Below are 72089 nucleotides of genomic sequence, written 5' to 3' on the forward strand. Positions count from 1 at the left end.
CAATGTTTATAAAGCAGCGCTTATGTGACAGGCTATGTCAAACTGCTGGGGACCCAACAAAAAAAGGCAACAGTCACTGCCCCCAAGGAGCTTTCATTATAACTGTGGTGATAACTTGGATGTATGTAAGCATTTACAGAATATATCAAAATAAGTGAAAATTGGATTGAGGAAGGAAAGAGACAATGAACTGGACTGACTATTTAATATATCAAGAGAGGTTTCACATAAAAAGTTGTCAGACTGAATTTGAAAAGAAACTGGGAATTTCAATAGGTAGAGGTGAGAAAACAGAACATTCAAGGCATGGGGCAAAGGAAGTGAAAAGGCACAGTAGTGGGACATGGAGATTCAGGTATGTCAGAAAGAACAGATAGGCTAAGAAATATGTCAATGGAATGGGTTTTACTCTCACAATTAACTCTCTATAAGAAGTTATTTTCTTAAATGCAAAATTCAACCTATACATCTCTCAATCCACAAGAGAGGAAAGAAGAAGATCACAAAAGGAAAGAGAGAATGCTGTTTCATCAGGAATATGAACATCTGTCTAGGAATCTAGTTATATAGATTCCAGACCTTGTATGATTGCCCACAACTAAGAACCCACTGCTTGAACTAGTTACCTATTTGAAATTTATCTGAACTTAGGGCCCCATGGAAAGCAATTGCTTGGTCCTTCAGTAACAGAAGAAAAGATCCAGGTCAAACACCCAAGTACTTAAATAGGCAGAGAGCACTTTCTGTCCATTTGAAGGTCAGTTTCACACAAAGTAACGTGAATGTGCCTCACAGAACTTTAGAAATTTATTACTAAAAGGGATTTGAGAGTGCAGAATGTCAGAACTGGGTAGGCTGTTGACACATAGAACAAGGGACTTCAAAGAGTGAAAGGGTTTAAAAATGAATAGGGTTAGAGAAGACATTAGAATATATAATGTTCAGGCTCAAAAGAAACTTAGAACATTGAATGTCAGAGATACAGGGGATTAAAAAATAGCCTGCTATGTTATGTCCAACAGCACGGACAAGAATATGGAACTTAACCTGTTGCTTTAACTTATTTCTATTATTTAAAAATGAGTCAGTGAGTTCTAAGATTAGATTATTTCAAAGATCAGGGGATTCAGAAGTGAGAGAGCCCTGAAAACAAACACAAAAAAAATGTCAGAGATAGAAGGTCCTTCACAATATAGAACGTAAGAGCCAGAAAAGGTTTCTAACAGAGATGTCCAATCTTCAAAGCAGGAGGCATGACTCCCCATGACTCTCTAAATTACTGTCAAAGCCAGATTAAAATGGAATTGGGAAGTATTTAACAAAATAAATAAAAACATAATAAAGCATGACTAACATTACATTTGTAAATTATGTCATTATGTAGACTACAGGAATTTTTATGTATTAATTAGTAGACCCATTTCATTTTGAGTTTGACATCAACACTTCAGAATACAGGTAATTGGTGCTGAAAGAGTCCTTAGATCATAGAAAAACTAAATGCTAGAGCTGAAAAGGACTTGAGACCAGAAAATATAGAATGTTAGAGCAGAAACATCAGAGATGGATGGGACCTGATACAATAGACTATCAGGCATGGAAAGAGAAACTTGCGAAAACTCTGCTACCAGGAGCAAAATTTCATCCAAGTCACAAAAACTATTAGTGGAAGATGAGGCTAGAACCTGAGCCTCTTGAGTTCCATTCCAATACTTTTTCTCCTATACAATAATGACTTTGTTTCTCAAATCTTGAAATTTAGAAAGGAGTCTAATTACCATAAAGGGATTCAGAATCTGTCACTTTCAGAATCTCCCATATTACCACACTCCTGCAAACGTGATTTAGCAACACAATTAATTTCCATGTGCCCATAAGCCTAAGGGAACAAGGAATGATTTCCTCCCCACAAATGAAAGCAACAGATTACAGTTGGAATGGTCTAATAAACAGTCCAGGGCTTGGAACTGGAAAGGCTTCAGGTGAATTCCTATGAAAAACAACAGACTTCGTTCATCTATATTTTAGGCAAGCATTTGCAAAGTCTGATACAATTTTGGTGGACAGCAAGGAGAGAAGTGGGCTAGATATTAGTACAATTGAATAGTCCTCTTTTAGATGTGGTGGGTTCCTTGTCTCTGAAGGTTTTTAAGTGGAGGTGACATGAGCATTTATGAGAAAATTAAAGAAGAGATTGCTATTCAAGTGTGCATGAACTGCATGGTTAAGCCTATGATATTATTTTTTTAAAATTAATTTATTTGTTTTTAGTTTTCAACATTTATTTCTACAAGATTTTGAGTTCCAAATTTTATCCCTATTTCTCCCCTCTCTCACCTTAAGACACTAAGCATTAGAATTCCCCTCCCCTGAATCTGCCCTCTCTTCTATCACACCCCTCCTTTCCATTTTCCCCATCTTCTCTCTTTTCTTGTAGGGCAAGATAGATTTCTATACCTCATTATCTTGTACTTCTTATTTCCCAGCTGCATGCAAAAACAATACTCAACATTTGTTCCTAAAACTTTGAGTTAAAACTTCTCTCCCTTCCTCCCTCTCCTCCATCCATTCCTACTGAGAAGGCAAGCAATTCAATATAGGCTATACATATATAGTTATGCAAAAGACTTCCATAATGACCATGTTGTGAAAGAATAACTATATTTCCCTCCATCATGTTCTGCCCCCCATTTATTCTATTCTCACTTTTGACCTTGTCCCTCCCCAAAAGTGTTTACTTCTAATTACTCCCTCCTCCAATTTGCCCTTCCTTCTATCATCCCCCACACACCTCACTTATCCCCTTCTCCCCTACTTTCCTGTAACGTAACATAGATTTTGATATCAAATTGAGTGTGCATGTTATTACCTCCTTAAGCCTAATGTGATGAGAGTAAGCTTCCCTTTTCCCCTCTCACTTCCCCATCTTTTCCCCTCCATTGAAAAAACTTCTTCTTGCCTCTTTTATTAAGAGATAATTTGCCCCAATCCATTTCTTTCTCCTTCCACTATATTCCTCTCTCACTCCTTAATTTTATTTATTTAGATATCATCCCTTCCTGTTCAACTCACCCTGTGCCCTCTGTCTATATGTATATAATCCCTCTAACTACTCAAATACTGAGAAAAGTCTCAAGAGTTACAAATACTATCTTTTCATGTAGGAATGGAAGCTGTTCAACTTTAGTAAGTCCCTTATGATTTCCCTTTCCTGTTTACCTTTTCATGCTTCTCTTGATTCTTGCATTTGAAAGTCAAATTATCTATTCAGCTCTGGTCTTTTTATTAAAAATACTTGAAAGTTCTCTATTTCACTGAATGACCATTTTTTCCCCTAAAGTGTTATACTCAGTTTTGCTGGGTAGGTCATTCTTGGTTTTAATCCTAGTTCATTTGACTTCTTAAATATCATATTCCATGTCCTTTAATTCCTTAATGTAGAAGCTAGTAGATCTTGTGCTATCCTGATTGTATTTCCATAATTCTTGAATTATTGCTTGCTGGTTGCTTTCAATATTTTCTCCTAGACCTAGGAGCTCTGCAATTTGACTACAAATTTCTTGGATTTTTTCTTTTCAGATCTCTTTCAATATAAATATTTTACCCTTTGGTTCTAGGATATCTGGATAGTTTTCCTTGATAATTTCATGAAAGATGATGTCTAGGCTCTTTTTTTTTATCATAGCTTTCAGATAGACCCATAATGTTTAAATTGTCTCTCCTGGATCTGTTTTCCAGGTCTCTTGATTTTGCAATGAGATATTTCACATTGTCTTTATTTTTTCATTCTTTTTTCTTTTCTTTTGTAATTACTTGGTTTCTCATAAAGTCATTAGCTTCCATGTGATCCATTCTAATTTTTAAAGAACTATTTTCTTCAGTGAACTTTTGAACCTCCTTTTCCATTTGGCTAATTCTGCTTTCTATAGCATTCTTCTTTTGCCATTTAGGTCAATCTATTTTTCAAGGTGCCATTTTCTCCAGCATTTTTTGGCAAGTCTCTTTTAGCAAGTTGTTGACTTGCTTTTCATGATTTTCTTGCATCGCTCTCATTTCTCTTCCCAACTTTTTCTCCACCTCTCTTACTTGATTTTCAAAATTATTTTTGAGCTCTTCCATGGCCTGAGACCATTGCATATTTATTTTTGAGGTTTTGGATGCAGAAGTCTTGGCTTTTTTGTCTTCCTCTGATGGTATGCATTGTTCTTCTTCATCTGAAAGGATGGTATGCATTGTTCTTCTTCATCTGAAAGGATGGAATAAAAAACCTGTTCACCAAGAAAGTCACCTTCTATAGTCTCATTTCATCCCTTTTTTGAGCATTTTCCAAGACTGTTACTTGACTTTTGAGTCCTTCATCAAGTTAAGGGTATACTCTAGGGAACCACAAATGCTCACTTCCTCCAAGGTGGCACAACCAAGGGAGAGGACTTTACTCCTCCCCTGGCCTGCAATTTGGTCTGGAAGCAACCACAAGTTTTTCTGACCAGGATCTGTGGGTAGGGTTCCCTCTCTACAACCGCCTCCAACTCCACCATCCAGTGCTCCTCCTTAACGCAGGACCATTGTTCAGAGCTGAGATCCAGATCAGCCTCTTCATTTCCTCAGGATCTTTAGGCTGAGAGCTCCTAAAATGGACACTGCTGCCTCAGGCACTACTGCCTCCCTGGTAACAGGGTCAGACCACATTCCCTTCTCACCCAAGTGAAAGAGCTTTCTCACTGACCTTTGAAGCAATCTTTGACATTTGGATTGAGGAATCTGGGGACCCATGATTCTGAGGCCTGAAACCTACTCTGGTCCTGTCAGTTTCACACCACACAGTAAAGGCTGGGTTGTAGTCTGCTCTGTGCATGGTGTGATAGAACTTTACCATCAGCCTTCCAGGCTGTCTGGGGCTGAAAATTTATTTCACTCTGTCATGTTATGGCTTCTTGTTGTTCTAGAATTTGTTTAGAGTAATTTTTGACAGGTTTTTTATGGGCTTTGAGGTGAGAGCTACAAAAGATCTGTCTTTCTACTGGGCCATCTTGGTTCTGCCCATGTTTATGATGTTGTTTTAACCAAGACTTGATGGAATTCAGCAAAACTAGAAGTGGAGATGGGGAGGTAGAGAAAGGTATGTGGGACAACCAGTGAAAGTGACCAGAATTAGAGGATGAAGGACCTTCTGTAAGGAAGAGCAAGAAAGCCAAAGTCATTAGATCACACAAGGGAGAGTATAGGGAAGTAAGGTGCAAGAAGACTGGAAAATTAGGAGGTGATCAGGTTATGAAGAGCTTTGAAAATCACATTGAGGATTTAATATTTGATTCTAGAAACAAAATAAAATCATTGGATTTTTTAAATACATAGATGCCATGGTCATTCTGGAACTTTAGGAAGATTAATTTGATGGCTGAGTGAAGAATGAAATGGAATGAGAAGATACTTGTGGCTTAAAGACCACTCAGCAACCCAGTGCAACAACTCAGATGTGAAGTGAGGAGTGGAGGGCTTGAACCAGCATGAGGGCAGCATCATAGGGAAGAAGGAGACATATAAGAGAGACATCATAAAGTGAAAATAGATAGGACCTGGCATGAAGATTTATTTGAACTGGGGTGGGGTGAGAGAGAGTGAGGAATTGTAACTGGGAGGATAGCGGTACCTGCAACAGTAATGAATAAGTTTAAAAGAAAAGGGCCTTTAGGCAGAGGGAAGAAGACAATGAGTTCAGTACTGGACATGTTAAGTTTAAGACATCTGGTCTCTGACACTTAATATCTGTGTGAGTCCCTTAATCCTGTTTGCCAAAGTGTCTTCATTGATAAAGTAGAGAAAGAAGCTGCAAATCACACCAGTATCTCTTCCAAGAAAATCACGAATAGGATCAAGAAGAGTCAGACACAACTGAAACAACTAAACAAAAAAGTGGACATCCAGTGTAAGATGTCAAGTTGCCGGTTGTAGATGGTACATTAGAGATGAAGAGAAAAGGTAGGGTTGATAAGAGGACTGAAGAATCATCCACATAGAAATAATGATTGCATCCACCTGTTCCTCACCTCTGTTCCCTAGAACTTTTAATTCTATCATCATTGATTTTAATGGGAAAAACATCTCAAAAAAACTTTGAAGTGGCTGTTTTACATTTTTATTTCATTGTGTCTACATGTTTTTCCCAACAGACCAATGGAAGGGGAGAATCATTCAAGAGTCTCTGAATTTATCCTCCTGGGCCTTTCATGCCAGCCAGAGCAAGAGAGGTTCATATTCCTTGTATTCCTGCTTATGTATGTGATTACAGGGCTGGGGAATTTGCTCATCATTCTGGCCATTAGAACAGACTCACGCCTCCATACCCCCATGTACTTCTTCCTTACCAATTTGTCCCTAGTTGATATCTGCTTCACCTCCACAACCATCCCCAAAATGTTGGTTAATTATATATCTGGGAACAAAGCAATTCTTTACATTAGCTGCTTGGCACAAGGATTCTTCTACATTTGGTTTGGGGGGCTAGACAGTGTCCTTTTAACTGTCATGGCCTATGATCGCTACATGGCTGTCTGTGCCCCACTACATTATTCCATGATATTGACCCCAAAAGTCTGTGTCCTTCTAGTAGGTGTGTCCTGGTTTTGGACTTGTGCTAATGCCCTGACACATACTGTTCTGCTGACCCAACTCTCATTCTGTGGCCACACTGAAATTCCTCATTTCTTCTGTGACATCAATGTATTGATAAGATTGGCCTGCTCAGATACCTCCATCAATGACTTGCTGATCTACACAATGGGAGGACTGACAGCTATAATTCCATTCATTGGCATTCTAATCTCCTACATTCAAATTTTTATGGCTGTGTGGAGGATACCATCAGCCCACAGGAAATGGAAAGTTTTCTCCACCTGTGGTTCTCACCTCACTGTTGTCTCTCTCTTCTATGGGACAGTAATTGCAGTATACTTTAACGCAAAAACTACTCACACAACCCAACAGGACACAGCATCAGCTGTGATGTACACTGTGGTCACCCCCATGCTGAACCCTTTCATCTATAGCCTAAGGAACAATGACATGAAAAGAGCTCTGAGGATGCTCTTCTCTAGGAAGTCAGGCCTCTCTTTGTCACTATAAGACATTCTCCTGCGCTTTCTCACACTGTAATTTCATTGTTGTGACAAAAAAGTTCTCGATTAATCTTCTGCTCTGTGAGATTTAAACTATTCACCCCTATCCTGCCAAAGAAATAGGGCAATCATGGATAAAGCATGGAATTGTTAGAATTTGTTAGAATTTCTCTACCATTTCCTGGCTGTGTAACCCTGAATTAACCTGATCTTGAGATTCCTTGATACTTTACGTTGTTATTCAGTTGTTTCAGTCATGTCTGACTATGAGCACATTTGGGCTTTTCCTGGCAAAGCAAAAACCACTGGAGTGGTTTGCCATTTTCTTCTCCAACAGATTAAGGCCAACAAAAGTTAAGTAATTTGCACTGGTGTAGAGGGCCGAGCTCTGGACCGTGGCCCCCTGGTGAGCCCGGAGACGCCAGGGGGTGAGAACCTGCCTTCAGGTGCTGGGAACGACCCTTGCAGAGCTGGCTCTGCCTCCAGGGCGGAACATGAGAGGAGCCCCAGCAGGGTATATAGGGGGGAACAAGGGAAGGTCGGGAGGATTGATGTAAGCAATAAAGTGAAGTCAAGCTTCCTCCTCGGGTGCACTGTTTGGTCATTCCCCTCCCCAACAGGAGGGGCTGGAGACGTCCGAAGACCAGGAAATCAGTTAGCTTACAGGAACAGTAAGCTTCCAGGCTACGGCTTTGGGACAGCCCCGAGCACACTGGATCACACAATTAGTGTGATCAAATTTGAACTCAGATCTTTCTGACTCCAGGCCTGTGATTCTAACCACTGTAAAACTCAACTGCTAGAGCTGGAAAAAAACAATAACAAAGGTAATTTAAAGGTACACAAGGTCCAAAATCTCCAAGCAAGTAATTTTTTAAAATTTTAAAAATAACTGTCAAAATAAAGAACACTCATAGCTTAATAGTAAAAATTATGAATTAGCTAAAGCATTCTAAAAAGCAGTTTCAAATCATGCAAATAGAGAATTCATAGTATCTTCGACCCATTGTTTCCAAAACTGGGCAAATATCTTGAGGTGGTCATTGTATTTGAAGAAAAGCTTCATATACAACAAAATATCAGTAACTGCCCTTTGGCAGGAGCAAAGACTGAAAAGGAAGTGGGTTCCCATCAATAAGGGAATCTCTAAACAAACATTTCTTTAATTAAACTAAAAAGACTGCAAGTTATAATCAACCATATAAAAGACTGCTTTTTGTCTCAAACAGGAAACGAAAATCAGTACAAATCTGAAGCTTCATCTCACACCCAGCAAACTGAAAATGATATAAGATACATGAATAGTCAGTGTTGGAGGAGCTATGAAAAGAAAGGTACACAGCCCATTGGTGAGCTATGAACTGACTCCACCATTCTAGAGAGTCCTTTGGTGAATCCCAAGCATCAGGGATAATCTGTGTGAAGAGACAGAGATAGGAGGCAGAGAGTGATATGTGAGGAACAATAAAAAGATCAGTTTGAGTGTATTGAAGAGTGACTAAAAGGAAATCATGTACAATAAGGTTAGAAAGGGAGATTGGAATCATCTGTGAAGGGCTTTAAAAGTCAAATGTACTCATTCCTATTGGGAATAGGAAGCCACTAGAGATTCTTGAACAAAAAAGCCACATGGTAAGATCTGGATTTTTGGGATGATCACATGTGGACAATAGATTGGAGATGGAGGAAATCAGTCAGAAGACCAAAATGATGGTGGTTATCATAATAGTCCAACATATTGTTACGACTGGCCTGCATTATGGTGGTAGTTACCTCTAGTAGCATTCAACAGCACATGAGTAGTAGAGGAAGAAGCAAATGGCGAGCTCAGTTGAGGATTGGGCAAGAGACTTTCCCCAGTCCACAATTTCCTACTCGATATGTAACAGGAATGACCCCATTGGCAATGTATGCTTTGTTGGATTAGGTACCCCTCACTATGAAAGTGGATATACACTATGTCTCCTTCCTGAACAACAAGTACTTCACTAGGATGACACAGGCAGCTCCTCATTGGTACCAAGTGGTTGGGTTGTCTCAAACGTGATTGATGATTGTGAGATAGGGGAACACAGAATCTAGACAAGGAACTTCTCTGTAGTTTATAGGAAGATTTGGGGAAACAGCTCTATTCCTTCTTTTTTGCCCTTTTACCAAAGTTTTCTCTGCTTGAACTTCTGATAAGGCATGGCAGGAATTTCTCACTTTCCCCCTTGCTCAGTGGCAATGATGACAAATAAAAGTCTGAAAAGAGCCCCCGCTTTGGTCAGTCACTCCCCTTCTGGAGCGTGATCAATATGCCACCTAGTAAAGTTCACAAAAGTTTCAGATGTGTCTGTGACAGGGCCATGTGATAGAACGTCCTCTCACACACATGCAAACACACACACACACACACACACACATACATACACTTCCAAGAAAGAGTACCTTCTGAATGCTTCCTTCTGTGCTTGATGACTCAAGGCTTTATATTTTATAATGAACAATCTTTTTATGGACTTCTAAGCTGGAACTCAATGGCAATGATAAAAGGGTGATTCTTGCCACTCAGATTTGTTCTTCCTGTCAGATATGATGCACAAGAATATTTCTGTGACCTCTCAGGAGGATTGGGCAGCAGATACACATTACTCTTGCAGACATAATCTGAGAGTTCATATGGACCCAAATAATCTTATGTTCATAAAGGAACTATATCCTCTGGTAGAGAACTGGTGAATTATAGAAAAGCAGGTGGCATTGTGGCCCTCCTAGGCAATTAAGTAGTAGTGAAGCTGCTGACAGTGTGGTTGCAGAGTCACCAGCAGCAGAAGCAGACAAGTTGAAAGAGAAGAGTCACTAGGTAGACATAGGAGACAGACAGAAAAACATACAGACAGAGAAACAGAGAAAGACAGAGACAGAGAGTGACAGAGAAAGAAAAGGTAAGGAGGAGAGAGGGGGCAACAGAGAGAGGAGAGGTAAGGGGAAGACAAAATGAGAGTTAGCTAATATTTCTAAGTGCTTTAAAACTTTCCAAGTCTTTTACCTATGCTATTTCACTTGTCCCCCATAATAGCCCTAAGAGATAGATGCCTTCTTTATCCTAATTTTATAGATAAGAAAACTGAAGCAGAGAAAAGCAAAGTAACTTATCTAGGGTCACACAGTTAGAAAGGGTCTGAAGTGAAATTCAGATCTTCTTGATTTCATATCCAACATGATGTTCTCTGATCTATCTGACTGGCTTTTTGAATTATAGAGTTTCTGAGTCAAGTATCTGCTACCTAGAGGAAGAACACTTCTTAAACAGTACACTTCTCAGAGGACAAGATTGCCAGCAGCAGGATCATCCTATAACTGAAGGAAATAAAAATAGTCATTCCGAATTGGTCATGAGATGTGGACCTTCTGAGTTACTTAGACAGTGCAGATCTGAGGTGATTGCAAAATAAGCATTCAGAAGTACCAGAGAGTCAACATTACTATTGCTGAGGAGTATAGTGAAAGAAAAGAGCCATTTGAAATGTTTTATGTTTTCCCATGTGTTCATACAATGACCTCATACTGAAGTCATTAGGTCTTTCAGAGATTTGAAGTGGTGGGGGTGGAGGTGGGGACAGCACTATCCTGAAATAAACAGCTTTTTTTTTAAAATAGTTTTTCAAAAGGTGCTTTTTGTTCACTTGTGGCAAAACACCAGACAGGAGTCTTTGCTGAGCCTGTTTTTGAGATTTTCCAGGAATTTCTCTGGGAGAAAGAGCACAGAACCAGAGAGAAAGAATTCTGACCCCCTTTTTGGCTTGAGGTAACCTAGGATTGAACATGGCTCATTGTGCAGCAGGAGCCTCTTGTAAGCAGAAGCTGCCTATACTGCAGGGAGCATGGAACCTAGGAGTATAATTCAAGTAATCTCTGGGGTTTTCTTCTGACATTTTATTATATATGTTCTAACTTCATGCATTCTTTGTTCTAAAAACTCCTTTCAAGTTAGAAATTTTAGATTCTCTTCCATTGGAATAGCTAGGTGGCCCAGTGGATAAAGCATTGGGCATGGAATGTGGAAGATTCATCTTTTTGTGTTCAAATGTTACCTCAGACACTTACCAGCTGTGTGACCCTGGGCAAGTCACTTCACCCTGGTTGCCTTAGTTCCTCATCTGTAAAATGAATAAAAGAAGGAAATGGTAATCACTCCAGTATCTTTTCCAAGAAACCTCAAATGAGGTCATGACAAATTGGACAAGACTAAACATAAACAAAAATTATCTTTCAACCCTGAAATTACATATGTAAGGCTCTCTTCATAGTCTAGTATTATAAGGACTACAATCCCTTCCAGCTCCAAAAAGCTATGCTCTTGGTAATCAACTCTCCTCTAGCAATCAAATGCTATGCGTTGCAGGAAGTACAAATCTCTCACTTACCTTTTAGGAGTAATGCATGTGGTAAGGGGAGTGTTGACAGTCTTTCCCCTTATTTTCCCAGAACTTTTGCAAAGCAGCACTTGTTACCCAATTCTCACACTGAAAATTGAGATATCTGGAGAAACTGTGAGAGAGAGATGATAGAGCTCTTCTGCTATAGACAGATAAGTAGCTCAGTGGGAAGAACTCTGAGTCTGAACTCAGAAAAATGAGTTAATATTGATCTTCAGACACTGACACCTATGTCCCTTGGCAAGTCATTTAAATCTCCATTTACCTCAGTTTCCCCAGCTGCAAAAAGAGGATAATCATAGCACCTACTTCCTAGGGTTATTGTGAGAATCAAATATGACATTTTACAGAGTATATTGTACATAGTAGTCACTATATAAATGTTTATTGTTGTTATTTTTTGTCATGGTACCCATGTGAGGTGCTACATACAAGTGTAGGAGGGACAAGAATTAGATTTTGGAAAAAAGGTACTTGACACTTTTAAGTCACCATAAAGCAAAATGAAATTGGAGTGAGACTTCCTCGTAAAATGTAAGAGAATATTGTTTGTCTATGATTTGGAAGAAGACCGATGACATCAGGGGTGAAGTCTTGACTCCTTCATGAACTGGATTTAAGTGAAGAAATTTGCATACTGATCATCAGCCTCACTCTCTCCTCCAGAGTCGCTGAAGTCCAGTAACAAGATAAAAATCAAGATGACTGCTGATGGCACAAGAGTCAGTGAATGACTTTGATGTCTTCAATATCTAAGCACTCCTCAGAGCCTGCTTTAGCTGCCTTCATTGTGACTGAAACAAATTGTTTTTCTTACATTTCACTGAAGGTAGTCTTCACATGCTTCTAGACATGCCTCTAATTCAACAACAGGCTTGAGGTTTGTTGGTTTCCCCCAAATTAGTTTAGCCCATCTGCCAAGATGCTTTGCCAGAGTGTGACTGCTGTGCATGCTACAGCTTCTTGGAACCACAACTGATTGATAGTAGTGGACACCAAAAGTGGATGAGTAGCCCTGAAAACAACTGGGGGAACATTCACATGAGAGGTAATAATCCTCCTACATACTCCACACACCTCTCTAAGGGAATTATTGTTCTACTAGAACCCTGAGAGAAATCTTCTGTATGATACCAGGGACCAGAGGAACTCCAGAACAAGAAAAGAAGCATTCAATGGCAAGAGATTCATATCAAGCTGTGATATAGGCTACCTGGAATTCTAGTAATAAAGGGATTCTAATCCTCTGGAATAGGTAAATACTACCAATTTCCTGGAGATTAGGGCATGAGAATCATGGACCACAGGATTATCAGTGCAGGACAATTGAAAAGATCCATAGCAGAGAGCACAAATTCAGAGGGAGGCAAAGATCATGAAAGGATCCCATGAGGGAGCAGCAATATGGGGGAGTAAACCCCATACATCCATGTGACTGAAGTTGTATAGTACTATGGGGGAAGGACATTCACTGGCGGTATCATCATTCTCTTTGGACTCTAATAGGAATTCTAAGAGCCCTGGATTTGGGGTCAAAGGACTTGAGTTACAACATTAGCTCTATTATGTCCTAATGCTATTCTGTTGGGCAAGTCTCTTAACATATCTGTTCATGTTTCCTCATATATAAAATGAAAGCTTGGGACCAAATGACTAATAAAGCTCCTTCTGGCTCCAAAACTGCAAAACTATGATAATGGGTTATATGAGAGCATTGGACACCAGGAAAATATATATTCTATATCTCAAGGTCCTTCTCATTGCTAATATCTTCTATGTTCTAAGACCACTTTCAATTCTGGTGTTCTATGCTTCAAAATCTAAGGTATGTTCCTTGGAGGACAATCAGAAACACACATTGCTCTCCCCATTCCTAAAAGCACTGTTCTAAGAAAAATAAATTGAAAAATTTAGGCCAAGGACTGTCCAAAAGTGTGTTTGGTCCAAAGGTATAAGAGTGAAGAATGGACAAATATTTGATGTTTCCTTCTAATAACTGGCTCAAAGAATTATGACTCAAAGTACAGAGTCCTTGTAAAAGCTCTGACAATCACCCCCTACAATCATCCAAGGGGATAGAGCAGATGCCTGCTCTCACACACACTATACCCACTAAAGTCTCAAGCCCTCTTTCTCCTGGATGGACACATGGCTAGGACAAGTCTCCTATGAAAAAAAGAATAGGAAGGTAACAGGGTTCAATTCCTCAGGAACTAAACAGAAAAACTGAACCAACACACAAGTAAGTGCATCTGCAGACAGTACTTTCTTTTATTATCTCATACAAAGTAATGTGAAGGGGAATCTCAGAAACTTGTGTTAGTCCACTCCATCTTTCATTCAAATCAATTTTTTATTAACTTGATCTTGCTAAAGCAAAGATCTGACTATCACATGTTTCCCCACCATTCCATCACTCAATTAACTCCAATTGATCCTATCATCTCCAGGAACAAATATGATATTCCCTGCTTGGCATTCAGCCTTCCTAACCTTCCTACCTTTCTAGCTTTCTTCCATCTTATTCTCCTCTCATCCCTTCCACCAACACACATGCTTTTTATGTCCTAATAACATAGCCCTCCTTGGTATTCCTCTCACAACACACACCATTTCCAGATGTCAAGGCTCTTCAGTGGCTACCTTCCATGCCTCAATTTCTCTGTCTCCTCATCTCTCCTTCCCGACTTCTGTCAAGTCCTGGCTAAAATCAGATTTCCTGCAAGAAGCCTTTGCAGATTCCCATCAATATTACAACCTTCCCTCCATTGATTATCTCCAATTCATCCTACATACAACTTGTTTGTGATTAGTTGTTTCCAGATTGTCTCCTCCACTAGACTGTGAATTCCTTGAGGGTAGGAATATTTTTCCCTTTCTTTGTTACTCCAGCGCTTAGCACAGTGCTTGGGATATAGTCAGTGCTTAATAAATATGTGTTGTTTTTTTTGACTGACTTCATATATGGTCAAGAGCCATTTGTATATAAAGATATGTGTGTGTGCACATATATGCACATATATGTTTATATTATAAATGTGTGAATATAATAGCCTTGGTGTTGAAATTCAAATTTCATTTAAGGAAACTCTCCTCTTAACCCACTGTCACAGCCTAATGCCTCCTTCTCCTCTACTGATTCACTTTAAATAGAGAGACAAAGAAATAGGGACATGAACTATTATTTGAAGAACATAAAAAAACTCCGGGAAGGCTGCTAGGTGACAGTAATGCATGGAGAGAGTGCCAGGCCTTCAGTCAGGATAATGCCTCTTCCTGAGCTTGAATTTAGACTCAGATACTTAATATCTGTGTGGACAAGTCACTTAACCCTATTTTTCTCAGTTTCCTTATCTATAAAATAAATTGAATAAGAAAATAGCAAACTACTCTGATATCTTGGCCAAGAAAATCCTAAAAAGGGACATGAAGAGTCAGACACACACAAAAAAAATGATGAAACAAAAAAAGCTCCTAGTTGAGAGAGGTTCCTCTACCAAAGTAGGTGAGCATGTTCCTTGAAACTGTTAGAAATTTTGAAATTTGTAACATTTACAAATTTTAGAGAATTTCCTAAAAGGCTGAAAGATTGAATGTTCTTCCTAGCATTACATAGCCAATAGATATCAAGAAAAGGGTTGGTGTACTGGTATTACTGGCTTCTAAGTCAGCTTTTTATTTCCTATTTCTTTCAAAAGAGAACACGAAGGAAGGGGAGGAGGAGGACAACGATGAAGATGAGGATGAGGGGGAAGAGAAGGAGGAGAAAAAGTAGGGGACTAGAAGGAAAAACAACATTTATATAGCATTGTAAAATTTAGGAAGGGTCTTATATGTGTTAATTAATTTGATCCTCACAACAACCCTGTGAGGCTAGTGCTATTATTATCCCCATGTTACACATAAGGAAACTGAAGACCAGAAGAAAAGGAGTGACTTGCCCTGGGTCATACATCTAGAGTGTCTGAGGCAGTATTCAAATTCAGTTCTTTCTTATTCCAAGTCCTGGGATCTCATCACCTCACTTACCATGTAATCAAGAAATGATAAAACAAAACCAAAGGAATGAAAAAATAGAAAACAATGCAAAATATCTCACTGGAAAAATAACTGACCTAGAAAAGAGATCCAAGAGAGACAATTTAGAAATTATTGGACCACCTGAAAGCCATGATAAAGAAAACAGCACAGGCATCATCATCCCAGAAATTATCAAGACAAATAGCCCGAATATTCTAAAAGCAGAAGGTAAAATAGATATCAGAAGAATTTGATCACCTCCTAAAAGAAATCGCAAAAGAAAAACTCCCAGGAATATTGCAGTCAACTTCCAGAGCTCCCAGGTCAAGGAGAAAATATTGTAAGTGGCCAGAAAGAAACAATTCAAGTACTGTGGAATTACAATCAGGATAACATAGAATCCAGCAACTTCTACATTAAGGGATCAGAGGGACTGGAATATGATATTTCAGAGGTCAAAGGAGCTAGGATTAAAACTAACAATCACCTACACAACAAAACTGAGTATAATACTTCTGGGGGAAAATGGTCATTCAATGAAATAGAGGACTTTAAAGTATTCTTGTTGAAACAATCAGAGCTGAATAGAAAATTTGACTGTCAAACACAAGAAAAAAAGAGAAGCATACAAATGTAAGCAGGAGAGAAATCATAAAGGAGTTAATATCTTGAACTGTTTACATTCCTACATGGAAAAATCTTATTTGTAACTGTTGAGACTTTTGTCAGAATTAGGGTAGTTGGAGGGAATATATACATATAGATAGAGGGCAGTGGGTGAGTTGAATAGGAAGGGATGATATCTAAAAAAATAAAATTAAGGTGTGAGATTGGAATGTGTTGGGAGGAGAAAGGAAGAAACAGAATGGGGTAAATTATCTCATACAAAAGAGGAAAGAAAACGCTTTTTCAATGGAGGGAAAGAGGAGGGAGGTGAGAGGGAAAGAGTGAACCTTACTCTCATTGCATTTGGCTTAAGGAGGGAATAACACACACATTCAATTTGGTATGAAAATCCGTCTTACACTAGAGAAAAGCAGGGGGAAGGGGAAAATCTGGGGCTGGGGGGATTATAAAGGGGAGGGAAAATGGGAGAGGGGATTAATTAGAAGGAAACCCTTGTGAGAAGAAAGAAAAAGAAAGAAAGAAAGAAAGAAAGAAAGAAAGAAAGAAAGAAAGAAGAAGAAAGAAGAAAGAAGAGAAAGAGAAAGGAAGAAAGAAAGAAGGAAAGAAAGAAAGAAAGAGAAAGGAAGAAAGAAAGAAAGAAGGAAAGAAAGAAAGAGAAAGGAAGAAAGAAAGAAGGAAAGAAAGAAAGAAAGAAAGAAAGAAAGGAAAGAAAGAAAGAAAGAAAGAAAGAAAGAAAGGAAGGAAGGAAGGAAGGAAGGAAGGAAGGAAGGAGGAAGGAAGGAAGGAAGGAAGGAAGGAAGGAAGGAAGGAAGGAAGGAAGGAAGGAAGGAAGAAAGAAAGAAGGAAAGAAAGAAAGAAAGAAGGAAAGAAAGAAAGAGAAAGGAAGAAAGAAAGAAGGAAAGAAAGAAAGGAAGGAAGGAAGGAAGGAAGGAAGGAAGGAAGGAAGGAAGGAAGGAAGGAAGGAAGGAAGGAAGGAAGGAAGGAAGAAATGGAAGGAAAAGAAAGAAAGGAAGGAAAGAAAGAAAGAAAGAAAGAAAGAAAGAAAGAAAGAAAGAAAGAAGAAAGAAAGAGAAAGGAAGGAAGAAAGAAAGAAAGAAGGAAAGAAAGAAAGAGAAAGGAAGAAAGAAAGAAGGAAAGAAAGAAAGAAAGAAAGAAAGAAAGAAAGAAAGAAAGAAAGAAAGAAAGAAAGAAAGAAAGAAAGAAAGAAAGAAAGAAAGGAAGGAAGGAAGGGAAGGAAGGAAGGAAGGAAGGAAGGAAGGAAGAAGAAGAAAGAAAGAAAGAAGAAAGAAAAAAGAAAGAAAGAAAGAAAGAAAGAAAGAAAGAAAGAAGAAAGAAAGAAAGAGAGAAAGAAAGAAAGAAAGAAAGAAAGAAAGAAAGAAAGAAAGAAGAGAGAAAGAGGAGAAAGAAGAGAGAAAGAAAGAGAGAAAGAAAGAGGAGAAAGAAAGAGAGAAAGAAAGAAAGAAAGAAAGAAAGAAAGAGATAGAAAGAAGAAGAAAGAAAGAAAGAAAGAAAGAAAGAAAGAAAGAAAGAAAGAAGAAAGAAAGAAAGAAAGAAAGAAAGCAAAGCTACATTTTCAGTTTTCAGTTGAGGTCATTGTGGATACAAACAGTCTACTGAGAAAGGGAACTCTGGCCACCTTCTGGGAAATTAGGAGTACTGCAATAATCATAATAGAAATAGTAGAAATCGATGCTGTGTAGAGAGAAAGAAACCATGAAAGACAGTACCAGTGTGGACAAGTAACCTATAAGTAAATGAGATTGGGAAAACTTCTGACAGAAATTTATCAGTTACTGATAATTTTATATTTTACAAACTCTGATATGAGTTCTAAATACTCAAGACTCAGAGGATCAGGGTTTTGAAACCTAACTCTTATACTTGTGAGTTATGTGACCTTAGGCAACTCCTTTAATTTCTCTAGGGCTCAGTTTCCTCAATTGTAAGATGATCAATCTACCATTCCTTTCAACACTAAATCTATGATCATAACAGCCTACATTTTCAGCTCTGTGAATCTGCACCCTGAGAAGGGAAGCTAGTCACTACCTCTGAGTTGGAGTGTTGCCAAACAGTGAAATTCCCAATTTAATCTTTGTGAGAGGAATGAACTGAAAAAGGAAAAAGATAGAAGTGCAATCATGCCCTTAGTGGTCCCTGCATAAGACTTGGGGAGACAGTGAGATATAGGGCAGAGTTCACAGATCCTGAAATTAGGTAGCTTGAATTATAAGACTCTTTCTGGAGTATACCTGTTTGGTCTTGGGCATATCAACCTAAAATTCAGTTTCTTCACTTGTGAAATGAATAATGTAGAATAAAATGATGATCTCTGATGTCACTGCCAGAGCTAGATCTGTGATCACATGATGTTGTACCCCAAATTAGAATTTGACATGGAAGTTACATATATTCTGTGTCTTAAGACCTTTCACAGCACTGATGACTTACAGTCTTCTTGCTAAGACCTGGATCAGTTCAAACTTTCTATGCTCCAAGATCTAAACTCCCTTTCCTGGAAGAGAACAAGAAACACAAGGAGCTCTCTGTTGCTCAGAGAGCAGTGTGGTGAAAATAAATTTTAAAATTTATTTATTTATTTAAAATTTATTTATTTATTTTTTGCCCCAAAGAAAGCAGAGCCCAGAGTGGCAAGGACAATTACCTAGGATTGTCTCTAACAAGGGGCTCAGGGATTTGGAACCCTGGGTCCAGGGACCACCTGTAAAATATTTACAAGAATTCCCATGAATCATTCCTAGGAAATAGAATAGACTCTCATACACATCATCCCTTAGTCAAAGATGCAAGTTCTCTTGCTTCTAGGAGAACCCACAGCTTGGGCTAGTTATCTATTTGAAATTTCTCTGCCAGTAGTGGCCCAGGGAATGCAATAGCTTGGTCCCTCAAGAACAGAAGAGAAGATCCAGGCCAAATACCCAAGTAGGTAAATAGGAAGAGGGCACTTTCTATTCATTTGAAGGTCAGTCTCATACAAAGTAATGTTGGGAATATGGATCAAAGAATCTCAGAAACGTATTGCTAAAAGGAATTTGAGAAGGTAGAATGTCAGAACTGAATGGGCTGTTAGAACATTGGATTTCAAAGACAGAAGAGATCTAAATTATGAATAGGGCTAGAGGAGATTTTAAAATATAAAATATTCAAGCTCAAAAGGAACTTAAGATGTAGAATTTCAGAGTTCGAAAGGAGAGAAAGTAGACTGCTGGTTAGTCTCCCTGTCTAAACTCTCTCCTCCCGCCAGTTCATCCTGCACTCAGCTGTCAAACAGGTAGATCTTAATTGGCTTTCTGCTCAGCTATTAAAATGATTCATAATTTGAATCTTTTCTACCTTTTCCAGATTCTGACATCTTACACCTTTGCAGGTTCTCTGACATCTGGTGACGCTGGTCTCCTTGTTTTTCCTCTCATAAAATGTACTCTGAGTATAAGCATTTTCACTGGCTTGTCCCCGTATGTAGAACTCTCTCAAATCTCATCTCAACCCCTAAAAATTCTATGGGTACCTTCAAGACTCAGCTCAAGTCCTTTCTTCTAGAAGTACTTATTTCCAGTCCTCCTTAATCTTAGTTCCTTTCCACTGAGATTTCCACCAAAGTGATCCTGTATATACCCAGATTGCACATTGTTGTCTGCATGTTGTTTGCCCCATGAGAGTGGAAGTTCCCTGAGAGCAGAGACTGTTCTTTGCTTTTGTATCTCCAGTGCTTAGCACAGAGTCTGTCACATAGTAATAAATGCTGACTAACTGACTGAAGAGTTTCTTTGAGCATAAAATGTTGAAACTGAGAGAGACTTTAGAATGTAGGACATATAATAACAGAGTTCAAGATGACTCTCACACATAGTTCATAGAATATTAATGTTAAAAGGAAGCTCTAAACTTAGAAAAGAAATCGTTAGAGTGAGTAGGAAAGGAAAGCTTTGCTCAGAAACCCATTTAGAAATGGAAGGGAACTCAGAGTCAATCTCTTAGTCAAGGTTTATTAAGTGACAGGTGATGTGCAAACTGCAGGGGACCCAATACAAAAGAGTAATATTCCCTGCCCTCAAGGGAAGTTCATTATAACTGTAGAGATGACACTGACATATGTAATCATTTACAGAATAAATCAAAATAAGTGAAAAGTGGTTTGGGGATGGAAAGAGAGCTGGCTGCTCAATAAACCAAGAGAGGTTTCACATAAAAAGCTTTCAGGCTATATTTGAAAAGAAAATGGGAATTCCAACAGGCAGAGGTGAGAAAGCAGAACATTCAGGTATGGGACACAGGCAGTGCAAAGGCACAGCGGTAAGACATGGAGATTCATGTATGTCAGGAAGAACAGACAGGCTACGAAATATGTCAGTGGAATGGATTTTACTCTCACAATTACCTTTCCACAAGAAGACGGCATTTTCCAAAATACAAAATTCAATCTTCTTCTCTCTCTATCCACAAAAGAGGAAAGAAGAATATCACAAAGGGAAAGAGAGAATGCTGGGTTGTCATGAATATGAACATCTGTCTGGGAATCTAGTCATATGGATTCTAGACCTGATTTGTTTGCCCACAGCTAAGAACCCACCACGTGAACCTGTTTGAAACTTATCTGTCAAAAAAGATCCATGGAAGGCAAAAGCTTGGTCCTTCAAGACCAGAAGATCCAGGCCAAAAAACCAAGTAAGTGCATAGGCAAAGGGCAATCTCCATTCGTTTGAAGGTCAGTCTCATGCAAAATAATGCTCTGAATGTGCCTCAAAGAATCACAGAAGCTATTCATTTGAGAATGCAGAATGTCAGAACTAAATGGGCTGTTGGCACAAAGGACATTAGATTTCAAAGACAGAAAGTATTTAAAATATGAATAGGGCTAGAGAAGACCTTAGAATACAAAAGATTCAGGCTCAAAAGAAACTTAGAACATAGAATGTCTGAGATACATAGAGCTAAAATTAGCCTGCTAGTTGTTCTCTCACTAGCACGGACATAGACATGGAACTTAACCTGTTGCTTTAACTTAGTTTTATCATTTATAAAATGTGTTAGTGTGTTCTGAGACTAGATTATTTCAAAGATCAGGGGATTTACAACTGGGAGGGCATTTCAAGCAAAAAAAAAATGTGAGAGACAGGTCCCTGACAGTATTGAATGTAACAGCCAGAAGATATTTAACAGAGATATTTGTCCCATAAAGCAGGAGGCATATGGTCCTTGACTCTCACAAGTATTACCAGAACCAGATTAAAGTGTAATTGGGAAATATTGAACAAAATAAATAAAAACAGAAATAACATTACATTTTGATAGTGAAGTCATTATGTAGCCCATAGGAATCTTTATGTATGAATTAGTGGACCCATTTCATTTTGAGTTGGACATCACTACTTTAGAAGAGAGGTAATTGCTGCTGAAAGAACCCTTAGAGCATAGAAAAACTGAATACTAAAGCTGAAAAGAGTTTGAGGCAGAAAACAGAGAATGTTAGAGCAGGAACATCAGAGCTGAATGGGACCTTATACAATAGACTATCAGGTATGAGTTGGAGGAGAAATGAGGCAGGTGATCTTGCACAGCCCTCCCTCACTCAAAAACAAAGTCACGTCAAAGTCATGTCATCATTTCTCTGATGTCACGGTCTTCTTCAGCAATGAAGGACAAACACAATCAGGCATGAAGAGGACCTAAAGACCAACTTGCAAAAACTAAGCTGCCAAGAACAAAATCTGATCCAAGTCACAGAATCTATTAGTGGAACATCTGCAGCTAGAACCTAGGTCTCTTGAGTCCCATTCCAATATTCTTTCTCCCACACAATGATGACTGTGTTTCTCAAATCTTAAAATTTAGAGAGGAATCCAATTTCCAAACAGGAATCATGAAATTGTCACTTTCAGAATCTCCTATCTTATCCGCATTCTCCAAAATATCCTTAGTCAGCAATATAATTCACTTCCTTATCTCTATTAGCTTACAGGAACAATGAAGGACTGTCTTTCCCAATTCAAAATGACAGGTTACCGTTGGCATAGTATAATGAACAGAGTTCTGGACTTGGAAGTGGAAGGACTTGAAATCAATTCCTGTGAAAAGGCACAGGCTTGGTTCACCTGTATTTTAGGAGAGCATTTGCCAAGTCTTTCATGGAATTAGTGCAGACAGCAAGGAGAGATGTGAGTTAGATATTAGAACAATGAAATAGAACTCCTTCAGATGTGGTGGATTACCTATCTCTGAAACTTTGTAAGTAGAGGTGATATGACAATTTATGAGAATATTACAGCGGGGATTTCTTTCTATTCAAGTCTGGGCAAACTGAATGGTTGAGCCTATGATAATATTTTAACCAAGACTGGAAGGAATTCAGGAAAACTAGGAGGCAGAGAAGAGGAAGTAGAGAATGGCATGTGGAACAACCAGTGAAAATGCCCAGAATCAGAGGGTGAAGTAACTTCTGTAGGGAACAACAAAGAGGTCAAAGTCATTGGATCACAAAATGGAGAGTATGGGGAAGTAAAGTATAAGAAGACTTGAAAGGAAAGAGGGGACCAGATTATGAAAAACTTTGAAAATCAAATAGATAATTTTATGTTTGATTCTGAAAATAACAGGAAGTCATTAGAGTACTTGAATAGAGAGGTGTCCTGGTCAGTTTGACTCTTTAGAAAGAGCAGTTCTATAGCTGAGAGGAGAATGAACTGGAATGAGGAGAGATTTGTGGCAGGAAGACCAACTAGAATTCAGTTAGGTGAGGAGGGCATGAACCAGCATGAGGGGAGCATCACAGGGAAGAAGGAGGTTTATAAGAGAGACATCACAGAGTTAAAATTGATAGGACTTGGCATGAAGATTTATATGGGCTGGAGTGGGTTGAGAGAGTGAGAAATCTTCACTGAGAGTATGATGGTGCCTTCAACAGTAATAAAGAAGTTTAGGAGAAAAGTGGGTTTAGGCAGAAGGAAGGAGATAATGAGTTCAGTATTGGATATGTTGAATTTAAGATGTCTGGTCTCAGACACTTACTAGCTGTGTGACTGGGCAAGTCCTTTAATTGTGTCTGCCTCAGTTTCTTCCTCTGTATAATGAACTGAAGAAGGAAATGGCAAACCACAGCTGTATCTCTGCCAAGAAAGCCTCAAATGGGATCAGGAAGAGTCAGACACAATTGGAACAGCTAAACAAAAAAGGGAACATCCAGTTCAAGATGTCCAGGTGGCAGTTGAGGATAGGACACTGGAGATCATGAGAAAGGTTAGGGCTGGATAAGAAGACTTGATCATTCTCATAGCAATAATCATCTGTATATCAATAATATGAATTCACTTTGTTCCTCCCATCCATTTCCTGGATTTCCTCCCATATGTATATTGTCTAAATATATAGTAATACTTGACCATTCATCTCTTTATGTTTTTGTCCTTTTGTAGGAGATACACTTTAACAAAGTCATGGCATTGGAGTGCATACCAATGTATCTCTCATTAATCAGATGTTGGTACACTATTTGGTATTTCTGTCATTTAGCAGCTCCGGTCATTTCCAAGTCAAAATTTCTGCTTTCAAAGGAAAGAAGCACGAGTGACATTTGCTATTACAGTCTTATAAATTCAAATTAAATGGGTCTTTGAATATATAAACAGTTGAGTACACATGAACTTGCTGTCTGACATGCTTATCAATTTTATAAATCTGTTTAAAATAGTATCATGTTATCAGGTGTTGCACAAAGGACATGGAGAAACCTTTCTGTGCTTCATAACAATAGTTATTGTCTCCAGATTCAAATCTTCTCATCCAATACAAAGATGTGTAACATGGCTCTATGCAAAAATTACTATCAAGAAACCAAGAAAATGAACTGACCCTCATGAAATAAAATGTTGAGATCAAAATAATAGAGATGACTGAATGAACCTCATACTCCTCTGAATACTATAATACCTTAAGGATCTACCATCTCATGTGCATAACACTCCCTCCAATAATGTAGGTTTTAATCCCTTGATAGCTTTATTGGAATGGTTCTGTGATTAAAAACCAACATCCTGTACACAATCAGGTGAGGAAATTCTTGACTCAATTTGACTGATCCTTAAATATTAGACATACATTCCATGACCATTACAGTCATATTCCAGACTGAACTTCCGGACTTTTCCAGACTGAATCCTGAATTTTTACAAGTAAAAATGAGCAAACTCAATGAATTACAAATCTAGGCTGATGGCTCATACATTATTCTCATGATTCTTATCTGTCATCTAAAAGGTTTTCTTTTGTGAGATGTAGGTGGAATTATGACATGTATGTGGTCAATGAGTTCCATTTGCTCCCTATTTTTTCCAGTGTCTTTTCTCTAGTATGAAATTCATTTATTTCACTTGTTGGCCTACACACAAAGCATTCTGATGGGGTAGAGCATAGAACAAGTTGTCAGCTTGCCTGGCTCTAATTGTTCTTCTACTACTTCGTAGCTGTATGATTCCTGGTCCTTAATTTTCATATCTATAAACTTAAGTGAAAATTATTAAGGAGGTACTTCATGGAGAAAGACAAAATAATAGCAGACTTCCAGAATCAATAATCATTTATCTTCTTTGTTTTCAGGTATTTTCCACCGCAAAGACAGTTGCTACAAATTTTTTGATATTTCCTAGACTTTGATTGTTGCCTTTGCTTTCCTTAGGATAGATGCCCAGTACTGGCATCTCTGAGATAAAGGGCATGAACAGTTTAGTCAAATATCTTGAATAATTCTGAACTGAAAATGAATACATTTGAGTCACTTCACAGCTCTGCCAAATGGGCATAACCATGCCTATCTCCCCACAGAACTGCTAGCACTGAGCATTCTTATCTTTTCTCATCTTTGCCAGTTTTCAGAGTGTGAAGTGAAAACTAAGAATTCTTTTCACATTTCTATTATTATCAATGAAGTGGAGCATGATTTCATTTGACTATTTATATTTTTCCCATTCCTCCAAAAAATGTTAGTTTATTCTTTTACTACTTATCAGTTGTTATTGTGGTCCACCATTTCTTGATTCCTAGGATATTTTTCATTCTAGTCTATTAGCTTTGATACTTTCTTCAGTGCAAATATTGTCCACTATCCTATAGGTCTTTTAACTCTATCTTCACTGATTTTAATGGAGAAAATTCTTAAATCAATCACCTTTGAAAGAGCTGTTTTAAATTGTTATTTCATTCTGTCTACATGTTTTTCCCAACAGACCCATGGCAGGGGAAAATCATTCAAGAGTCTCTGAATTCATTCTCCTGGGCCTTTCACACCAGCCAGAGCAAGAAAGAATTATGTTCCTGGCATTCTTACTTATGTATCTGATCTCAGGTCTAGGGAATTTGCTCATCATTCTGGCCATTAGGACAGACTCATGTCTCCACACCCCCATGTACTTCTTCCTTAGCAATTTGTCCCTGGTTGACATCTGCTTCACCTCCACCATCATCCCCAAGGTGCTAGTTAATTATATATCTGGGAACAAAGCAATTCTTTACATCAGCTGCTTGGCACAAGTATTTTTCTTCATTTGGTTTGGAGTGGTAGACAGTGTCCTTCTCACTGTCATGGCCTATGACTGCTATGTGGCTATCTGTGCCCCACTCCATTATTCAACGATTTTGACCCCAAAGGTCTGTATCCTTCTGGTAGCAGTGTGCTGGTTTGGGGCTTGTGCTAATGCCCTGACACATACTGTTCTGCTGGCTCAAGTCTCATTCTGTGGCCACACTGAAATCCCTCATTTCTTCTGTGACATCAATGTATTGATAAGATTGGCCTGCTCAGATACCTTCATCAATGACTTGGTGATGCACACAACGGGAGGACTGACAGCTGTAATTCCATTCATTGTCATTCTAATCTCCTACTTTCCAATTTTTGTGGCTGTGCTGAGGATCCCATCAGCTCATGGGAAATGGAAAGTTTTCTCTACCTGTGGCTCTCACCTCACTGTTGTCTGTCTCTTCTATGGAACAATCTTTGGAGTGTACTTTAAGCCAACAACTACCCACACAGTCCAACAGGACACAATATCAGCCGTGATGTACACTGTGGTCACCCCCATGTTGAATCTTTTCATCTACAGCCTAAGGAACAATGATATGAAAGGAGCCCTGAGGATGCTCTTCACCAGGAAGTCTGGCCTCTCTTTGTGACTCTGAGACATCCTCCTGGGCTTTCTCATACTGCAAATTCACAGTTGTGAGAAAAGGTTCTCAGTGAATCTTCTTTAGTGTATGAATCAAACGATTCACCCCTATCCTGCTCAAGAAACAGGGCAATGTGATGGATAGAATATGGAACCAGTTGTCTGATTACATGGTTCTACTTCTTCTGTAATTTATTGTCTGTATAATCCTGAATTAACTTGGTCTTCATTTTCCTTATCTATAAAATAAAAGAACTACTACTCAGGTGGTACTTTTTGTACTTGCTCAGTTGTTCCAGTCATGCCTGATATTTTGTGACCTCATTTGGGTGTTTCTTGGCAAAGATACTGGAGTGGTTTGTCATTTCCTTCTCCAACAGGTTAAGGCAAAAAAACGGTATGTGATTTGTCCAGGATCATACAATTAGTAAATGTCTGGGGTCATATTTGAACTCGGGTCTTCCTGGCTCCAGGACTGTGACTTGAGCCACCGTACCACCCAGCTTCTAAAGTTAGACAAAAATAATAATAAAGTAAATTTAGAGGTACAAAAGACCCAAAATATCAAAAAAGTAACTTTATAAACTTTCTCAAAATAACTGTGGAGGTAAAGAAACACTCACAGCTTACTACTAAAATTATGAATTAGTGTAAGCACTCTGGAAAGCAATTTGAAATCATGTAAATGAAGTAGCTAAAGTACCTTTGACCCAAGGTTTCCAAAGCTGGGAAAATACCTCAAGGAAGTCATTGTATACTAAGAAAAGCTTCATATGCAACAAATATCAATAACTGTCATTCTGTGGTAGCAAAGAACTAAAAAGAAAGTAGTTTCCCATCAATAGGGGAATTTCTAAACAAACAGTACTTTAAACCAAAAAAAGTCTGCAAATTGAAATATCATATAAAGATTCCTTTTTGTCACAATCAGGAAATGAAATGAAAATTATTACAGATCTAAAGCTTCATCTAACACCCACCAAATTGAAAATCATAACAAATATGTGAATAGTCAGTGTGGAAGGTGCTATGGAAAGAAAGGTATACAGATAGCCCATTGGTGGAGTTCTGAATTGACCCAACCATGCTAGAGAGTCCATTCAAAGACTGAGGGACAATCTGTTCAAGAAGACAGAGACAGGAGATGGAGAGTGATACTTGAGAAATAACAAAAAGTCAGTTTGGGTGTATCGAAGAGTGACTGAAAGAGAATCATGTACAATAAGAAAGGTGGATTGGAGTGAGACTGTGAAAGGCTTTAAAGGCAAATATATTTTATGCTATGGGAAACAGGAAACCACTAGAGATTATTGAACAAAAGAGACATATGGTAAGATCTGGGTTTCGAGATGATCACTTTGGCAGACATGTGGAAGAAAGATTGGAGAGGGAAGAAATTGGAGTCAGAAGACCAAAATGATAGTGGTTATCATAATAGTCCAACATATTGTTATGAGTGGCCTGCACTAAGGTGGTAGTTTCTTCCAGTAACTTTCAACAGCACATGAGTAGTGGGAAAAAAAGGAAATGGTAAAAATAATTGAGGGTTGGGAAAGGGACTTTCCCAGTCCACAATTTCCTATTCTATATGTGATAGGAATGAGCCCATTGGGAGCCCATGCTTTGTGGAATTAGACACCACTCATTATAGAAGTGGTTATGCACTATGTCTCCTTCCTAAACAACATGTATTTTGCTAGAATGACATAGGCAACTGCTCATTGGTTCCCAGTAGTTGGGTTGTCTCAAATGTGATTGATGATTGTGAGGCAGGAAGCATAGAATCTTGACAAGGAACCTCTCTGAGGTCTATGGGAAGATCTGGGGAAACAGCTCTAGCCCTTCTCTTTTGGCACTTTTTCCAAGTTTTCTCTGCCCTGAACTTGTGACAAGCTATGGCAGGAATATTTCACTTCCTGCCTTGCCTGTTGGCAGTGATACCTTGTAACAAGAACAAATAAAAGTCTGACAAGAGCCCCTTTAGGGCAATTACTCCCCCTTGTGTAGTGTGATCAATATGCAACCTAATGAAGTTCACAAAAGCTTCAGATGGGTCTGTTTCCAGGTTCATGTGGTAGAAGGGTCCTTTCACACACACACACACACACACACACACACACACACACACACACACACACACACACACACACACACTAACACGCACTTCCAAGGATAAGTGTCCTCTGAGTGCTTCCTGATGTCATTGATGACTCAAAGGTTTATATTATTTTAATGAAAAATCTTTTTATGGGTTTCCAAGGTTGACTCAGTGGTGATCATAAAAGGATGATTCTTGCCACTCAAGCTTGTTTTTCCTGCCAGATAAAACGCTCAATAATATGTCTCTGAGTTATCAGAAAGGTTGGGAATCAGGTACACATTCCCCTTGGAGACACAAACTGAGAGCTCATATCCCCCCAAATAATGTTATGCTCATAATGGAGCTGTTTCCTTTGGCACAAGAATAGGTGAACTACAGAAAAGCAGGTGGCATTGTTCCCTTCAATTAGGTAGTAACTTTGCTGCTGGCAGTGTGGTTGCAGAGTCACCAGCAGCAGTAGTAGACAGGTTGAAATGGAAGAGTCACCAGGTAGACATAGGAGACAGGCATACAGAAAGAGAGACAGAGAGACAGAGAAGGGAAGGAGGAGAGATGGAGGGACCCAGAGAGGATGGGAGAGGGAGGAAGATGGAAGGAGAGTTAGCTAATACTTAGAACAGTCCTTTGAAACTTACAAAGTCCTTTACCTATGTTATTTCATTTGACCTTCAAACACAAGAATGAAGAGAAGCATGGAAAGGTGAACAGCAAAGAGAAGTCATAAGGGACTTACTAAAGCTGAACTGTTTACATTCCTACATGGAAAGACAATATTTGTAACTCTTGAAACTTTTCAGTATCTGGGAAGCGGGTGGGATTACACACACACACACACACACACACACACACACACACACACACAGAGCACAGAGTGAATTGAATAGGATGGGATCACATCTTAAAAAAATGAACAATTTTAATTTTTAAGGAATTATTTTCTTCATTATTTTTATGCCTCTTTTATCAAGCTGTTAATTCTCTTTTTATTATTTTTATAATTATCTTAAGTGCTTTTATTTTTCCCCAAATTTTCTGCTACCACTTTTATTTTTAAAATAATTTTTGTTCCTTTTTCTTCTAAGAATTGTTGTTAGGTTTCCATCCAATTTTCATTTTTCTTTGAGGCTTTGCTTATAATATTTTCATGTTGTTGTCTCTTCTGAATTTGTCTTGAGTTTCCTTGTCACCACAGTTACTGTTCACCTTTTCATGGCTCTCTTCATTCTTGTGTTTGAAAGTCAAATTTTCTATTCAGCTCTGGTCTTTCCATCAAGAATGCTTGAAAGTCCTCTATTTCATTGAAAGACCAATTGTTCCCCTGAAGTATTATACTCAGTTTTGCTGGGTAGGTGATTCTTGATTTTAGTCCTAGTTCCTTTGACTTCTGGAGTATCCTATTCCATGCCCTTCGATCCCTTAATGTAGAAGCTGCTAGATCTTGTGTTATCCTGATTGTATTTCCACAATACTTGAATTGTTTCTTTCTAGCTGCTTGCAATATTTTCTCCTTGACCAGGGAACTCTGGAATTTGGCCACAATGTTCCTAGGAGTTTCTCTTTTTGGATCTCTTTCAGGCGGTGTTCTGTGGATTCCTTGAATACTTATTTTGCCCTCTGGTTCTAGAATATCAGAGTAGTTTTCCTTGATAATTTCATGAAAGATGGTGTCTAGGCTCTTTTTCTCATCATGGCTTTCAGGTAGTCCCATAATTTTTAAATTGTCTCTCCTGGAACTATTTTCCAGGTCAGTTGTTTTTCCAATGAGATATTTCACATTATCTTCCATTTTTTCATTCTTTTGGTTTTGTTTTGTGATTTCTTGGTTTCTCATAAAGTCATTAGCCTCCATCTGCTCCATTCTAATTTTGAAAGAACTATTTTCTTCAGTGAGCTTTTGAACCTCCTTTTCCATTTGGTTAATTCTGCTTTTGAAAGCATTCTTCTCCTCATTGGCTTGTTGAACCTCTTTTGCCAATTGAGTTAGCCTATTTTTCAAGGTGTTATATTCTTCAGCATTTTTTGGGGTCTCCTTTAGCAAGGTGTTGACCTGCTTTTCATGCTTTTCTTTCATCTCTCTCATTTCTCTTCCCATTTTTTCCTCCACCTCTCTTACTTGATTTTCAAAATCCTTTTTCAGCTCTTCCATGGCCTGAGCCCATGGTATATTTATTTTGGATGTGTGGGATACAGAAGCCTTGACTTCTGTGTCTTTCCCGGATGGTAAGCATTGTTCTTCCTCATTTGAAAGGAAGGGAGGAATTATCTGTTCACCAAGAAAGTAACCTTCTATAGTATTTTTTTTCCCTTTTCTGGGCATTTTCCCAGCCAGTGACTTGACTTCTGAGTTTTCTTTCCACACCCACTACGCCTCCATATCTGCCCAGCCAGTGCTTGGGGTCTGAGATTCAAATGCTACTTCCCAGCCTCAGGGCTTTGGGCGGGGGCAGGGCTGCTATTCAGTGTGAGATTAAGTTCAGGTGCTCAGGTTGGGGCAGGGCTGCCACTCAGGGTTTAATTCCCTCAGGGGGTTTATGCAGAGACCTTCAACAATGGATCTGAGCTCCTGCCTGCTTTGGGAGCCCCTGTCCACTGCCGCCCCTGCTGCTGCCTCCTGAGGGGGCCTGAGTTATGAGGACACCCCACTCCCCTCTCAATCAGCCAAAGAGACCCTCTCACCAACCCTTGTCACCTGTGGGTGGAGGGACCTGCACTGCTGCTAGAGATTCTGTCCCTGAAGCCTGCTTGGATCTGCTCCTCTCTGTGCCTCACGGCCAAGGCAGAACTGGGCTCTGCTCCAGGTCCAATGCATGATGGACCTTTTGAGTCAGGTTTTCAGGTCTCTCTGGAACAGAAATCTCCTTCACTCTGTTGTTCTGTGGCTTCTTCTGCTCCAGAATTTGTTGGGAGTTCTTATTTACAGATATTTTATGGGCTGTGGGTTCGGAGCTAGCATATGTGTGTCTTTCTACTCCACCATCTTGCCTCCTCCCCTACCTTAGCAGTTTTGCTATACCCTACTTGTACCCACCTGTCTCTAATCCAATAATACCTTCCTCCTTGCTTTTCCTCACACAAGATTCTCCACCTCCAGAATGAGTATTTTTATTCACTATTCCCCTTGCCATTGTCCCCTTCCTCATCTTTACCTCTTGAATTCCTTTGAGTCTTGGCTAAAATCTGTTTCTGCAAGAAGCCTGTCATGGTTTTCCTTAATGCCAGTGCTTTCCTTCTGCTGATTATTTGCAGTTTATCATATATGTATATACATATGTGTGTGTATACATATACATACATACATACTTGTATATACAAATATTTTGTTTGTCCTTAGTTGTTTTCATGTAGCCTCCCCCATTAGACTGTGAACTCCTTGAGCATGGGGATTTTTTTACCCCTTTCATTTTATCTCTAGCATTTAGCATAGTGTCTGGCACGTAGATGCTTAATAAATGTTTATTGACTTAACGACTTCCTACCTCCCCAGAGAGACATCCCTTGTACTGAAGAATTCTTTTCTAAAAAAGAAAAATTGAAAACAATCAGCAAACCAATTAATTCATCAAAATTATCTGATATTCTATGCCATACTATAGGTACATTGACCCATTTTCTACACTCATTGGGGGAAAATGTCTTCTGTTTCTTCTTGGAGTTGATCTTTTTTTTTTCTTGTAATTTCTCAGCATCCATTTTTTATTATTTTGAGTTTGGCATTCATTCCGTTTACATTGTTGTAGCAATTTTAATATTTTCTTAACTCATTTAATTTCATAACTAGTTTAAATTCTTAACAAGAATCTCTGTATTCATTATTTCTTACAATACAGTAATACTCCATTATATTCATGTTCTACTACTTGTTTACACAGTAAATGGTACATACACTACCTTTAGGAAGGTATTTAAGAGAGTCTTATTAATTGGTACTATAGAGGAGTCTAGCAGAAGTCAGAATCTACAATCCTTGAAATACATTAAATTGAGGATATTCTGTAATTTTTCTAAATGGAGACCTAGAAAATTGAAATCACTTAATCATACAGCTAAAGAGTGGTCAAGGAAACACTTGAACTTAGGTCATAGAACAATGAAATGTCAGAGATGAAAGGGACCTTGAAAATATCTTCATTTTCCTAATACATTTTATTTACTAAATATTTATTTTTTGTTGATCTTATGTTTTATGTTACTTCAATTCCTGGTTGTATCTCTATGTCTTCTCATTGAACTTTCCCTTCAAACAAAGGGGAAAATCCCAAATATTTTGTTCTGCTTCTGGCTCTGTTTCTCATTCTTAGGGCTTTGCCATAATGGCTCAACTGCCCTCTCAACCTGGAACTTCCCTCAGCACCTGTAGCCTTCTTTCCCTGAGAGATAACTGCTCCTGTCATTCTCCAACCATCGGTAAGTGCCTCCTGGGATCTTCATTTTTTTTTTTTTTTTTTTTAGAGTTGGAAGGAATTTTTTTTTTAATTAATTTTTTTATTTTTTTAATGTTTAACAATCACTGCCATACAATTGCGATTTTATCCCTCCCCACCCACCCCCCACTACCTCCCTCCCTCCCCACGACTGCATACAATTCTGTATAGATTCTACATATACTTTCCTATTGAGTATATTTTCACTATAGTCATGCTGTGTAGTCAGACTAAGATAAATGAAAGAATCCGTATAACAAATCAGAACATAATACACAAACAGATACACATACACAAACATGATCTGCTACATTATGTGAGTGACTTCCATATTTCTCTCTCTGAGTGTGGAAGGCATTTTGCCTTGAGGTCCACCATTGGGATTTTTTTTTTTTTTCAGAAGTTCTTGTGTTATTACAAAAATCTAAGTCTACCAGAAAAAACTCTCACACACTGTGGTTGTTGCTGTGCATAAAGTTCTCCTGGTTCTGCTCCTTTCACTCAGCATCAGATCATATAAGTCCTTCCCGGCCTCTCTGAAGTCTTCTTGTTCATCATTTCTTATGGCACAATAGTACTCCATTACATTCATATACCATAATTTATTCAGCCATTCCCCAATTGATGGACATCCCCTTGACTTCCAGTTTTTGGCAACTACATAGAGTGCTGCTATAAATATTTTTGTACATGTGGGACCCTTTCCCATTTTTATGATCTCTTGGGGATATAGTCCTAGTAGTGATATTGCTGGGTCAAAGGGTATGCACATTTTTGTAGCCCTTTGGGCATAGTTCCAAATTGCTCTCCAGAATGGTTGGATGCGCTCACAGCTCCACCAACAATGAATTAGTGTTCCAACTCTCCCACATCCTCTCCAGCATTTATCATTTTCTTGTTCTGTCATGTTTGCCAATCTTATAGGTGTGATGTGGTACCTCAGAGTTGTTTTGATTTGCATCTCTCTAACCAATAGTGATTTAGAGCATTTTTTCATATGATTATAGATAGCTTTAATTTCTTCCTCTGAAAATTGCCTGTTCATATCCTTTGACCATTTATCAATTGGGGAATGACTTGTATGATTATACATTTGGGTCAGTTCTCTATATATTCTAGAAATGAGGCCTTTATCCCCGAGCTTAGCTGTAAAAATTTTTTCCCAATTTACTACATCCCTCCGGATTTTGGTTGCATTGGGTTTGGTTGTGCAAAAACTTCTCAGTTTAATGTAATCAAAGTTATCCATTTTGCATTTCATAATGCATTCTATCTCTCCTTTAGTAAAGAATTCTTCCCTTCTCCATAGATCTGATAAATACACTATTCCTTGCTTCTCCAGTTTGTTCATGGTATCAATCTTTATACCTAAATCATGTACCCATTTGGACTTTATTCTTGTGTACGGTGTCAGGTATGGGTCTATGCCTAATTTCCGCCACACTGTTATCCAGTTTTCCCAGCAATTTTTGTCAAACAATGGGTTCTTATCCCAGAAGCTGGGGTCCTTGGGTTTATCAAACAGAAGGTTGCTATATTCCTTGCCTACTGCATCTTGAGTGCCAAGTCTATTCTACTTGTCTACCTCTCTGTTTCTTAGCCAATACCAAGTGGTTTTGATAATTGCTGCTTTATAGTACAGTTTAAGGTCTGGTAGCGCTAGGCCACCTTCCCAAGCATTTCTTTTCATTAGTCCCTTTGATATTCTGGACCTTTTGTTTTTCCAAATGAATTTTGATATTATTTTATCCAGCTCTAGAAAGTAATTGTCTGATAGTTTAATTGGTATGGCACTAAATAAGTATATTAATTTGGGTAGAATTGTCATTTTTATTATATTAGCACGGCCTACCCATGAGCAACTAATGTTTTTCCACTTACTTAAATCTGACTTTATTTGTGCAAAAAGTGTCTTGTAATTGTGTTCATATAGTCCCTGGGTTTGTTTTGGCAGGTAGACTCCTAAGTATTTTATACTGTCTACCCTAACTTTAAATGGGATTTCTCTTTCTATCTCTTGCTGTTTAACTTTGTTGCTAATATATAGGAATGCAGAGGATTTGTGTGGGTTTATTTTGTACCCTGCAACTTTGCCAAAGTTGTTTATTAATTCAAGTAATTTTTTACTTGAATCTCTGGGATTCTCTAGGTAAATCATCATATCATCTGCAAAGAGTGATAACTTAGTTTCTTCTTTGGCTATTCTAATTCCTTGAATATCTTTATCTTGTCTAATTGCTACAGCTAACATTTCTAGTACCATATTGAATAATAGTGGTGATAATGGACAACCTTGTTTCACCCCTGATCTTATTGGGAATGCATCTAGCTTATCCCCATTGCATATAATGCTTGCTGAAGGTTTTAGATAGATACTGCTTATTATTTTATGGAAAGTTCCCTTTATTCCTACGTTCTCCAATGTTTTTAGTAGGAATGGATGTTGTATTTTGTCAAAAGCTTTTTCTGCATCTATTGAGATAATCATGTGGTTTTTGTTAGCTTTGTTGTTGATGTGGTCGATAATGCTAATAGTTTTCCTAATATTGAACCAGCTCTGTAGTCCTGGTATGAATCCTACCTGATCATAATGTATTAATCTCGTGATTAGATGCTGTATTCGTTTTGCTAAAATCTTATTTAAAATTTTTGCATCTATATTCATTAGGGAAATTGGTCTATAATTTTCTTTCTCTGTTTTGTCTCTTCCTGGTTTGGGTATCAAAACCATATTTGTATCATAGAAAGAATTTGGGAGGACTCCTTCTTCCCCAATTTTCAAGAATAGTGTATGTAGTATTGGAATTAACTGTTCTTTAAATGTTTGATAGAATTCACTTGTGAATCCATCTGGCCCTGGAGATTTTTTCCTAGGGAGTTCATTGATGGCTTGTTCAATTTCTTTTTCTGAGATGGGGTTGTTTAAGTATTCAACTTCCTCTTCTGTTAATCTGGGCAATTTGTATTTTTTAAAATATTCATCCATCTCGTTTAGATTATCGAATTTGTGGGCATAAAGTTGGGCAAAGTAGTTTCTAATTATTGTTTTAATTTCCTCCTCATTGGAGGTGAGTTCACCCCTTTCATTTTTAATGTTAGTAATTTGGTTTTCTTCTTTCTTTTTTTTGATCAGATTAACCAAAGGTTTATCAATTTTATTAGTTTTTTCATAAAACCAACTATTGGTTTTATTTATTAATTCAATAGTTTTCTTTATTTCAATTTTATTAATCTCTCCTTTGGTTTTCAGTATTTCTAATTTGGTATTTACTTGGGGATTTTCAATTTGTTCTTTTTCTAGCTTTTTCAACTGCAAGCCTAAGTCATTGATCTCCTCTTTCTCTATTTTATTTATGTAAGCATTCAGAGATATAAAACTTCCCCTAATAACTGCTTTTGCAGTGTCCCATAAGTTTTGGTACGTTGTCTCACTATTGTCATTCTCTTGAATGAAGTTGTTGATTGTTTCTATGATTTCTTCTTTAACCCAATCCTTCTTTAGAATTAGATTATTTAGTTTCCAATTGATTTTTGGTTTCTCTTTCCATGGCCTTTTATTACATGTAATTTTTAATGCATTATGATCTGAAAAGGATGCATTGATTATCTCTACCTTTCTGCACTGGATTGTGAGATTTTTATGTCCTAGTACATGGTCAATTTTTGTAAATGTTCCATGTACCGCTGAGAAAAAGGTATATTCCTTTCTATTCCCATTTAATTTTCTCCAAAGATCTATCATATCTACCTTATCCAGAGTTTTATTTACCTCCTTAACCTCTTTCTTGTTTATTTTAAGGTTGGATTTATCGAGTTCAGAGAGGGGGAGGTTGAGGTCCCCCACTAGTATAGTTTTGCTATCAATTTCTTCCTTCAACTCCCCCAACCTCTCCTCTAAGAATCTGGATGCTATACCACTTGGAGCATACATGTTTAGTAATGATATTGCTTCATTGTCTATGGTGCCTTTTAGTAGGATATAGTTTCCATCCTTATCCCTTTTGATTAGATCTATTTCTGCTTTTGCTTTGTCTGAGATTAGGATTGCTACTCCTGCCTTTCTTACATGAGCTGAAGCACAATATATTCTGCTCCATCCTTTGACCTTTATCCTATGTGTATCCCCCCGTTTCAAATGTGTTTCTTGTAAGCAGCATATTGTTGGATTATGGCTTTTAATCCATTCTGCTATCCGTCTCCGTTTTATGGGAGAGTTCATCCCATTCACATTCACAGTTATGATTACAATCTGTGTATTTCCCTCCACCCTCTTTCCCACCATTTGTGCTTTTAACTCTCCTGTCTCCCTTCCCCTCCTCAATAGTATTCACTTTTCTCCCCTTCCTCCTGCAGTCTTCCCCTCCTTCTTTTAGCCCCCCTCCCTTTTACTCCCCTTTACTCTTATTGCTTCTTTCCTCCCTTTTAGCCACCCTCCCCTTTCTTCCCCCTTCCCCTCCTACTACCTATAGAGCTAGTTAGGATTATCTGCTTAAGGTTATTGTTCCCTCCTTTGAACAAATCAGATGAGAGTACCTCTCAAACAATGCTCATCTCCCTCCCCTCCTTCCCTCTACTATGGTTTTGTACTTCTTCCTGTGATATAATTTGCCATTTTCTGCTTTCCCCTTTCCACACCTCCTATTACATTCCCTTCTCATACTTAAATCATATTTTTGCCATGACATCATTTACTTTATGTCCATTCCCTCTACATATATCCCTTTTATCATAATAGCTGCACAGTTCTCAAGATTAACAGGTATCATCTTCCCTTACAGGGAGGTAAACAGATTGCCCTAATTGAGTTGCAAGTTTTTGTTTTTGTTTTTTCCCCTCTGTTTACCTTTTTATGATTCTCTGGAGACCTGCATTGTCTATTGAGTTCTGGTGTTTTGGTCAGGAAGCTCTGGAAATCCCTTATTTCGTTGAATGACTTTCTCCTTGCCTGAAATGTTATGCTGAACTTTGCTGGGTAGTTGATCCTCGGTTGGAGTCCCAACTCCTTTGCCTTACGGAATATTGGGTTCCAATTCTTTCGATCTTTTAATGTAGAAGCTGCAAGGTCCTGTGTGATCCTGACTGTGTGACCTTGATATTTAAATTGTTTCTTTCTGGCTGCTTGTAGTATTTTCTCCTTCACTTGATAGCTCTGGAATTTGGCAACTATATTTCTTGGGGTTTTGAGTTTGGGATCCCTTTCCGGTGGGGAACGGTGGATTCTTTCGATGACTATTTTGCCCTCTGAGTCTAGTACTTCTGGGCAGTTTTCATTGATGATTTCCTGGAAGATATTGTCCAGACTCTTTTCTTCATCATGGGTTTCTGGCAGGCCAATAATTCTTAGATTTTCTCTCCTGGATCTATTTTCCAGGTCAGTTGTTTTTCCAATTAAATATTTTAGATTTTCTTCTATCTTTTCATTCTTTAGATTTTGTTTGACTGATTCTTGTTGCCTCATTGAGTCATTAGTTTCTACTTGCCCAATTCTAATCTTGATCGTATTGTTTTCTTCAGTTAGCTTTCGCATCTCCTTTTCCATCTGGCCAATTTTTCCCTTTAAGGAGCTATTTTCTCCATTTAATTTTTGTACTTCTTTTTCCATTCGACCAATTTTCCCAGTTAGGTTTTGGGTTTCCTTTTCCATCTGATCAATTTTCCCTATTAGGTTTTGAGTTTCCTTTTCCGTTTGATTAACTCTTCCTTTTAGGGAATTATTCTCTCCAGTTAATTTTTGAACTTCCTTTTCCATTTCTTCAATTTTCTTTTTCAGATTGATGTTCTCATCAGTGAATTCTTTTTTTATGGTTTTAAAATCATTGGCCAGTTTTTCTTTTATATCCTTCTTCAGACGTTCCAGGTAATCTAGTTGTGCTTGCGAGAAATTCATAGTCCCATCTGAGGTTTCAGATGGAAGTACAGTCTCAGCTCTGACCTCTTTGGTGTTTGTGTTTTGGTCCTTATCCCCATAGAAAGATTCTATGGTTTTTACACTTTTCGTCTGCTTTTTCCGATTCATGATGTTGGCTGAGTGTTGTAGCTTTTGGTTCTTTCAGTCAGAAGATACAGATCTTTTAAGTTGAGTTGATGTTTGTCTAGGCTAAAAGCAGGCTTTTTTTTTGTTGTTGTTGTTTCCCAGATCAACCCTGGGTTTAGCTTGATAGGTGTGTGGGAGGTGTGGTCTGGTCTCAGGATATCTCCTCAGCTGGCCTGAGGCAAAGGCAAGGTCCGGGGGATGGTGATCCCAGCTTCCCTATTGTCTTCCCTTTTCCCCTGGAGGGCTGGGGCACGCCTAGAGGCTAATGCGTGTTCCCGCCCCTCCTGGGGCTCGTCTCCCTGGCTGCGGCTTGCTTGGGTCTCAGTGCGAATTTTTCTCTGCCCTGGGTCCTCTGTCCCTCCAGATAGCCTCCACCACTGTAGGAAGAATCCCCCTTTGCCACCTCTCCAGCCTCTGGTGTTATGAGACCACCTGCCCCTTTCTGCTGCTCCCACTGATCCAGGATCAATCTGGGGAAGAATTTTATGGTTCCCTCACGGTCATCGTGGGGGAGGGGAGAGCACTTACTGATCACTCCGGCATCCCAGCTCCTGGATGTTCAAGTAGTGACCCACTGAAGTCCCGTCTTTAGGCTGAAGATTTCAAAGGCTGTTGCGCTGATATCGTTGGCTCGGCCTGGCTTATCTCCTGCTCCGCTGGTCTCGCCCGCCACTCTCGGGCCCCTTGGGTCGCCTCCGCCCTGCCGCGCCGACCGCGCTGCGCTGTGCGCCGGGGTCTTACCCCCGCGGAACAGATCCCTCCCGTGGACCCCCCAGTCCAGCCTGGGCTCCGAATCTGTCAAAGTCCGTCTCCCACTGGATTCTACACCTCCAAAGCCTGGTCAGACTCTCCCCCCAGATATATCCAGAGGAGTTTCTCCAGGAGCTTAGGTGAGTCGTAGCTTTCACTCCGCCATCTTGGCTCCGCCCCCTGGGATCTTCATTTTTGGAAAATATCAAGGCTGGTTGGGTGTCATTCCCCTTCCATCTATATTTCATATTCTCAGAATTGTGCCACCATGTCTCCCAAGCAGGTATATTACCTTCCACCCCTTTCACTCTTCTGGCTTCCTTTTATACTTTTTCTTCCCACAAGAACACTGAAATTGTTCTTCTCTGACTTTCTTATCTGGTTACAATCTCTTAGCCTTCCTTTTCTCTTTCTACCCCCTGATATCAAACCCTGTTCTTCATCTACATTGTGACCTCTAATCTTTTGATCTCTCAGTTCTCTTTTGGGCCATCATCCTTGGTCTACCTCCCATTTTTGACCCCTCAGTAAGATAGTTAGGCTGTACATTGTCCTCTTCTCCTGTATCCTTTACCCACCTTATCAAGTTGATGAGCAAAGACAGAGAAGATCATATAATCAGGCAGCAAGAGTATCCTAGGCTTGCAAATTTGTTACATAACTTTAATTGGGTCCTCACTGCTACAAGGCAATCCTTTTATTCACCCTCATTAATTCACTATCCACCCGCTTCTCATCCTTTTCATCCCTTCTCAGACCTCCCAAGGCTCTTTTTCCTGCCACCCTATCAAATGAGAAGCTTGCCTCAAATTTTACTAAAAAAAATTGGTGCCATTCATAAGGATCTCTCTTTTCTCCCCTCCTTGTTACCTCATGTTATCAAGTTGTCTTCTACCTCTATTTCTCCTTTTACTGCTATCTCAAATGAAGAGGTGGCCCTTTGTCTTGACAAAGTCAAAATGCACAAGAAATCCCATTCCTTCCTATCACCATTAGCATATTTCCACTCTAATATCCCCACTATTTTGCTTATCATCAACCTCTTCATGCTAGTAGATCATTCTTTCTTAGTAAGTGCTTAATAAACGCTTATTTTCTGTTGCCTGGAAATTTTTTTTAAAGTTTAATAAAGATTTAAGATGGTACATGCAATATTCCACACCCAAAGTCTCCCATGTATGCAAAGAAGACAGGGCAATATATGTCCCCAAATCTTTCCCATAATTACATGGAATTCAGGTTTTTTTCCTCATGTACATTATTAGTTATTATATATAAATATTATTCTCCTGCTTCTGCTTGCTTTGCTCTGCATTAGTTCCTAAAAGCCATCTGTTTGTCTAAATTCTTTATTGTCAGATTTTCTTAGAGCAGCAGTGTGGCATAGTGAAGAGGGGCAGATCTTGCCAGGTAGGCCTGAGGTCACCTCTTATAGTGGAGACTATTCAGTGCTCCAGGTAAGTAACTCTGTAAATTGCAGAATTTCATTTTATTTAGTTCCACAAATTTTTCCATGTGTAGTTGCCCCTTCATCTCCCAGATGAGGGAACTGAGGCACAGGAGATTATGATTGTTCAGGTAAGAAGTGAGTAGAACCAGAAGAAGAAGCAAAGATCCTATGATCTTCTTATGATGGTACATCACCAGTAGTGTAAGTAGAGAGGGGAGCAACTGACTTCATTTATGACACTTGAGAAGTTTAGTTGAAAACTTTTTAAATCACTGGATTATTGTTTGAGACACAGGAACCCAAACCCAAGAGGATGTCTACAGTCAGAGAGATAGGTTGTCTGGTTTCCTGGTGAAGAGCATGGTCAGGGCTGCTTTCATCTCCTTGTTCCTTAGGCTGTAGATGTAAGGGTTCAGCATAGGAGTGACCACAGTGTACATCACAGCTGATGCTGTGTCCTTTTGGGCCGTGTGGGTAGATGTGGGGTTGAAGTACACTGCAATGATTGTTCCATAGAAGAGACAGACCACAATGAGGTGGGAGCCACAAGTGTTGAAAGATTTCTTTTTCCCATGAGCCAATGGAATCTTCAGGACAGCAACAAAAATGCGTGTGTAGGAGATGAGGATGCCAATAAAACACATAACAGTTGTCAGTCCTCCTATTGTGTAGACCATCAAGTCATTGAGGAAGGTATCAGAACAGGCCAACCTTATCACCACACTGAGGTCACAGAAGAAATGATGGATTTCATTGTGGCCACAGAATGAAAGTCGAGTCAGGAAGATAGTGTGAATCAGGGCATGAATGCAGGCCCAAAACCAGCACACTGCTGCTAGACGGACACAGACTTTTTGGGTCATGATCATGGTATAGTATAATGGGGCACAGATAGCCACATAGCAGTCATAGGCCATGGAGGCAAGAATAATACTGTCTAATCCTGCAAACCAACTGAAGAAGAATGCTTGTGTCAGGCAATTGGTGTAAGAAATTGCTTTATTTCCAGATATGTGATTAACCAACATCTTGGGGACAGCACTGGATGTGAAGCAGATGTCAACAAGGGATAAATTGCTAAGGAAAAAGTACATGGGGGTGTGAAGGTGGGAGTCAGTTCTAATGGCCAGAATGATGAGCAGGTTCCATAGCACTGTGATGAGGTACATAACGAGGAAGAGGAAAAACAGAAGCCTCTCTTGTTCAGGCTGGTTTGAAAGGCCCAGGAGGATGAACTCAGAGATCCTTGATTGATTTCCTCCTTCCATAGTCCTGTTGGGAAGCACATGGGAAAAGGAAATGAAACTAAAGCACCTCTTTAAAGTTGGTCTGAACATTCTCTTATGAACAAAATCAGCAAAGATATAATTGGAAGAGAAATAGAATAGTGGGGAAATAATTGCCTTAAAGAAAACATCACTGCTAATAGTCTGAGATCCAAAACATGTAGGGAATTAGAAGAGATGTATAGTATAAGGGACATTCCCTGATAAACAATGAATCAAAGGAAGGAAACAAATTCTTTTTTAAATACGGACTTTAGAACATGTTCTAAATCATGAATAATGATACTCTCTAGTTTCACCTCATACTCCGAAAATTTGGAGATATGGCAAAAGATATAATTGCTGACTATTGGAAGGATTTGGGGAAGATAGGCATGGGACTTCCCTGTTGACAGAGCTGCAAAGGAATCCAAACATTGTGGTTTAGACTTAGGGAGAGAAAGGGAGAAGAGAATATGAATCTGTTAAGGACCTAGTATTGAGCCAAGACCCACGCTACAAACTCTTCAAATATGTCATTAGATCTTACTTGGAAAAGTGATCTTTTATTTAAAAGGACTAAATAGATAAAGGAGTGATGGATATCTAACAGCATATTTTTTGACAATACACTTATGGGAAGAAATCTAATAACCAGATAAAGGAAATATGGTGCATTCAATTATCATCTCCATACAAATGATTCTCAAACCTATTTACCTGCCTCTAACTTCTTAGCTCTGGGCTTATCTCTCCAATAGACTACCAAAAATCTCATATGTGTCCAAAACTGAATTTATCTGTCCACAAAAAGCTTCCTTTCTTCCCGACTTCCCTTTTACTGTTGAAGATACCACCTTCACAGGCTCCTAACCTGTCATTTTCTACTTTCTTTCACCCCCACCCTAATATCCAATCTTTCTGCAAGTTCTGTTGCTTTTACCTTCATAATATCTCTTATACACCTTCTTCTCTCCTCTGACTTTCCATTACCTTGGTGAAGGCTTTAATCACCTCATACCTTGACTATTGCAAACACTTGCTTGTTGGTTTTCCTAGCTTACATTTCTCTTCACTATAGTTCATCTTTCACTCAGATGTCAAACTAATCTTCCTAAATACCATGTCACTCCCTTATTCAATCAGCTCGAGTAGCTTTCTATCCCCTCTGAGATATCATCTATCTGGTATTCAAGGACCTTCACAGACTGACCCTCTTCCATATTTGCAATCTTCTTACATCATGCTTCCACCAAATACCCTGAGATCCAGTGACGCCAGTTATCTTGCTGTTTCTCACACAAGATGCTCTGTCTCTAATCTGCAGTTACTTCTACTGCTTATCCTCCATTTCATTCTCTCTCTCCTTATTTCCACCTCCTGACTTCCTTGGTTCCTTCAGGTCTTAACGAAAATCCCATCTTCTGCATTAAGCTGTTCCCTATCTGCCCTAATGCATTGCCTTCCCTCTATTGATTACCTACAACTTATCCTTTATTCATATCTTCTTTGGATATAGTTGTTTTCATGTTGTCTTCTCATTATACTGTGAGTTTCTTGAGAGCAGAAACAGTTTTTAAAAAATCTTTCTTTGTATCCCCAGTGCTTAGCACAGTGCCTGATGAATAGTAAATACTTAAAAATTGCTTGTTGGCTGACTAATACTATTTTGCTGAGGATCAATGGAGAGAGAAAGAAAAACAATACTTTGATAGTAATCCACGATAGACTACTTATCAACAAGGAATAAGTATATAAAGGGTTTGGGAAACTGAGTACAAGCCTGATGAAGAGACATGAAAAAATAACAATTATCTACATATGCAGGTGGTCTTTTCCTGCCCAAAGTATAAAAGCCAAATCATTTTTTTTGGTTGCTATAGTAGTAATTTTGGTTTCAAAAATGGGGAGGAAACCATAAGGCTAGGGGGTATATGAGTCTGAACCTGATTATTACCAATGTGGAAAAATTATTTTTAAGGCAGCAATTTAAAGGATGGGACCTTGAAACAACAACCTTGAGAGGATGTGACCACTCTAACTTGAAATTTGTGATAAAGGGCAGTCAAGGTAAATATTATATGATGCTTACTATTGATTTCAGGAAAATAAACTTGAAAGGGTTCAGAAAGAAGGTGGTTTGTATCCCACAGCTTAAAATATTATAGGGTAAGGAGAAGTGGGAAGCTCTCAAGAATGAATATTCTTTAAACACAAGCAGCTGTGATGAGAAAAAGAAGAAATAAATGTCTAAAGAAACTGAAAAAGTTACAAAGGAAGTGCTCTGACCATCACAGATTTCAGAAATATCTTTTCAGAAGATAAAAAAACAAGGGCAAGTAATGGAAGATGATACAGATGTGTGCCCCAGTCCCATGAAAATTGTTATCAGCAGTGCTAGAGACTAGAATAATTTGAGTGTGTGGTGGCATCCAATAATAAATTATGTTGGCTTTAAAGAAGGTAGCAAACACTTAGCTTTGCCCTGCAAGGACTTTAATCTTCAAGGAGCTACAAGAGTAAGTATTTCCCATACCACATGAAGGAGTGCCACTTCTATGTCTGATGAGTTATCCTTGTTCTTCTGGTAGCTATTGAAAAGGAGGGTATTTTGGTTTTTTTGTGGAAGAGTTCAGTTGTTCACAGTCATGTCCAACTCTTGGTGACCCCAAGAGTTGGGGTTTTCTTGAAAAAGATACTAGAGTGGCTGGCTATTTCTTTCTCTACCTCATTTTACAGATGAGGAACTAAAGCAAACAAGATTAAGGGAATTGTCCAGGGTCACACAGCTAGTAAGTGATACTGGATTTGAACTCAGTCCTTCCATACTGTAGGCCTAGATCTCTATTCACCGTGCCACCTAGGTGTCCTCTTCTATCAAAAAATTGAAAAAGAATTTTTGAACTCTTTTTAGAGAAAGAGGAAGATTAAACAAAGAATAGGAAGGCCATTCAGGGTAGGTGGAATAATGAAAATGCCTAGTTGGTTGCTGTCCTCCATTCTTGAAAAGGACTAAAATGATATCACCATTTTGGAGTAGTTACATTATGTCAAACTGTGGCTGATCAGATCTATGAGGCTCAGAAGGCTCTATCACAGTTTGAACAGAAATAGTTCATATGAACATTTGGGGTGGAAATGAAAATGCACAAAAAAGAAAGACTTATGAAATCTTACTTTACTTTTTTTCTGCCAAAATGTATGAATGGTTTTTAGACAAGGAGTGCGTTCAGAAGATGAGAAAAAGAATGTTTAATATGGAGATGAAAGTCAAGGTAAATGAGGGGATGGTGACTGCCCTTAGTGAATTTTCCAGGAGGGGCTTGGATGAACTACATCACAGTGTCCTGAAAGTCCTAGAGAATGTGACTGTTGAGATAATGATCTTTAAGAGTTTGCAGAGAAAGGTAGTGGAGCCACAGAATGGCAGAAGGTGGAATAATGCTGCTGCATATGAACTCAAGTTTACCTGATTCCAGGCCTAGTACTCCATCCATGGCACCATTTTGCTTCCCAGTACTAGGCTAGTGGTTGCCTATCACCATCATCTTTTTTCTTTCCTTGTGAAACTACTGTCTAGACACATCTGTGTTTGTGCAGCTGCTTTTTGGAACAAAGGAGTAGGATTTTACATGAATTACTAGTAAATTCCTAATTTACTAGTAATTTTTTTTAACTACTGGTATTAGTAAGTTACAAATAAATCTTTTTCATTATATTGTATCTTTTTAAGTGTTTTTTTGAAACCTGATTCTGTCATCATCCCATATGCTATTTCTTCAAAATTTCTTGCCATGCCTAAACTTAGAAGCATACCATTTGTGGCACTAGCCAGTGAAAATTCTGAGGTTGGAAGATGGAGGGTCTTGTGTGAAAAATAACAAGGTAGCCACTGTGGCTAGATCACAGAGTATTTATGGGTGATTGAGAAGACAGGAAAGGTAAGAATGCAGAAGATTTTATATTTGAATCTAGCAACAATAAGAAGCCACTGGAGTTTATAAAACTGAGGACTGGGGTAACATGGTCAGACCTATGCTAAAGGAAGATCAATTTGATAGTTAAGTGGAGGATGGATTGGGATGAGGAGAGACATGTAGCAGGGAGACTCAGTTGGACATTTTTAGCCCTTTGCAACTCAGACATTCTAGGTTCCAGGTTACTTTCGAGCTTGAACATTTTGTACTCTAAGATCCCTTCTAGCCTATTTATATACTAAATCCTTTCTGTTTTTGAATTCCAAAATGCTGTTGAATCCTTCCTCCTATAACCCTCCTTCTCCTTCTGCTCCGCATCTTCTTGCTTTTCCTCTTCCTGTGGGACTTTCCCTCTTTTCTCAGCCTTTCCATTTCCAGACTCTCTCCTCCACCTGACTGCCCTAGTTCTAGGGATCTCTAAGTTGGTCCACACAGAGGGTCTCTTCCTTCCATGCTATATCAATGGTCAGTAGCCTTGGCCAGCACTGCCACCAGCCTCCTCTTTAGTGGCCACCATAAGACCAAGGGGATTTCATCCGATGCAGAGGTGGTATTACTTTATGTGGGTGTGGGGAATTCTCACTCTTAGGGATCCTTGAAGATTAAAGTCCTTACAGACTAAAATCCAGTGTTTGCTCCCTTCTTTAAATTCAACATAATCAGTAGAAAGTGCCCGTTCTTAAGTGGAATATGGCTTTAGGATGAGAATATAGGTCATAAACTCTGGAGGACTAGGATTTCTGGTACAGTAAATATAGTTATGGACTTAGAGATAGGAAGACTGAGTTCAAATACTGCCTCAGACATTTACTAGCCATGTATCTCTGGGAAAATCATTTAACATTTCTGAGCCTCAGTTGTTTCCTTTGTAAAATGGGAAATACCATCTATCTTGCAAGTTTGTTGTGAGAATCAAATGAGCTGACATACGTAAAGTGTTTTGTAAACCATAAACTGCAATATAAATTCTTCAACATTTTTTAACTCAGAAAACTTTGTTTAGGAAAAATTGAAGAATTGGAATTTATGTTATTTTGAAGTGGAAGGAATAGCTTTTATTACTAAAAGGAAAAATCAAAGCCATCAGTAGTCATTCCTTTGTTGGGTTCTTTTACATCTGCTTCTAGGGCTATTATTATCGTAGGAATACAAAGTACTCCTATATACTCCTAGAGTACCTAAGTCCTTAAATCTGACTCATATTCTTGAGAACAGCACCCCCATTTGTGAACTCCTGGTGGTGACTGACTATTCAGAACAATAAACAAGTAAGACTCAACTTGAGAGAAAAGTCGTCTATCAATAGAATTTTCTAAATACCAGAAGTTGGAGAAAACATGTTTCGGTCTCACAAGGAGCAGATGCATTAGGAAGCATTGATATTAACTCATACAACACAAGAAATGTGACTGACCATGGGTATAGGTGGAAGAAGAAAATAAAAATTTTCTGTCTCCAGAGTGACAATTTAATTTTTATCTGTTTTAAGGGAACCTTTAAAAGCACTTTTCTTCATTGCATAGTAATACAATAACTCTTGTATTACTGGAATGCCCCCTTTCCCCATTCTAAATCCAAGCAGATTCAGTAGTTTTCAGCAGGTTATGTCAGCACACTGACTTGAACTATTTATTGCCTTCCAATCACAGATCTTTGGTTTTGACAACCTCTACTCTGCTTTGGTCTAACACTTTGATAGTGCAAATGATACCAGAGCCAAATACATTTGTACCTCAACAAAGGTTCATACAGGGGATCAGTGAACCACCATGACTTCTAATGAAGCAAATGGCTTATTCTTGAAAGGCACAATCAATCTTTAATTTCGATTGGTTAACCCAATTGGGGGTCAACCCAAGCTGCAAAGTGCTAGAATATTAACAACTCAAAGCTAAGTAAGTAATTGTTAGTTTCTTTGGACCCACCATTTAGACTAAGTTTAGACTTCCAAGTCCTTATGTTGGGATGGGTCAGAATCTTCCTTATTCAGTACATTTTCTCTGAACTAACAAACTTGAAGGTAAAACAAAACTCAATAAAGTTTAATAGCAAGAGATTTTTTAATTGTAAAATTATTTTTATGATTCCTATAAGGATGCTCCTGAATGCACAACTCTTTAGAATTACATTTTGCTGTTTTCACATTGAAAACTGTGAATATTAACATTAATCTTTATACGTGTACATTTGAATATTTAATCAAAAAGTAGTTTTTGAAACTAATTGTCTTGGTACAGAAGTTTGTCATGTTGCTTTAATTAATGCTATTCAAGAGAACATCTTTTTAGTCAGTTCCACATGTGTGCCCCTTTTGCTGCACAAATGCCTGGCAAAACTCTCATCCAGGCAGAAAAGGGCAGTTGTTGTATAACAATGACTTTGAAATATTGGGCAATGAGGAAAAGCATTTAACTATGTTCAGATTATAACTTCAGGTTTGTGGGCCAAAGTTTGCATGTGTTTTTTTTTTCAAATGTGGAATTCTGCAATTTTGTAAGCTTCATCAGTTGCATATCTGACATACATCAGCTATGTATAGTGCACAATTACATAAATTCTTTATTTATTTTAGCAAGTGCTGTTTAATTTCAATCATTCCTCATGTTGCATTTTTCATCACTCAGCATAATGCTAGTGAAGAGCCTACAGTATATTTGAAAACATATCAAAAGGCTAAACTTTATGAACTTCCATAGAATTAAAGTGGTGTTAAAGTGAAAAGAGACTGCCCTCCTGAGAAGTTCTGTTTGGCAGAACTACTGTTTGATGGTTAGTCAAATGAAATTAATGACGAATTACCAGTTATTATCATAAGATGCACAACTAATGATACTACACTAGGTTTTTTGTACATCTTTATTAAATGTTTCGCGATCTATATATCTATCCGGTGTGGACTAAGACAAGAAGTAGGTATTTAACCTCCATTTAGTAAACATCTCTAATTATCTATCTTGACTCATCTCTCACACACAAGGAATTTGCATCTTTCCAGTGTGTTCCCTAAAAGTATTTCGGAAAACATCTCTATTTGAAGTTATTTCTATGTTTGGTCTGTCAACAGTTTACATGATGCTGTTACTATATGTAGTGGTTTTACTTGATACTTGTCCCCATAATTAATTAAATATTCCTTATTGAAAATTTTCTATCATCTACTTTGTGCAAATCTAGCCAAACACATATGTTGTTAGAGATACTTTGAGAAAGTTGAACATTTTGTCCTAGTGCCCAGAAAATTTTTATCTTGTTGTCACTAAACCTTAATGTTGTTAATATTTTGGAAATAATTCCTTTTTCTCTCAAGCAACACAGAGTATTTCAACTGAATTCCAAAATACTAAAGCAATGTTTAAAGCTAAGTTGTCTGTATGCTGAATATTTCATTCTTATCAAAACCATATACTCTTGAAGGGTGTCAAAAGGGTTCTTAGGATTTTGTTTCCCTAATGGAAGCAAGAACTTTCCTTTACACATCTTTGCTTATGTTTTGTTAATGTCATAAAATGAACTCTCATAACATTATTTACAAAAGAAATATCAAAAGGTATGCTGCATTATGGTTGAAAATAACTAATATGTACTTGAGAAAAATTCATTTTGGAATTTTAATTTTTTATTAGATTTTAGTAGATAAAATATTTTGGGTTTTTTTGGATGAATTATAGAAAGAGATTGCATGGGGAAAGTGTTTTGCACAGCTATCAATGAAGATAAAGGAAAAGATAAAATAAATATAGGACAAATGTCAAAGAAAAAAGATGCATTGCAATTCTGACATTCTGTATTCTCAAGTCCCTTTTTGCAAGAAGTTTCTAAGATTCTATTACTCCTTCACCACATTACTTTCCGTTCATTTTCTCCCTTTAAATGAATGAAAAGTGCCCTCTACAGATTCACCTACTTGGGTGTTTGGTCAGAATATTCTGTTCTGTTCCTGAAGGACCAAGCTCTGATATCTTCCCTGGTGTCCTTCCCATGGATCGATCAGAGAACTAGCCAAATCCATGAACCCTTCCAGGAGAAAGAGAGCTTGAGCGTTTGGCTGAGAGGATATGGGTTGCAGTGAGACTTGTCTGTCCACCAAGAAGGATGAGTGGGTATCACTGTAGGTACTTTTACACAGAGTTCTTGGATCCAAGGCTCCAGTTCCCTGAGGTCCTTGTTAGAGACTAATGTCAAGTAATTGTCCACCTTCCACTCCAGACTCTTTGGGCTCAGCTTCCTGTGGGGAAGAAATTGAGTGAAGTTGGCTAATTTACTTTCACAATACTGTTGAGTTAGGAATACTAAGGACTCCCTGAGTTTCTAGTTCTCCTCCAGGGAAGGGAACTTAGCAGGGAGCAACAGAGCTCAAATGGATTTCAGTTTGCAGGCCACAGGATATCAGAGCAGAGAAGGAACTTAAGACATATAATATAGGTAACCTCCGTATCAGAGGATCCTTTTGGGCACAACACTACATGGTCATGGGCTTAGAGCTTGAAGGGAACTCAGAGACCACATGTCTGGTCTGAATCACTCATTTCAGAACTGAAGAAACTGAATTTGGGGGCAGTTATGTTACTTACCCAAGGTCAAACAGGCAAGCTTCTCATGCTTACAAGCACTCATTTGGAACCATGATCTCTGAGTTCATGATCAGTGAGTTTCCCTCTAAAATATACTTTCTTAAAAAAATAAAAGAAAATACACTTTCTTCCCAAGCCATGTCCATGGTGTGTGGCTGCATTTTATTCTCACTTTTGTAATTCATTCCTCTCACTCAGGGAAACTGAAAATTTCAGCATCCAACACCACTCCATATCAGGAGTAGTGAACCAACTTACCCAGTGATCATTTGGTTCTATGCCCTCATTTTACAGTTGAGGAAATAGAACCCTAGAAGTTAATCGACTTGCCCAAGGTCACATAGCTTGGAGTATTAGAGCTAAATTTCAAACTCAGGTCCTCTGACTCTAAATTCAGTGCTCTTTAGACAGCTTACATAGCAGGGGATAGTCAGTCAATAAATCAAGCAGGCAGGCAGGCAGTGCGCTAAGTTCTTGGGACACAAAGAAAGGCAAAAGGTAGTTTCTGGTCTCAAGGAACTCACAATCTAATGGGATCACAGAGTAGGTCTAGAGTGAGGAAGACATGAATTCAAATCTGATCTCAAATATTCAGCTCTGTGACTGTGGGAAAGTCACTTAAAATCTATCTACCTCACCTTTCTCAACTATAAAATGGGGGTAATAATAGTATCTGCCTCACAAGATTGTTTTGAGCATCAAATTGGATAATAACACAGCTGTGTATGTTTCCTAAGGGAAGGCTGTAAAGGGGGCTTGGTGACCCTTTCATCTCTGCCAATACAAAGCAACTTTCACCCTCTGCTGCATCTCCCAATCTGATCTCCCATCACCTGCAATGAGGAGAGCCACTGTGATGAGGAGTCTTCGGACCTGAGACTCCAGTTCCCTGAGGTCTTTGTTAGAGTTCAACCCCAAGTAATCTCCCAGACTGTGGAACATCAATCTCTTGCTGTGAGCGTCTTCTAAGGGAAGAGGAAGAAGAAAGTTAATGGGGATTCAGATTTTCATTTTCCAGTCATGCCTTCTACATTCCAGAGATTCTGAGCTACTGTAGGTCATCATCCAAACCCCATTCCTCCACCACTTGATTCCTTATTTCCACCTCCCTCAAACCTCCTACCCCAAGAATCAACCAATTCACTCCTTCTACTATGCCCTCCCGAATGTGGGCCCCCTAAGCAAACAAATTTGCATCCACCTTAATATTTTCATTTCTCATTCTTTCTATCTTCTGGCAATCACCAAGACCTTGTTCCCCCCTCATGACACAATTTCCCTGGCTACATCTACTGTCTGCACTTTCACCCATAATCCTAGGTAAATGGTCACTCATGGTAGGGGGTTGTAATATTTTATTCTCCATTGCCACTTTCATGTTGTCACCCTACCTCCAAGTAACCTTTCCTACTCTGAGATCCACAGAATCCACATCTTCCACCAATCAAAATCCTAGTAGCTTTTGTCTACAGATGTCCATACCACTCTCCTTCCTTCCTCAATGAATTCAGTACTGCTTGATAGTTCTTCTCTCCTCTAACTTCTGCCATAATATAACATACATATTAACTTTCTCTAACACACTGACCTACTCATTTCCCTCACCTCCATAACCTACAAATGTACTATCTTCAAGTTTCAGAAACCTGAAATCCACTTATGTGACCATAATCTATTGGCTTTCCACCTCTTCCTCAACCTTCCCTTACCAAATCCTACTCCTTGGCCACACTGTGACCTCCAATCCCTCAGACTCTCAGTTGTCTCCCAGGTCCTCATTCTTGCACCAGCCACCATCTCCTCTTTTCTCCATCTTAATTCCTTGGTGAACTAGTGGAACTGTCTTCCTCTTTTTAGTCTTGGACCACTTATAATATTGTAAACTCTGACTTGCCAAGCCTCAGTGTAAGATCACTCTTACCCAGCACTCCCTTCAAGAGAAGAGGGCAGTGTAAAATTGAAAGTGGAGATAGTCTGATCATTTATGAGAATACAGTAAAGAGGACTTGTGGTTCAAAGCCGGGTGATGTTATGTGATTTCTGACAGCCTTTCAATCTCTGAGACTCTGTGGTGTGATTCAGTAAAATGGGGCCCCAGAAGTGAACACAATACTCTAGATGTGATTTAACCATGATAGAAGGCTTTCTCCCCACCACCCCATTTCTTCCCTTGCCTATGTTCCATTGCCTAGGTTTTCCACTTTCTCCCGAACTAAGCCCCTTGATTTTATATGCACCCTATAGCACATGCAGCAGCTTTCAAAGGATTTCTGGTTCTCAAGAAGGCAAATTCAAAGCTAAGTGACCTGACCCCAAAGAGGAGAATCAGGCATCTTTCTCTCTAATTCTGCTGTTCCTTCCCCAGAATATTTCTAAAACAAACTTAGCTATGGCTCCTCTCTAATGTTTTGCCACATATGAGCAACAGGTTACCTTTTGCAAAGCCATTCAACTTGCAATGTTATATCTAGTACGGGACAGTGATTTTTTTCCCTTCCCCTCAGAAACTGAAAAGACGCAATGAACTAAATGCATGAATAAATGAGAAACATAGAACATATCAAGTGCCCTATTACTTTCATTCTATTCCCCATAGAGAGTCCTGTGAACTTTATGGGACTGGGAAACTCATATTTTGTATTCATCTTGGGTCTATACTGCTCAAGCAACTCAATGTCTAGCTCTTATGGCCACGCCAGGGTGTGACTTTCTTTAGTCATTCAGTTACAGGATGATACAGCAGCTGGTGATCATTTTCTCTCAGAAGTATACTGTTAAAGAAGTCTTCCTCTTCTGGGAAGTTGACACCTGGCTCAGAAACTCTGCAATTCAAACAGATAACGAAAGAGCACAGTGGATAATGTTGCAGTTGAAGTAAAAAAGATCTGAGTTTGAATTGTACCTCAGATTCTTACAAACTGTGTGACCCTGACCAAATCACTTTACCTCTCTCATTCTCATTTCCCTTATCTCTAAACTTAGGAGAATGATTACATCTGCCAGCAAAGTTGTTGTGAAGTTTTTAAATGAAATAGCACATGTAAAGTACTTTGCAAGCTTTGAAACACTAATTAAGTACTAGCTGTTATTATGAGATAATAGTCAAGGATGGACATGTTCATTTCTCAGGGTCAGTAATTGATCTGTGTTCAGGGAGGGAGATACTAAGGTAGAAGATGATATCCAGTCTAGCACTATAGAAATCTAAGCACCCCTTGGTTTATATGACAGGGGATAGAGATGTTTTTCAATTCTGTCCTTCACCTTCCCTCTTGCCTTGTCCTTGGTTCCTTGAACAGAGGTTGCCCATCTTCTCAATAGGAAAATTTGTCTCATTGCTTCATTTCCCATCCTTCCTCATTGCCTCCTACTGGCCAAGCCCCACCTCAGATTTGCAAGAAGCAAATCCACCTTTGGCTCTCTTCTAAGTTTTTCTTCCTCAAAGGGGAAGTTAAAAGATGTACTAAATATTTAACATAAACCAAATATTAATCAGATAGTTTTACTCCACATGAGATATATTCAGAATTACAGAATGAAGCATTATAATAGAATCCAGTCACTTATTAATATTAGAACAGTTCCTTGGGACAATAATATTCAAGGCTTACCAGAATACTTGCAAAGAGTTTCTTTGTTTTATATTTCTTCTTCACTGAGCACAATGCAATTAACCTTAAGTTGGCTTTTTCCTTCTTGTAATTTTACTCTCCGTCTAGGTCCCTCTTTTAATTTCTCTCTCATTGACTCCCTTCCAACCTGTATGCATCTGTTACTGGTGAATCTTCAGTTGCTTACTTGCCCAGGAATCAATTCAATAAATATTTAGTAATTATCTAATGTGTCAGGCACTGTACTAAGTCCTTGGAGCAAATATTTGAAAAAGGTAGGCATTCCTTGTCCACAAAAAACCTGTAACAATGTGAGAAGAAAACACGTAAACAGGGTTAAAAATATGGGGGTGGAAGAGTGGGCTACAGGGTACCTAATTTGGGACATTGTGGGGAAGTCAGAGAAATCCCCAAATAGTACATCCTGTTGGAAAGTGAAAGGGCAACTTGTCACTTTCCCTTCTATATTCCACCAGATCTTTTGCCAAAGGAAACCTCATTATGGACACAGGATTTTTGGGGAGGATATGAGTTCTCAGCTTCTGTACAGCTAGGGAAAAATGCACTCCCTCCTGACAGCTCAGAGAATCTTCCTTGCATTTCAGATCTATCAGAAAGAACAGGATGGAAGGGCAGAGATAATCCATTTTACTATATTAACTGATTTCCTGCTCCATTGCCCATTCAAAGGTTTTCATCATCACAAAATGCATACGTCTGAGTTATCATGGACATTAGAACACAGCGGGTACATGTGTGAACTTTTTTCTCATGTATCCCTGGAAGGAGCCTACTTAAAATTTTCATGAACTTTACCAGATTAGCTACTGAAAATGCTCAATAAGGAGGGAATAGACTAAAAGGGCTACAGTAGACTTCCATTTTCCTCTGCTGTAAGATGCAATTGCTTCTGGGAAGGGAAAAGAATGGGAAATTCCTGTTATAATTTGTTTGAAGTTCAAGGAAGAGGAAACTGAAAAGTGCGCTAAACAAGAAGGAGCAAAACTATTTTCTTTTTTTTTTACTTAAAAAAAGTTTTTATTTAAAGTTTTGAGTTCCAAATTCTATTTGTCCTTCCTTCCCTCCCTGACCTCCCCACTTCCAGAGAGGGTAATCAATCAGATTTAGGTTATATATGCACGATTAGTGAAAACATTTCCATATTATTCATTTTGTACAAGAACACTAGAATAAAAGAAAAAAGAAAAGTGAAAAACAGCATTCTTCAGGCAGTATTCAATCAATATTAGTTCTTTCTATGAACATGGATAGTATGTTTCATTATTATTTCTTCAGGATTGTCTTGGGTCATTATATGTCTGAGAATAGCTAAGTCATTCCCAGTTGTTCATTAAACAAAATTGCTATTACTATGTACGACATTCTCTTGGTTTGGTTCACTTCACCATGCATCACTTCATGTAAATATTTGCAGAGTTTTCCTGAAATCATCTTGCTTGTCATGCCTTATAGCATAATAATATTCCATTATAATCATACACCATGGCTTGTTTTGCCTCTCCCCAGTTGATGGGTATCCCTTCAATTTTCAGTTCTTAAACACTATAAAAAGAGCTGCTATAAATATTTTTATACAAATAGAACCTTTCCCTTTTTTTGGATATCTTTGGGATATAGACCTAGCAGTGGTCTTGCTGGATCAGAGGTTATGCAGTTTTTTTAGCTCTTTAGGTATAGCTCCAAATTGCTTCCCAGAAATGTTGAATCAGTTCACAACTCCATCAACAATGCTTTAGTGTCCCAGTTTTACCACATCCCCTCCAATATTCAACATTTTCCCTTGCAATACTATTTTCAAAGGTCTTCCTATATAGACCAGGCTTCTTAAACGTTTTCACTCTCATTTTTGCCTGAGAAACTTTTATGTGACCCTGAATATTTAAGTATGTAAAACAGGTATACAAATCAAACATTTACTGATAATAAATCATAAAGAAATTTTATTTTAAAACAGTTCTTTGGTATAGATATAATTTTGCCATTTATTGGAGACAAAAGCAAATTTCTACTAATAAGATGGACATGCTTGTCTATTTTGCATAAAGAGATAAATCTTGGCAGAATATTTGATATTGCAGGATGTACAGCATCTTCCATATTTTTCTGAGTGGATCAATATTTTGATTTTATAATCGTCAATGCCATGTTCAGAACCAAGGCTGAGATGAAGTTGCCTAATGCAACATAGGCAAGAGCAGCAAAAAACACCATGACTTCATTATGCATTTCATTTTGAATTAATTTTTGATTGTTATACATTCAGAAAGCTTTTATTATTGCCAAATTTTCACCACCCCCACACTTGCTTACATGACCTCATGCGGGGTCATGAAACACAGTTTAAGAAATACTGCAGCAGAGGAGTTTCTTTGTTGTGATTGTATCCTCTCTGATTCACAATGACCAATCATGTTTGACACAGTTCCAAGTCACTGAGTGACTCTTAGTGGTTTAAATTTGCATTTCTGTAATCAATAATGCTTTAGAGCATTTTTTTATATGACTATATATAATTTTAATTTCTTCATTGAAAAACTATCCTTTGACTATTTGTCAACTGAGAAATGACTCATTCGTACAAATTTGACAAAGTTCTCTACATGTGAGGTATGAGACCTTTACCTGAGAAACTATCTATATAAATTTTCCCTCAATTTTCTGCTTTCCTTCTAATCTTGATTACACTGATTTTATTTCTACAATCCCTTTTTAATTTAATGTAATCAAAACTGTCCATTTTATATGTTGCAATGCTCTCTATCTTATAATTATGCGCAAATTGTTCTCCTACCCATAAGTCTGGTAATATGTTTCATGTTCTTCTTATTTGCTTGTGATACCCACCTTTAAATCTAGGTTATGTATTCATTTTGTCCTTGTCTTGATAAATGATGCAAGATATTGTTCTGTGCCTAATTTCTGACAGACTACTCTCCAGTTTTCACCAACTTTTTTTTTTACCAAATAATAAATTCTTTTTTAAATTTATTTTTTATTTAGTTAATTTTTAGTTTTCAACAATCGAGTCTAAAAGACTTTTTAAAATAAATTTATTTAATCTAAGTTTTCAACATTCATTTCCATAAAATTTTAAATTTCAAATTTTCTCACTATCTCTCCCCTACCCCTACCTCAGGACAGAGTGTATTCTGATTTTCCTTCCCTCCACTTTGTCTTCCCTTCTATTAAACCCCTTCCCCTTATCCCTTTTTCTATAATTTTCCTATAGGGTAATATAGATTTCTATACCACATTTCCTATATATCTTATTTCCTAGTTTCATGGAAAAACAACCACTGGCATTCATTTTTAAAGCTTTCAGTTCCACATTCTCTCCCTTCCCCACTCCCCACCCACCCTCATTGAGAAGGCAAGCAATTCGATATAGCTTATACATGTGTGGTCATGCAAAAGACCTCCATAACAGTCATATTGTAAAAGATTAACTCTATTTCCCTCTCTCCTATCCCACCCTCCATTTATTCAGTTCTCTCCTTGGACCTATCCCTCTGCAAAAATGTTTATTTCTGATTATCCCTTTCCCTAAGCTGCCATCCCATCTATTCCATCCTTTTTTATCCCCCTTTCACCTGCTTTTCTGTAGAGTAAAATAAACAAGCATAACAAATTGAGTGTGTATGTTATTCTGTACTGAACCCAATGAAAGGAAGGCTCACTTATTCCCTCTCACTTTCTCCTTCCTCCCTTTCATTGTAAAAGTTCTTTCTTACCTCTTTTATGTTAGATGATTAACTACATTCTATCTCCACCTTTCTCCTTCTCCTGATACAAACCTGTCAGCCCTTAGTTATCTTTTTAGGCATTATCCTTTCATATTGAGCTCACCATGTGCCCTCTGTGTGTGTATGTGTGTGTGTGAGATACATACACACACATATATACACAAATATGTATTCCCTCCCACTATCCTAATAGTGGTCTCATGAGTTACAAATATCATCTTTTGATGTAGGAAAGTAAATAGTTCAACTTTAATGAGTCCCATATGAATTCTCTTTCCTGTTTGCCTCTTCATGCTTCTCTTGATTCTTGTATTTGGAAGTCAAATTTCCTATTCAACTGTGGTCTTTTCAATAAGAATGCTTGGAAGTCCTCTATTTCTTTCTTTTTTTTTTTTTTTTTTTTTATTTTATTTTATTTTTTTTATTAAATTTATTTATTTAACTTTTAACATTCATTTTCACAAAATTTTGGGTTACAAATTTTCTCCCCTTTTATTCCCCCCCCCCCCAAACCCCAAGCATTCTAATTGCCCCTATGACCAATCTGCTCTCTCTTCTATCATCTCTCTCTGCCCTTGTCTCCATCTTCTCTTTTGTCCTGTAGGGGCAGATAGCTTTCTATACCCCTTTACCTGTTTTTCTTATTTCCTAGTGGCAAGCACATTACTCGACAGTTGATCCTAATACTTTGAGTTCCAACTTCTCTTCCTCCCTCCCTCCCCACCCCTTCCCTTTGGAAGGCAAGCAATTCAATATAGGCCATATCTGTGTAGTTTTGCAAATGACTTCCATAATAGTTGTGTTGTATAGGACTAACTATATTTCCCTCCATCCTATCCTGTTCCCCATTACTTCTATTCTCTTTTGATCCTATCCCTCCCCATGAGTGTCGACCTCGAATTGCACTCTCCTCCTCATGCCCTGCCTTCTATCATCCCCCCCACCCTGCTTGTCCCCTTATCCCCCACTTTCCTGTATTGTGAGATAGGTTTTCCTACCAAAATGAGTGTGCACTTTATTCTTTTCTTTAGTGGAATGTGATGAGAGTAGACTTCATGTTTTTCTCTCACCTCCCCTCTTTATCCCTCCACTAATGAATCTTTTGAGTGCCTCTTTTATGAGAGATAATTTGCCCCATTCAATTTCTCCCTTTCTCTTCCCAATATATTTCTCTCTCACTGCTTGATTTCATTTTGTTTTAAAGATATGATCCCAACCTATTCAATTCACTCTGTGCACTCTGTCTCTATGTATGTGAGCGTGTGTGCATGTGTAATCCCACCCAGTACCCAGATACTGAAATGTTTCAAGAGTTACAAATATTGTCTTTCCATGTAGGAATGTAAACAGTTCAGCTTTAGTAAGTCCCTTATGACTTCACTTTGCTGTTCACCTTTTCATGGTTCTCTTCATTCTTGTGTTTGAAAGTCAAATTTTCTTTTCAGCTCTGGTCTTTTCATCAAGAATACTTGAAAATCCTCTATTTCATTGAAAGACCATTTTTTCCCCTGAAGTATTATAGTCAGTTTTGCTGGGTAGGTGATTCTTGGTTTTAGTCCTAGTTCCTTTGACTTCTGGAATATACTGCTCCATGCCCTTCGATCCCTTAATGTAGAGGCTGCTAGATCTTGTGTTATCCTGATTGTATTTCCACAATACTTGAATTGTTTCTTTCTAGCTGCCTGCAGTATTTTCTCCTTGACCTGGGAACTCTGGAATTTGGCCACAATGTTCCTAGGAGTTTCTCTTTTTGGATCTCTTTCAGGCGGTGTTCTGTGGATTCCTTGAATATTTATTTTGCCCTCTGGTTCTAGAATCTCAGGGCAGTTTTCCTTAATAATTTCATGAAGGATGATGTCTAGGCTCTTCTTTTGATCATGGCTTTCAGGTAGTCCCATAATTTTTAAATTGTCTCTCCTGGATCTATTTTCCAGGTCTGTTGTTTTTCCAATGAGATATTTCACATTATCTTCCATTTTTCCATTCTTCTCTCTTTGTTCTGTGATTTCTTGGTTTTGCATAAAGTCATTAGCCTCCATCTGTGCCATTCTAATTTTGAGAGAACTATTTTCTTCAGTGAGCTTTTGAATCTCCTTTTCCATTTGGCTAATTCTGCTTTTGAAAGCATTCTTCTCCTCATTGGCTTTTTGAACCTCTTTTGCCAATTGAGTTAGGCTAGTTTTTAAGGTGGTAATTTCTTCAACATTTTTTTGGGTCTCCCTTAGCAGGGAGCTGATCTGCTGTTCATGCTTTGACTTCATGTCTCTCATTTCTCTTCCCAGCTTTTCCTCTACCTCTCTAACTTGATTTTCAAAATTCTTTTTGAGCTCTTCCATGGCCTGAGCCCATTGGGTGGGCTGGGACACAGAAGCCTTGATTTCTGTGTCTTTGCCTGATGGTAAGCATTGTTCTTCCTCATCAGAAAGGAAGGGAGGAAATGCCTGTTCGCCAAGAAAGTAACCTTCTATAGTCTTATTTCTTTTCCCTTTTCTGGGCATTTTCCCAGCCAGTGACTTGACCTCTGAATATTTTCCTCACACCCACCTCACCTCCTGATCCTCCCAGCCCGTGTTTGTGGTCTGAGATTCAAATGCTGCTTCCAGCCTCAGGGCTTTTGGCGGGGGCAGGGCTGCTATTCAGTATGAGATTATGATCTGGTGCTGAGATCGGGGCAGGGCCACCTCTCAGGCTCAGTTCCCTCAGGGGGTTTATGCGCAGACCTTCCGCAATGGATTCAGGCTCCCGCCCGCTTGGGGAGCCCCTGTCTGCAGCCGCCTCTCAGCTTCTACCTCCCGGGGGGGGCCTGAATTATGGGGGCACCCCACTCCCCTCTCGACCCACCAAAGAGACTCTCTCACCCACCCCTGTCACCTGTGGGTGGAGGGACTTGTGCGGCCGCTGGAGATCCCGTCCCTGAAGCCTGCTCGGATCTGTTTCTCTCGGTGCCGCAGCCGTGGCCGCAGCAGGTCTCGGCTGAGCTTTGTGTCTGCAGCGCGACGGACCTTTTGCGAGAGGTTTGCAGATCCCTCTGTGGGTGGAGGGACCCGCGTGGCCGCTGGAGATCCTGTCTGTGAAGCCTGCTCGGATCTTTTCCTCTCGGTGCCGCGGCCGCGGCAGGGCTGCGCTCAGCTCCCAGTCCCGGCGCCCAGTCCGCAGCGCGAAGGACCCCCCGGCGAGAGGTTTGCAGGTCTCTCTGGAACAGAAATCTCCCTCGCTCCAATGTTCCGTGGCCTCTGGGTGCGGAATTCGCCGTGAGTTACTTCCCTGTAGCCATTCTATGGGTTGTGGGTTCAGAGCTATGTGTATGTGCGTCTTTCTACTCCGCCATCTTGGCTCCGCCCCCCCCTCTATTTCTTTCAAGTTTCATTTTCGCCTCTGAAATATTACACTCAGTTTTTCTAGGTAGCTGATTCTTGTTTTTAATTCTATTTCACTTGACCTTTGGAGTATCATATCCCCAGTTCTCCAGTCTCTTAATGTAGAAGTTGCTCAATCCTGTGTGATCCTGATTGTGTTTCTACAGAACTTGAATTGTTTCTTTCTGAATGTTTGTAATATTTTCTCCTTGACTTGGGAATTCTGGAATTTGACTACAATATTCCTAGAAGTTTCCTTTTGGGATCTCTTTCAGAAGGTGATCAGTGGATGCTTTCAATTTGCATTTTATCCTCCGGTTCTAGAATATCAGGGCAGTTTTTCTTGATAATTTCTTGAAAGATGATGTCTAGGGTTTTTTTAATCATGGCTTTCAGATACTTCAATAATTTTTAAATTATCTTTCCTGGATCTATTTTCGAGGTCAGTTATTTTTTCAGTGAAATAGTTCACATTTTCTTCTAATTTTTCATTCTTTTGGTTTTGTTTCATAATTTCTGCATTTCTCATGAAGGCATTAGTTTCCATCTCCTCCATTCTAATTTTTAAAAAATTATTTTCTTTACTTCTGGATGCCAAGATGGCAGAGTAGACTGTAAGTGCCCTCACCCTCCTCTTGCTGACCTTGAAAAATCCAGAAAATATTTCCCAGGAAATATTTCAGGAAAAATCCTGAAATAGTGGAATCAATAGAAGTGGAACAGTAATCTCTCAGCTCTGGAGGTTAGGGAGATCAATGATAAGACTGCCTTTTGCTGTGCCTGAAGGGGTCCAGTGCAAGACCAGAGGTATCATAGTAAGTCTCATATCAGTAGACCAGAAGGAGATCCTGAGTTCCAGGAATGTGGAGCCCTTAAGTGGCAACACCAGAAACCCAGGTGTGCCTCAGCACAATCAGGAGAATTAAGTAAACATCAGCGCAGAGGGGGTTCACCAGTCACTGAGCCTGCCTATGCTGTAGTTCAGCACTAGGGGAGGAGGAGAACTCCTGCAGCCAGATCACTCTTCCCCCATAATTCACACAGTGACCTTCAGTGTAACCCCAAGGAAACTCAAAAAGACTTTACCTGGCCTTGACCTTGGCACACACCAGACAGCTCAGCAACAGGTAAGTTATAGCATTATGTAGCTTTGAGCTGAAAGAACCAGAGGCCACATAAGATAAAACCAGTAACCAGGCCTCAAGTTGTCAGCACGAGAAATGTGGGACAGAGTCACCTGTGCCCTAGAAGCAGAGATCCACTTTCAAAGCCAGAAAAAAAAGGCAATCACTGTGAACAAGAAGATAATCAAAAAAGCAAAGACCATAGAATATTACAATGGGGACAGAGAAGACCAAAATATGAGTTCAGAAGAGGAAAGCACTGATAATATACCCACATCTGAAACTTCTAAAGGAAGTATGAACTGGTCTCAAACCAAAAAGAAACATCCTTGGAAGAGCAAAAGAAGGATTTCAAAAGATAAATTAGAGAGCTAGAAGAAAAATTGTCCAATGATTTTAACAGTACAATTGAAAAAATGAAAAAAAAAAAAGAATTCACTGAAGAGCACAGCTCCTTATAAAGTAAAACGGACCAAATGGAAAAGGAAGCACAAAACATAAGTGGGAAAAATGGCCAAAGAAAAAGGAATAACTGAAGAAAACAATTTGTTAAAAATTAGAACTGGGCAAGTAGAAGCCAACGACTCTATGAGTCACCAAGAATCAGTCAAATAAAATCTAAAAAATCAAAAAATTGAAGAAAATATAAAATATCTCACGGGAAACACAACTGACCTGGAAAAGAGATCCAGGAGATAAAATCTAAGAATTATTGGTGTACTGGAAAGCCATGATGAAAAAAAAGAGCGTGGACAATATCTTCCAAGAAATTATCATGGAAAACTATCCTGAAGTCCTAGATCCAGAGGGCAAAATAGTCATTGAAAGAATTAATTGATCACCTTCTCAAAGACATTCCAAATTAAAAATGCCAAGGAATATTGTTGCCAAATTCCAAAACTCTCAATGAAGGAGAAAAGACTGCAAGTAGTCAGAAAGAAATAATTCAAATATCAGGGAACTATAGTCAGGATGACACAGGAACTTGTAGCTTCTACATTAAAAGATCAAAGAGATTGGAATTTGATATTCTGTAAGACAAAGGAGCTTCAACTACAATCAAGGATCAATTACCCAGCAAAAGTGAGCATAGTCATTCAGGTAGGGAGATTGATATTCAATGAAATAAGGGATTTTCAGATTTTACTGATGGAAAGGTCAGAGATTAATGGAAAATTTAATCTTTGAATACAGGACTCGAGAGGCATAAAAAGGTAAATGGGGAGGTAGGAGGGGGAAGAAAAAACAACTTGTTATTCGATATGAGCAAACTGTTTACATCCTTACATGGGAGGACCATACTTGTTAATCTTGAAAATTGGATATTTATAATGACATTTAAAAGGGTTATCCATACATAGGAGGAGTGGGTATGAATTAAGTGATGTGATGATAAAAAATGTAATTAAAGGGTGTGAAGGGATTGTAATAGGAGAAGAGAAAGGGAGGAGGTAGAAAAAAGTAAATTGCTTCACAGGAAGAGGCACAAAACCATATCATAGCAGAGGGAAGGAGGGGAGGGAGATAAGTATTGTTTCAGCTTTACTCTCATCAAATTTGGTTCAAGGAGGGAACAATATATTCAGTTAAGTATAGAAAACTAACTTGCCCTACAGGCAGTAGGAAGAGAAAGGGGAAAGAAAAGGGAAGGTGAGGGTTAAAAGGGAGGGAAGAAGTAGAAAGGGAAAAGGGAAAAAAAGTCATGGGGGTTGATAGAAGGGAAGGAAGACTGAGGGAGGCAGTGGTCAAAAGTAAAACTCTTTTGAGTAGGGGCAAGGAGAAGGGAGAAATAAAAACACAAACAGAGGGGGGAATAGGATGGAGAGAAAGACAAAGATAATAATCATAACTGTGAATGTGCATGGAATGAACTCTCACATAAAACAGAGGTGGATAGGAAAATGGATTAAATATCATAATCCTACAATATGTTCTTTACAAGAAATACATTTGGAACAAGAGGGTACACACAGGGTAGAGGTAAAAGTTGGAGCAGAATATATTATGCTTCAGCTGATGTAAAAAAAAGGGGGTAGCAATTCTATTCTCAAACAAAACAAAAGCACGACTAAATCTAATCAAAAGAGATGGTGAAGGAAACTATATCCTGCTAAAAGACACCATAGACAATGATGCAATGTCATTATTAAACATACATGCATTTAGTGGTATAGCATCCAAGCTATTAGAGGAGAAATTAAGGGAGTTAAAGGAAGAAATAGAAAGCAAAACTATACTAGTGAGGTACTGCAACCTCACCCTCTCCAAACTTGATAAATCTAACCTCAAAATAAGCAAGAAAGAAGTTTAGGAGGTGAATATAATTCTGGATAAAGTAGATATGATAGATCAGTAGAGAAAATGGAATGGGGATTGAAAGGGATATACCTTTTCCTCAGTGGCACATGGCACATACACAAAAATTGGCTATGTACTAGAGCATAAAAACCTCACAATCCAGTGCAGAAAGATAGAGATAGTCAATGCACCCTTTTCAGGTCATGATACAATAAAAACCATATGTAATAAAGGGCCATGGAAAGATAGACCAAAAAAAATTGGAAAATAAATAATCTAAACTTAAAGAATGAGTTGGTCACATCCAGAGAAAGAACTATAGAATAGGGATGCAGAATGAAGTGGACTATTTTCTCTTGTGTTATGTTTTGTTTTGGTTTTTCTCATGATTTCTCCCATTCATTTTAATTCTTCTATGCAACATAACTAATACTAAAATGTGTATAATAAAAATGTATGTGGAGAACCCATAGAAGATTGCAGGTTGTCTCAGGGAAGGAGGGGAGAGGTAGGGGGAGAAAATTTAAAATTTCTGAAAATGATTGTTGAAAACTGAAAATAAATAAAATTTTTAAAAATAAAATGATTAGATAAAACTTCAAATAATAGAAACAATCAATTACTTCATTCAAGAGAGTGACAATAATGAAACAACTTACCAAAACTTATGAGATATCTGAAAAGGAGTTCTTAGGGGAAGTTTTATATCATTGAATGTTTATATTAACAAAATAGAGAAAGAAGAAATCAATGAATTGGGCAGGCAACTGAAAAAGCTAGAAAAAAGACAAATTTAAAATCCCCAATTAAATATCAAATTGGAAACACTGAAAGCCAAAGGAGAGAGTAATGAAATTGAAATTAAGAAAATTATTGAAATAATTAATAAAACAAAGAATTGATTTTGTGAAAAAAAACAATAACATTGATAAAACTTTGTTCAATTTGATTTTAAAAAAAGAAAGAAGAAAACCTAATTACTTGTGTCAAAAATGAAAAGGGTGAATTCACCTCCAATGAAGAGGAAATTAAAATAATAATTAGAAATTACTTTGTCAAACTGTATTCCCATAAATTTGACAATATAAGTAAAATGGATAAATATTTAAAAATATAACAACAGAAGAGGAATAACCCCATTTCAGGAGGGCAGAGCCAAGATGGCAGAGTAGAAAGAGGCACCTCTAGAACCTTTCCTCCCACAGTCCATAATACCTGCAAGAAATGACTCCAAATAAATCTAGAGCAGCAGAAGCCACAAAATGACAGGGTGAAAGAGATTTCCAGCCCAAGGCAACCTTGAAAGTCGACAGGAAAGGTCACATTGAGGCCAGAGTGGACCACAGCCCAGCCTTTGGCATATTGGGGCAATGAGGGGACTGAAGAGAGCTTCAAGGAGCCACCTGTAGTAGCTGCGAGTACCAGATTCAACTCACAAATGCCAAGCAAAACTTCAAAGGTCAGAGATAAAGCTCTCTCACTTGGATGAGAAGGGAATTCAGCCTCTAGCCCTGGCCCCAGGCAGTGGCAGCCTCCATTGTTGGAAACTTGGTCTAAAAACACTAGGGGAACTGAGCAGCTGATTTGGATCTCAGCCCTGATTGGTGACCCTAGGGTGAGGAGGAGTGCTGGCTGGTGGAGCTGGCAGAAGCTTTGGAGAGGGAATTCTACTCACAGAAAAGAGTGCTTTTAGTTGTTCCCAGACTGCAGTGCGGGTCAGGACAGGAGTAAACCCCTCTCCTGTGATTGTGCTTCCTTGAAGGAACTGAGAATTTACAAGTCCCCAGAGTATACCCTCTTCTTAACAAAGAACTCAAAATTCAAGTAACTGGCTGGGAAACTGCTCAAAACAGGTGAAATGAATAAGACAATAGAAAGTTACTTTATTGATGAGCAGGTATTGTCTTTTGTGTTTTCAGATGATGAAGAACAATGCGTACAATCAGAGGAAGACATCAAAGTCAAGGCTACTGCATCCCAAACCTGCTAAAAAAATATTCAATGGTCTCAGGCCATGTAAGAGTTCAAAAAAAGCTTTTGAAAATCAAGAAAGAGAGGTGGAGAAAAAATTGGGAAAAGAAATGAGAGCAATGCAAGAAAATCATGAAAAGCGAGTCAACAGCTTGCAGAAATGTTGAGGGCCAAAGTGGAGTACAGGTAAAGTCCAGGACAGAGTTTCTCTGAACCCTGTTCTACAATCTGTGCTCACAAACATCTGCTATGGCTCTCCATGACCTCTTGCTTTGTTGTACCCATGGGAACACTGAGAACATGCAGAGTACAAGGTCCTTGAGTGAAGAGACAGGAGTTCCTGAAGATAACTACCCTAGGAAACAGGGACTAGACTGGGAAGTATAAAAGTAAACTTAAAATGTTCTCATGGGAAAAACCTTGCTTTCTTGGTTGCCTGTAAGAATCTATATAAACTCCTTCCCTCAGTTAATAAGTAGGAATTGTTCTTTAGGTTCCTCACTTGACCCATTTTTTTCTTCTTTGTCACTGCTTCACTGAACCACAAGGGAGCTCTGGCAGCACTCTGCACAAAAGGAGACCCAAAAATTCCTACATGGAAAGATAGTATTTGTAACTCTTAAGTCTTTTCTCAGTATTAGGGTAGTTGAAGGGATTATACACACATACTCTCTCTCTCTCTCTCTCTCTCTCTCTCTCTCTCTCTCTCTCTCTCTCTCTCTCTCAATATATATGCTGAAGAAAATGACACCTTTAAAAATAGGCTAACTAAATTGGCAAAAGAGGTCCAAAAAGACAAAGAGGAGAAGAATGCTTTAAAAAGCAGAATTAGCCAAATGGAAAAAGAGGTTCAAAAGCCCACTGAAGAAAACAGGTCTTTAAAAATTGGAATGGAGCAGATGAAAGCTAATGACTTTATGAGAAACCAAGAAATTACAAAACAAAAAAAAGAATGAAAAAAATAGAAGACAATGTGAAGTATCTCGTTGGAAAAACAACAGGCCTGGAAAATAGATCCAGGAGAGATAATTTAAAAAATTATGGGACTACCTGAAAGTCATGATGAAAAAAAAAGCCTAGACATCATCTTTCATGAAATTATTAAGGAAAACTGCCCTGGCATTCTCGAATCAGTGGGCAAAATAAATATTGAAAGAAAATACCCATCACCTCCTGAAAGACATCTGAAAAGAGAAACTCCTAGAAATACTGTAGCTAAATTCCACAGTTTCCAGATCAAGGAGAAAATATTGCCAGCAGCTAGAAAGAAACAGTTGTGAGTATTGTGAAAATACAATCGGGATAACACAGGATCTGGCAGCTTCTACATGATATGATAGTGACATTTCAGAAGTCAAAGGAACTAGGATTAAAACCAAGAATCACTTACCCAGCAAATCTGAGTATAATACTTCAGGGGAAAAAATGGTCATTCAATGATATAGAGAACTGTCAAACATTTTTGATAAAAAGACCAAAACTGAAGAAAAAATTTGACTTTCAAACACAAGAATAAAGAGAAACATGAAAAGTTAAACAGGAAAGAGAAATCATAAAGGACTTTCTAAAGTTGAACTGCTCACATTCCTACATGGAAAGATAATATTTGTAACTCTTGAGATTTTTCTCAGTATTTGGGTACTTGAAGGGATTACACACACACACACACACACACACACACACATACACACACACACACACACTGTCTCTCTGTCTCTGTCTCTCTCTCTCTCTCTACATATATATATATATACACATATACATATATATGTATACATATATGCATATATACGTAGATATATATGTACGTATATATATGTATATAGACAGAGAGCACAGGGTGAGTTGAATGAGAAGGGATGGTATGTAAGAACAAAGAAAATTAAGGGGTGAGAGAGGAATATATTGAGAGGAGAAAGGGAGAAATGGAATGGAACAGGTTATCTCTCATGAAAGAGAAGAGACAAACTTTTTCGATGGAGGGGAAATTGGGGGAGGAAAGACAGGAAAAGTGAAGCTTACTTCCATCACATTTGGCTTAAGGAGGGAATAACAAGCACACTCAGTTTGATATGAAAATCTACCTTACACTACAGGAAAGTAGGGGAGAAGGTGATAAGTGGGGAGGGGGGATGATAGAAAGGAGGGCAAATGGGAAGAAGGAAAAATAAGAAGGAATTACTTTAGTGAAGGAACAAGGTCTAAAGAGAGATTAGAATAAATAGAGGGCAAGATAGGACGGAGGGAAATATAATTAGTCTTTCACAACATGACTATTATGGAAGTCTTTATTAAAAATACACATATACAGCCTGTATTGAATTGTTTGCCCTCTCAGTGGGTATGGGTGGAGAGGGAGGAAGGGAGAGAAGTTGAAACTCAAAGTTTAAAGAATGAATGTTGAGAATTGTTTTTGCATGCAACTGGGAAATAAGAAATACAGATAATGGAGCATAGAAATCTATCTTGCCTTACAAGAAAAGAGAGAAGATGGGGATAAGGGAAGGGAGGGGTGTGATAGAAGGGAGAGCAGATTGTGGGAAGCCATATTCAGAATACACGGTGTTTCAGGGTGAGGGGAGAGATGAAAAAATTTGAAACTCAAAATCTTGTGGAAATGAATGTTGAAAACAAAAAAAAAAGTAAATTAAAGTGAAAAAAAGAGAAAAAGAACATAAATAATTCCCCTATTGATAGTAAAAGAATATGAATAGACAGCTTTCAGAAGAGGAAATTAAACCTATCTGTAGTCATATAAAAAATGCTCTAAATCACTATTTATCGAGAGATGCAAATCCAAACAACTCTGAAGTACCACATCCCACCTATCAGATTTGCTATGATGACAAAACAGGGAGATGATAAATGTTGGAGAAGATGTGGGAGGGTTGTAACTCTAATTCATTGTTGGTGGAGCTGTGAGCTGATTCAACCATTCTGGAGAGCAATTTGGAACTATGCCCAGGGGATACAAAAATGTACATATGCTAGACCCAGCAATATCGTTTCTAAGACTGTTTCCCAAAAAGATCATAAAAATGGGAAAAGATGCCACATGTACAAAAGTATTTATAGTAGCTCTCTTTGTGGTAGCCAAGAACTGGAAATTGAAAGGATGCCCATCAACTGGGGAATGGTTAAACAAGTTGAGGTATATGAATATAATGGAATACTATTGAACTATAAGAAATGATGAACAGTTGGACTTCAAACCTGGAAAAACTTATGTGAACTGATGTTGAGTAAAATAAGCAGAACCAGGAGAACATTATACAGAGTAACAGCCACAGTGTGTGAGGACTGTTTCTGATGGACTAAAGCCTTCACAGCAATTCAAGATCCTAAAACATTCACAAAGGACTCGAGGCAAAATGCCATCCACATCCAGAGAAAGAACTATGGAATTGGAATGCAGAATGGAGCAGACTGTTTCCTCTTGTGTTGTGTTTTGGCTTGGTTTGGTTTTTCTCATGGTTTCTCCTATTCATTTTATTTCTTCTTTGCAATGTGACTAATGTCACATTAATAGGAATGTATGTGTAGAACCCATATAAGTTTACAAGCTGTCTCAGAGAGGGAGGGGAGATGAAGGGGCAGAAAATTTAAGACTTACAGAAGTGATTGTGGAAAACTCAAAATTCACAGTAGATCCCAGTTTTTCCATTTTATATTAATTCACCACTCATTCCCCCATCAGGAGGATGAGATTTCACTAAGGAATTAATAACTGGGTCCAGTACATAAATACAATAAGTAATTTTTAATTTTTTTAGCACAGTACATATCATGTCACAAAACAATTCCAACTTCTGGTCATGTGATGCTTCTTTTAAAGCATTTACAAGGTAGACCATAAAACATCTTCTTTTAAGTTTAACCAAATGAGGCAAGAATAATATTAATGAAGTATGTTAAATTCACAAGCCCTTGATCTAACTGTCTCCATGCTATTACAAAGAATTAAAGGACCCTAACATTGTTGTTGGTCTAAAATCCTAAACCTAATAGCTTAATTTTTGACTTACATCTTAACCTCAGATCTGGCATTATGCTTTTACAAAACTTCTGATTATAGGAATTTACCATTAAGAGTTGTGACATAGCTGGAGCAAGGGAACATTTCCCTAACTTCACGTCAATTCTAGGCAAGAGTAGATTGTCAACTGGCATTTAGACAGACTTAATATCTTCCAGGTGTCAGTGAGGAAACTGAATAAGGAGAATTCTACCTCAGCTCAGGCAGAATATTCACTCCCAACCTTCCCATGAAATATCACTTTTTTGCAGTTCATACTAGCATCTCAGAGCCTCACTGGCATCATGTGTCAGTGGCTCAGACAGTCTTTCTTAATATCCACACCTGGGATTAGACTCATAGCAATCAGTTAATAATCCCATGAAAACTTAAAATAAAAATCTCCAATAATAAGTTTCAGACATGACTACAATTTCATATTGCCTGAGGAGCATCTTTAAAGCAAGTCAAGTAGCTTGCATGCTTTCTATACTTGTTCTGTATCCTGATGAAATGATAAACATAAAAAGAAATTTGCCATTAAGATCATAAGTTATTATCCTAATAGATTTACATCTGTCTCCCAAGTTTCTCTATCCCTTTCTAATCATGCTCAGTCTAAAAGAATGAGTTACACATGTGATAAGTTTGCATGTAACTTCAACTTATGTTCCTGAAATGAATTCAAACCAAAACAGAAACATTTAACTTTTATGCCATTGCAAAATATTACCAGAGGTTACCTGCCTCAAAGAAACTGAAGTCAAAAGTCTGAAGTCAGTCAAAAGACTGAAATTCTTTTCCCCAAACTGAAGATATCTCTGATTTAGTCTCAGGAATTAATTCAGTTAATTGTATTAATACTCAATTGCTCTTACATCACTTTGAAACCTGTAAGGACCTTATTCCAATGGGGTATAGGCCCAAATTGGGATCTTTGTCCCGCACCCCAAAAGAGTTTTAGTCCCATTTGTCTAAAGAGCCCTGGAAAGGGCTCACCTTGAAAGCTCCTTGGTTTTCTCC

At 38.4% G+C, this 72089-nt stretch overlaps 3 protein-coding genes across 3 annotated transcripts; 2 read left to right on the forward strand and 1 right to left on the reverse strand.

The window, feature by feature from the left end:
* Positions 1-6174: 6174 nt before the first annotated feature.
* On the forward strand, positions 6175-7122 carry LOC140502214 (olfactory receptor 1f45-like). The gene has a single exon (XM_072606521.1). It carries the CDS (start codon positions 6175-6177, stop codon positions 7120-7122), a length of 948 nt encoding a protein of 315 aa, XP_072462622.1.
* Positions 7123-25423: 18301 nt separating this feature from the next.
* LOC140498144 (olfactory receptor 1f45-like) lies at positions 25424-26365 on the forward strand. The gene has a single exon (XM_072599431.1). It carries the CDS (start codon positions 25424-25426, stop codon positions 26363-26365), a length of 942 nt encoding a protein of 313 aa, XP_072455532.1.
* A 15072-nt stretch (positions 26366-41437) lies between these two features.
* On the reverse strand, positions 41438-50724 carry LOC140498145 (olfactory receptor 1f45-like). Its single transcript, XM_072599432.1, has 2 exons — positions 50261-50724; positions 41438-42386 (listed from the first exon to the last, which is right to left on the reverse strand). Exon 2 carries the CDS (start codon positions 42380-42382, stop codon positions 41438-41440), a length of 945 nt encoding a protein of 314 aa, XP_072455533.1. The 5' UTR covers positions 42383-42386; positions 50261-50724.
* Positions 50725-72089: the final 21365 nt, after the last annotated feature.

The sequence above is a fragment of the Notamacropus eugenii genome, chromosome 4 (assembly GCF_028372415.1).
Source record: "Notamacropus eugenii isolate mMacEug1 chromosome 4, mMacEug1.pri_v2, whole genome shotgun sequence".
In the NCBI taxonomy this organism is placed as follows: Eukaryota; Metazoa; Chordata; class Mammalia; order Diprotodontia; family Macropodidae; genus Notamacropus; species Notamacropus eugenii.

Coding starts and splice junctions, on each gene's coding strand:
- LOC140498144 (XM_072599431.1), top strand. CDS start 25,424: ATGGCAGGGGAAAATCATTCAAGAGTCTCTGAATTCATTCTCCTGGGC.
- LOC140502214 (XM_072606521.1), top strand. CDS start 6,175: ATGGAAGGGGAGAATCATTCAAGAGTCTCTGAATTTATCCTCCTGGGC.
- LOC140498145 (XM_072599432.1), bottom strand. CDS start 42,382: ATGGAAGGAGGAAATCAATCAAGGATCTCTGAGTTCATCCTCCTGGGC.